Consider the following 72,089-nt stretch of genomic DNA (forward strand, 5'->3'; position numbering starts at 1 on the left):
TCAACATTGTAGTATGCATAGATTTATAAAACAGAATTATCTAAACACGATATAAAAGTGCAAACAAAATGTCAACAGATGTGCTAATATATAGTGAAGAAAATAAGTATTTGATACACCGCCGATTTTGCAGTTTTCCCACCTACAAAGACTGGAGAGGCCTGTAATTTTTATCATTGGTACACTTCAACTGTGAGAGACAGAATCTAAAAAAAAAATCCAGATAATCACATTGTATGATTTTTAAATAATTAATTTGCATTTTATTGTATGAAATAAGTAATTGATCACCTACCAACCAGCAAGAATTCTGGCTCTCACAGACCTGTTAGTTTTTCTTTAAGAAGCTCCTCCTATTCTGCACTCATTACCTGTATTTATTGCACCTGTTTGAACTCGTTACCTGTATAAAAGACACCTGTCCACACACTCAATCAATCACACTCCAACCTCCTTACTATGGCCAAGACCAAAGAGCTGTCTAAGGACACCAGGGACAAAATTGTAGACCTGCACAAGGCTGGGATGGGCTACAGGACAATAGCAAGCAGCTTGGTGAGAAGGCAACAACTGTTGGTGCAATTATTAGAAAATGGAAGAAACACAAGATGACTGTCAATCTTCCTCGGTCTGCTGCTCCATGCAAGATCTCACCTCGTGGGGTAAGGATGATCCTGAGAAAGGTCAGTAATCAGCCCAGAACCACAAGGGAGGACCTGGTCAATGACCTGAAGAGAGCTGGGACCACAGTCTCAAAGATTACCGTTAGTAACACACTACGCCACCATGGATTAAAATCCTGCAAGGCACGCAAGGTCCCCCTGCTCACGCCAGCACATGTCCAGGCCCGTTTAAAGTTCGCCAATGACCATCTGGATGATCCAGAGGAGGCATGGGAGAAGGTCATGTGGTCAGATGAGACTAAAATAGAGCTTTTTGGTATCAACTCCACTCTCTGTGTTTGGAGGAAGAAGGAGGATGAGTACAACCCGTCCCAACCGTGAAGCATGGGGGTGGAAACATCATAATTTGGGAGTACTTTTCTGCAAAGGGGACAGGACGACTGCACCGTATTGAAGGGAGGATGGATTGGGGTCGTGGAAAGCGAGATTTTGGCCAACAACCTCCTTCCTTCAGTAAGAGCATTGAAGATGGGTCGTGGCTGGGTCTTCCAGCATGACAATGACCCGCAACTAAGGAGTGGCACCGTTAGAAGCATTTCAAGGTCCTTGAGTGGCCTAGCCAGTGTCCAGACCTGAACCCAATAGAAAATCTTTGGGGGCAGCTTAAACTTAATGTTGCCCAGTGACAGCCCCGAAACCTGAAAGATCTGGAGAAGATCTATATGGAGGAGTGGGCCAAAATCCCTGCTGTAGTGTGTGCAAACTTGGTCAAGAACTACAGGAAACGTCTGACCTCTGTAAAGGTTTCTGTACCAAATATTAACTTCTGTTTTTCCATTGTATCAAATACTTATTTCATGCAATAAAATGCAAATTCATTATTTAAAAATCATACAATGTGATTTTCTGGATATTTTTTTTTTAGATTCTGTCTCTCACAGTTGAAGTGTCTCTACGATAAAAATTACAGCCTCTCCATTCTTTGTAGGTGGGAAAAGTTGCAAAATCAGCAGTGTATCAAATACTTATTTTCCTCACTGTATAAAACAGAAACATATCTGAACACGACATAAAAGTGCAAATAAACATCAACAGATGTGCTGTACTGTGCCAAAGTCTTGGGCATTTTATGTTTTTCATTTAATATTCTGTTTTTTTATTTGTTTTATTGGTCACTGCCCTTTGTAGTTCCACTATTACAGACTGTTGTCCATCTGTTTCTCTCTTTCTTAATCCCCTTTACTCTGTTCTGTAACTTTCAGTACCACCACAGAGCAGGTGTTATTTAGGTGGTGGATGATTCTCAGCACTGCAGTGACACTGAACATGGTGGTGGTGTGTTAGTGTGTGTAGTGCTGGTATGATGGGAACAGACACAGCAGCGCTGCTGGAGTTTTTAAACACCTCAGTATCACTGCTGGACTGAAAATAGTTCACCAACTAAAATGCTGTAGGCCGCGTAAAAAAACTCCAGCAGCTCTGCTGTGTCTGATCCACTCGTAGCAACACTACACACACTAACACACCACCACCATGTCAGTGCCACTGAAGTGCTAAGAATGATCCACCACCTAAATAATACCTGCTCTGTCCTCGTAATTGTAATAGGAAATTGTAAAGCTGCTTTGAGACAATGCTTCATTGTAAATAAATTTTACTTTGGTCTTGTGGTGGTCCTGACCATTAGAAAACAGAGTAAAAGGGACTAACATGGAAACAGATGGACTACAGCCTGTAATTGTGGTACTACAATTACTGCAGTGACCACTAAAATGTAATTAAAGTATTTTACACAGTACTTTAGAAACAGTGCTATCTTTTAAGAGTGGTAATTCTGTTTTTGACATAGTATTTAACAGCTGTCCAGTCTCGATTTCTGAGTGCATGTGGTTCAGCAATGATGCATGAGACACGGTCTCTCTTTATGGGGACCCGACAACTCTGAATAAATGTCAGAAGATGTTTCTCAACAGCATTTACTTCTTCATTGCTCCACTTTTTCCTGTCCTTCAGGATACCTGATAAAGGAAATGTGTGCTTTGTTAATATCATATTAATATGGACTTAATTTGCAGTGCCTATAAAAAACTTTATACCCTATTCAAATTATTTTCTTTTCTCACATCATACCATGACAATAAAAATGTCTTACTTTTTTAACTGTATTTACACATTATAACACAAACTATTAACCTTGCATGAATAAGTAATCAGTCCATTAGAGTAACCATTTTTAAGTTGCTCAGGTACAACCAATCACCTTTCAGATCTTATCCTTCAGTGACCTGGTACTGACCTAAATCTAATGAGGAAAAAAAAAAATCGGTTGATGGATTTGAAGAGAGCAGTTTATTGCAGGTCCCCACGAAATTTGACTAACTCAAACAATTTTGCAAAGTTTGTTTGTTTATTATGATTTAAATGTCATGCTCAGTGATAGCTCAGTGGTTAAGGTACTGGACTAGTAAACAGAAGGTTGCCGGTTCAAGCCCCACCACCACCAAGTTGCCACTGTTGGGTCCCTGAGCAAGGCCCTTAACCCTCAATTGCTTATCGTGTTCAGCTCATTGTGTAAGTCGCTTTGGATAAAATTATAAAAAGGAGGGCGAAAAGGCAAAGATACTTCAAAAACAACTGAAGTTGGAGATTAAGGAGGGGAAACAAGCCTACAAACAGAGAGTAGAACAACAGTTACAACAGGAAGGAGTGCGTCAGGTCTGGAATGGCATGAGAAAGATCACTGGTTTGAAACAGAAGGAAGGAGGGCTGCTTGATGGTGACCAGGACACAGCTGAGGACCTGAATTTGTTCTTCAACAGATTTGAACAATCTACCTCACAATGCCTTCTACCTGTTGCACACAATGCCACCTTGTCATCAGTAACCACACCCTTAACACTTAAACCATATCAAGTGAAAACTGGATCGACTTAAGCAGGGAAAAGCAGCTGGACCTGACGGAATCTGCCCCAGGCTGTTGAGGATTTGTTCCAGTCAGCTTTGTGGCATTTTCACACACCTTTTCAACCTGAGCTTGCGTCTACAGAGGATCCCCACTCTGTGGAAAACTTCCTGCTTGGTTCCCGTTCCCAAAAAGAGACACCCAACAAATCCCAACGACTACAGGCCTGTCGCCCTTACTTCACATGTTATGAAGTCGCTAGAGAGACTAGTCCTTGCTCACATCAGACCCAGAGTGAAGGAACACATGGATCCTCTACAGTTCGCCTACCAACAAAACATCGGCGTGGATGATGCTCTCATCTATATGTTACAGAGGGCTCATGCTCATCTGGACAGTGTGGACACTACTGTGAGGATTATGTTTTTCGATTTTTCATGTGCCTTCAATACTATACAGTCCCTGACAGAAGTTCTGTCGCTTATCCCTGTTGTGGAAACAAAAGCTTATAACCTGACTTTAAATTCATCCATTGGTTTTAGAAATGACTCATATGAAAGCTGAAACCCTCCCAAATGAGGTTTAATTTACGAAAATAAATTTGCTTCACTGCAGAAATATTGATCATTTAATGAACACAGAAAGGTCAGATTTCGGCAAGACAAAAGTTTTGTCGCCTTGTCATATAATGCACCCAATCCTAGTTTACAGCCTCACCTGTGCTCACTAATTGATCGGTTAATTAGTGGGTGTGTATAAAAAGAACCCCAGCACCCCAGACCTTCACTTGAACTGCAACTTCACCTCTGACAACATGCCAAAAATCCACCCTGCGACCAAAGCCTTGATTATCAAGAGGCTGAAGACCAGATCCACTGCAGAGGTGGCTGGCACCTTTAATGTGTCTCAGCGTCAAGTACAAAGAATTAAAAAAAGATTTGAAGAGACTGGAGATGTTTTTGACAAGCCCAGGTCCGGCAGACCCCGCAAGACGACTGCTAAGGAGGAACGTTTGTTGGTTAGAAAATCCAAAGCCAGCCCCTCTTCCACTGCAGCAGAGCTCCACCAGGCCTGGTCACCTCAAGTCCCTGTGTCAACTAGAACAGTTTGTAGGATTCTGTCTCGAAATGGCCTCCATGGTCGAATCAGTGCCCAGAAGCCAGCACTAAACAAAAGGCAATTAAAAAACCGTGTGGCATTTGCCAAGGCCCACAGCCTGCTAAACGGATGGACGCTGGAAAAGTGGCAGAAGGTGGATTTCTCAGATGAATCTTCAGTTGAATTACACCACAGCCGCCACAAATACTGCAGGAGACCTACTGGAGCCCGTATGGATCCAAGATTCACCCAGAAAACTGTTAAGTTTGGTGGTGGAAAGATCATGGTCTGGGGTTACATTCAGTATGGGGGTGTGCGAAACATTTGCAAGGTGGAAGGCAATATCAATAGCCTAAAACATCAAGAAGTATTAGCTACCTCTTACATTCACAATCATAAAAGGGGTCAAATTTTGCAGCAGGATGGTGCTCCATCTCATACATCCATCTCTACATCAAAGTTCCTCAAGGCGAAGAAGATCAAGGTGCTCCAGGACTGGCCAGCCCAGTCACCAGACATGAACATCATTGAGCATGTTTGGGGTAGGATGAAAGAGGAAGCTTGGAAGACAAAACCAAAGAATCTTGATGAACTCTGGGAGGCATGTAAGACTGCATTCTTTGCTATTCCTGATGACTTCATCAATAAATTGTATGAATCATTGTCGAACCGCATGGATGCAGTCCTTAAAGCTCATGGAAGTCACACAAAATATTAAATATGGCTCTAATAGCACCACAACTTCATTCACCAATGTTATGAAACATATCTTTGTATTTGAAGTAAATTATTTGTTTGATTTTCACATTACTTTTTGTGGGCGCAAATCTGACCTTTCTGTGTTCATTAAATGATCAATATTTCTGCAGTGAAGCAAATTTATTTTGGTAAATTAAACCTCATTTGGGAGGGTTTCAGCTTTCATATGAGTCATTTCTAAAACCAATGGATGAATTTAAAGTCAGGTTATAAGCTTTAGTTTCCACAACAGGGATAAGCGACAGAACTTCTGTCAGGGACTGTACAACCTGCACGGCTAGGTGAAAAGATGCTGAAGATGAATGTGGAACCAGCTCTAGTCTCCTTGGTTTTGGACTATCTATCTTCTAGACCACAGTTTGTGCGACTTAAAAACTGTGTCTCTGTAAAAACCTTGAGCAGTATGGGGGCCCCACAAGGAACAGTCCTGTCGCCTTTCCTGTTTACGCTGTATACATCGGACTTTCAATATAACTCTGTTATTAAGAAAACAACTGTTTTCTTCAGAAGTTTTCAGATGATTCAGCAGTCGTGGGTTGTATTAGAGCAGGATGTGAGCAGGAATACAGGGGCACGGTTAAGGACTTTGTGGACTGGTGTAGCAACAACCACCTACAACTAAACATCACAAAAACCAAAGAGATGGTGGTGGACTTTAGAAGGAGGAGGAGGGATCCTGAGCCAGTTACTATCCTAGGAACTGAGGTGGAACTTGTACCCAGCTACAGGTACCTTGGAGTTCAGCTGGACAACAAGCTGGACTGGTCTACACACATGGAGACGGTGTACAAAAAGGGGCAGAGCAGACTGTACTTCTTAAGAAGGCTGAAATCTTTTAACATCAGTAGGCCCCCTTTGTGCACCTTTTATCAGTCTGTGGTGGCCAGTGCTCTTTTCTTTGGAGTGGTTTGCTGGGGTGAGAGTGCTAGAACAATGGACTCAAACCGAATAAACCACCAGATCAAAAAGGCCAGCTCCATAGTGGGGTCTGAACAGGACTCAGTTCAGCAGGTAGCAGAGTTAAGAATGCTCACAAAGCTTAACTCAATTATCAAAAACAATTCACACCCACTTCACTCCCTGTGGAGGTGTTTCGACAGAGCACCTTCAGTCACAGACTGATTCCTCCTAAATGCCCAAGAAGGACGGGCCCTGCTGAGTCTGGTTCCTCTCAAGGTTTCTTCCTGTAATTTTCAGGGAGTTTTTCCTTGCCACAGTCGCCCTCGGCTTGCTCAACAGGGGTTTTTGTATCTGTTGGTCCTGGATTTTGTAAAGTTGCTTTGAGACAATGTCTATTGTAAAAAGCGCTATGTAAATAAAGTTGACTTGACTTGACTGACTTGACTAAATGCAGGACTGAACGCTACAGAAAATCCTTTCTTATAACTGCTATCAGACTGTTTAACAATTCACAATAATCCAAATAAACCATTTATAAGAAATACCTACTTCTGTATGCTATGCATGCACCATTAAACCAATGGTTACATACAGTGTATCACAAAAGTGAGTACACCCCTCACATTTCTGCAAATATTTTATTATATCTTTTCATGGGACAACACTATAGAAATAAAACTTGGATATAACTTAGAGTAGTCAGAGTACAACTTGTATAGCAGTGTAGATTTACTGTCTTCTGAAAATAACTCAACACACAGCCATTAATGTCTAAATAGCTGCAACATAAGTGAGTACACCCCACAGTGAACATGTCCAAATTGTGCCCAAAGTGTCAATATTTTGTGTGACCACCATTATTATCCAGCACTGCCTTAACCCTCCTGGGCATGGAATTCACCAGAGCTGCACAGGTTGCTACTGGAATCCTCTTCCACTCCTCCATGATGACATCACGGAGCTGGTGGATGTTAGACACCTTGAACTCCTCCACCTTCCACTTGAGGATGCGCCACAGGTGCTCAATTGGGTTTAGTCCATCACCTTTACCTTCAGCTTCCTCAGCAAGGCAGTTGTCATCTTGGAGGTTGTGTTTGGGGTCGTTATCGTGTTGGAAAACTGCCATGAGGCCCAGTTTTCGAAGGGAGGGGATCATGCTCTGTTTCAGAATGTCACAGTACATGTTGGAATTCATGTTTCCCTCAATGAACTGCAGCTCCCCAGTGCCAGCAACACTCATGCAGCCCAAGACCATGATGCTACCACCACCATGCTTGACTGTAGGCAAGATACAGTTGTCTTGGTACTTCTCACCAGGGCGCCGCCACACATGCTGGACACCATCTGAGCCAAACAAGTTTATCTTGGTCTCGTCAGACCACAGGGCATTCCAGTAATCCATGTTCTTGGACTGCTTGTCTTCAGCAAACTGTTTGCGGGCTTTCTTGTGCGTCAGCTTCCTTCTGGGATGACGACCATGCAGACCGAGTTGATGCAGTGTGCGGCGTATGGTCTGAGCACTGACAGGCTGACCTCCCACGTCTTCAACCTCTGCAGCAATGCTGGCAGCACTCGTGTCTATTTTTTAAAGCCAACCTCTGGATATGACGCCGAACACGTGGACTCAACTTCTTTGGTCGACCCTGGCGAAGCCTGTTCCGAGTGGAACCTGTCCTGGAAAACCGCTGTATGACCTTGGCCACCATGCTGTAGCTCAGTTTCAGGGTGTTAGCAATCTTCTTATAGCCCAGGCCATCTTTGTGGAGAGCAACAATTCTATTTCTCTCATCCTCAGAGAGTTCTTTGCCATGAGGTGCCATGGTGAATATCCAGTGGCCAGTATGAGAGAATTGTACCCAAAACACCAAATTTAACAGCCCTGCTCCCCATTTACACCTGGGACCTTGACACATGACACCAGGGAGGGACAACGACACATTTGGGCACAATTTGGACATGTTCACTGTGGGGTGTACTCACTTATGTTGCCAGCTATTTAGACATTAATGGCTGTGTGTTGAGTTATTTTCAGAAGACAGTAAATCTACACTGCTATACAAGCTGTACACTGACTACTCTAAGTTATATCCAAGTTTCATGTCTATAGTGTTGTCCCATGAAAAGATATAATGAAATATTTGCAGAAATGTGAGGGGTGTACTCACTTTTGTGATACACTGTACCTCAATAAATACTAATTTTGTATGCTATGCATACACCATAAAAAACTTTACATGTATATAGTACCATACTGTACATTTTTATCTTATTGCTTGTTTTACACTGTAAGTTAATGTTGTATGTATACAAGAGGTTGTTGTTGTCTGAGCTGCTATAACAAAGAAATTTCCTGCAAAGGATCAATAAAGAATCTCTCTCTCTCTCTCTATTTATCTATCTATCTATAAGCGTCTGCTAAATGCCTAAAATGTAAATGTCATGTTTTATACTTTGGTTACATTCATGACAAAAACGGTAGTTACTCAGTACACAAGGTTCATCAGTTCACAAGGTTATATTACACACACTCATGGACAATTTAGTGTCTCCAATTCACCTCACATGCACGTCTTTGGACTGTGGGAGGAAACCCGGAGCACCTGGAGGAAACCCACGCAGACACGGAGAGAACATGAAAACTCCACACAGAAAGGACCCGGACCGCCCCACCTGGGGTTCAAACCCAGGACCTTCTTGCTGTGAGGCGACAGTGCTACCCACTTAGCCACCGTGACGCCCTACCTCCAAAGTAACAGCTTTTAGGGAAGAAATAAATTCTTTCTTGTTCTGTTAAATTTAGGTGCAGCATTGGACACTATAGATCATAACATTCCAGTAGGAATGTCAGTGTTAGGTTCCATGCGACAGCTGGTTAAGTTTGGACATGGCACTAAAGATGTACAGTGGGGCCAAAAAGTATTTAGTCAGACACGGATTGTGCAAGTTCTCCTACTTAGAAAGATGAGAGAGTTCTGTAATTTTCATCATAGGTACACCAACTATGAGAGACAAAATGAGAAGAAAAAAAAAACCTTTGTTGGCAATGACAGAGGTGAAACGTTTCCTGTAAGTCTTCACCAGGTTTGCACACACTGTAGCTGGTATTTTGGCCCATTCCTCCATGCAGATCTCCTCTAGAGCAGTGATGTTTTGAGCTGTCGCTGGGAAACACGGACTCCACAAATGTTCTATGGGGTTGAGGTCTGGAGACTGGCTAGGCCACTCCAGGACCTTGAAATGCTTTTTACGGAGCCACTCCTTCATTGCCCGAGCGGTGTGTTTGGGATCATTGTCATGCTGGAAGACCCAGCCACGTTCCATCTTCAATGCTCTCACTGATGGAAGGAGGTTTTGGCTTAAAATCTCACGATACATGGCCCAGTTCATTCTTCCCTTAACACGGATCAGTCGTCCTGTCCCCTATGCAGAAAAACAGCCCCAAAGCATGATGTTTCCACCCCCATGCTTCACAGTAGGTATGGTGTTCTTGGGTTCTTCTTCTTCCTCCAAACACGACGAGTTGAGTTTTTACCAAAAAAGTTCAATTTTGGTTTCATCTGACCACATGATATTCTCCCAATCCTCTTCTGGATCATCCATATGCTCTCTGGCAAACTTCAGACGGGCCTGGACATGTACTGGCTTAAGCAGGGGGACACGCCTGGCACTGCAGGATTTGAGTCCCTCTCGGCGTAGTGTGTTACTGACGGTAGCCTTTGTTACTTTGGTCCCAGCTCTCTGCAGGTCATTCATCAGGTCCCTCCGTGTAGTTCTGGGATTTTTGCTGACCGTTCTCATGATCATTTTGACCCCACGGGATGAGATCTTGCGTGGGGCCCCAGATCGAGGAAGATTATCAATGGTCTTGTATGTCTTCCATTTTCTTACAGTTGCTCCCACAGTTGATTTATTCACACCAACCTGCTTGCCTATTGTAGATTCACTCTTCCCAGCCTGGTGCAGGTCTACAATTTTCTTCCTGGTGTCCTTCGACAGCTCTTTGGTCTTGGCCATGGTTGAGTTTGGAGTCTAACTGAGTAGGCTATGGACAGGTGTCTTTTATACAGATAACGAGGTCAAACAGGTGCCATTAATACAGGTAACGAGTGGAGGACAGAAGAGCTTCTTAAAGAAGAAGTTACAGGTCTGTGAGAGCCAGAAATCTTGCTTGTTTGTTAGACCAAATACTTATTTTCCACCATAATTTACAAATAAATTCTTTAAAAATCCTACAATGTGATTTCCTGGATTTTTTTTTCTCATTTTGTCTCTCATAGTTGAAGTGTAGCTATGATGAAAATTACAGACCTCTCTCATCTTTCTAAGTAGGAGAACCTGCACAATCAGTGGCTGACTAAATACTTTTTGGCCCCACTGTAGCTAAGTAGCTCTGTAAGCAGCTTCTAAAAGTTCTGTTATCACCCAAGTCTTTTGATGTGTGCGAGAGGGTTTTTTACCTTTTTTTAATTTTTTTATTTATGTATTTATATAGGGCAGTTGTAGCCTAGTGGTTAAGGTACTGGACTAGTAACCAGAAGGTTGCCGGTTCAAGCCCCACCACTGCCAGGTTGCCACTGTTGGGCCCTTGAGCAAGGCCCTTAACCCTCAATTGCTTAGACTGTATACTGTTACAGTACTGTAAGGGGTCCAAGGGGGCGTGGTCCGGGGGTACCTCCTGGAAATGAGTTTTTGCAACTTGGGATGTCTGGTATTACCACTAGGTAGAAACAACAATTTTACCTCTGCTTTAGTCAGGTCTTCCCTCTCATCAGTATCCAAAAAAGAATCGTGATCAAATATGTCACTGCTCTTTACGGTCTGAAGATCATCATTTACATTCTAATAGAAGAAAGATATTTAAACTGAACATCAAATTACAAAATATAAAACTTATTATGAACAAAATAGAAGATTGATTTTTTAAATTGGATTTTAATATACGCTAAGCTACAATATCAGGACTCCACACACACACACTTTCTGGTAATGACATTATCAGGACCTTGTAGACTTGAAGTAGAAAATCAGCCTTCACCCCAAAAAGTGTCTAAGAAAGTCATTTTCAGGACCTCCGTTTACTGACTGTTTAACTGGTTTAAAGTGTTTATTTAGGTGGAATTATTTACATTTTGTGTGTTTAAATAATGCATGTTTACCTTCACCGCTCTGATTTCTCCTCTCTGCCCATCAGAACAGTCAGGTTCAGCAGGTGACTTGCTTGTTTTTGTCTTTTCCTATAAAGTTAGAATGAAATAAGCTATTAAGACATTACAGTAGCATTAATAACACCAATCTATTGTCATAAAACACAATTTATAACCAAAATATGGTTAAATATTAATACAATTTATTTAATATACGCTAAGCTACAATATCAGGACTCGACACACACACACTTTCTGGTAATGACATTATCAGGACCTTGTAGACTTGAAGTAGAAAATCAGCCATCACCCCAAAAAGTGTCTAAGAAAGTCATTTTCAGGACCTCCGTTTACTGACTGTTTAACTGGTTTAAAGTGTTTATTAAGGTAAAATTATTAACATTTTGTGTGTTTACACTGTGTTTAAATAATGCATGTTTACCTTCACCACTCTGATTTCTCCTCTCTGCCCATCAGAACAGTCAGGTTCAGCAGGTGACATGCTGGTTTTTGTCTTTTCCTATAAAGTTAGAATGAAATAAGACATGAATACATTACAGTAGCATTAATAACACCAATCTATTGTCATAAAACACAATTTATAACCAAAATATGGTTAAATATTAATACAATTTATTTAATATACGCTAAGCTACAATATCAGGACTCCACACACACACACTTTCTGGTAATGACATTATCAGGACCTTGTAGACTTGAAGTAGAAAATCAGCCTTCACCCCAAAAAGTGTCTAAGAAAGTCATTTTCAGGACCTCCGTTTACTGACTGTTTAACTGGTTTAAAGTGTTTATTAAGGTAAAATTATTAACATTTTGTGTGTTTACACTGTGTTTAAATAATGCATGTTTACCTTCACCACTCTGATTTCTCCTCTCTGCCCATCAGAACAGTCAGGTTCAGCAGGTGACATGCTGGTTTTTGTCTTTTCCTATAAAGTTAGAATGAAATAAGACATGAATACATTGCAGTAGCATTAATAACACCAATCTATTGTCATAAAACACAATTTAGAACCAAAATATGGTTTAATTTTAATGCGTTCTATTTAATATACGCTAAGCTACAATATCAGGACTCGACACACACACACTTTCTGGTAATGACATTATCAGGACCTTGTAGACTTGAAGTAGAAAATCAGCCTTCACCCCAAAAAGTGTCTAAGAAAGTCATTTTCAGGACCTCCGTTTACTGACTGTTTAACTGGTTTAAAGTGTTTATTTAGGTGAAATTATTAACATTTTGTGTGTTTACACTGTGTTTAAATAATGCATGTTTACCTTCACCACTCTGATTTCTCCTCTCTGCCCATCAGAACAGTCAGGTTCAGCAGGTGACTTGCTGGTTTTTGTCTTTTCCTATAAAGTTAGAATGAAATAAGACATGAATACATTGCAGTAGCATTAATAACACCAATCTATTGTCATAAAACACAATTTATAACCAAAATATGGTTTAATATTAATACAATGTATTTAATATACGCTAAGCTACAATATCAGGACTCCACACACACACACTTTCTGGTAATGACATTATCAGGACCTTGTAGACTTGAAGTAGAAAATCAGCCTTCACCCCAAAAAGTGTCTAAGAAAGTCATTTTCAGGACCTCCGTTTACTGACTGTTTAACTGGTTTAAAGTGTTTATTTAGGTGAAATTATTAACATTTTGTGTGTTTACACTGTGTTTAAATAATGCATGTTTACCTTCACCACTCTGATTTCTCCTCTCTGCCCATCAGAACAGTCAGGTTCAGCAGGTGACTTGCTGGTTTTTGTCTTTTCCTATAAAGTTAGAATGAAATAAGACATGAATACATTACAGTAGCATTAATAACATCAATCTATTGTCATAAAACACAATTTATAACCAAAATATGGTTTAATATTAATACAATGTATTTAATATACGCTAAGCTACAATATCAGGACTCCACACACACACACTTTCTGGTAATGACATTATCAGGACCTTGTAGACTTGAAGTAGAAAATCAGCCTTCACCCCAAAAAGTGTCTAAGAAAGTCATTTTCAGGACCTCCGTTTACTGACTGTTTAAAAAAGACTATTTTGTTTTTCTGAGTATCTTCTTTGTCTTTCAAAGGACTCCTGTTGCGAAATAAGGTCCCCTCGATATTCGAGGACAAAGCTTCCTTTTTCAATAAGCACAAGGGCAAATACTCCCCTGCCTAGCATAAAAAACAAACATTATTTACTCTAAGAAAAAAACTGTTTAAATATCATTTAGTCGATTAAACACTACTTAAAAGAAAGAGACTAAAATAATACTGCAAAACTACTGTAGAAAAATTAGACCTACCTTTATACTCGTTAATAAATCTCTCTTCAAACCATGGTTTATCTGTGCCTGAAAGAATGTGTTCAACAGCATCTTTTGTGGGGCTTCGCCTAGTTTTTCTTGACATCGTACATCCATACAGAATCCAATTTGAAGCTATGAATTAAAAGAAATGCATTAAAAATATAATTTATAACATACTTATTCATGACCAAATAAATCTAACCACTTAGTGTACTGTAAAATTATGAAATAAATATGCCTCCCTTTATCCTTATTGATGATGTGAGTACAGAAGTACACTCTGAACCCCAGTAAACATGCATTACATTTACTGAACAAACAGTGAACACAAATTACAGTATTACAGACCTGACAGGGCATAAAGATTAAGCATCAAATTTGCAAGGTTTAGGCCCTGTTCTTGCATATGCTTATAATATTTATTATAACCTGCCTTATTTCCTATTACCCTCAAATAGTGTTTCAATTTGAAATAAAAATAGATATCCTCAAATTAAAAAACTTTTACTGTGTGCTTTATTTAGGCCTTTAATCCACTACCCTCTCTGTACATGTTCCACTTACATGTTTAAAGTTTAAATACATGTTTAAAGTCCCTTCTCTTACTGTGTGCTTTACTCAGGCCTTTTAATCCACATGTTCCTCTCCTACATCACTGACTGATATTCTCCTTCTCACTTTCTATATACCATTTTGTCTTCATTCCTTTACAACATTTTTGTCTCCTCCATTTTTAACACAATTTGTATAACTTTATTTTACATTGAGCGTTTTCTCTCCTTTCTTTCTATAACGCTAAGTGAGCACACAGTATGCTGTTTCCACTCTTTTAAACAGTCCTAACACCTTATATTTCTTTGTAATTAATAAAACAAAACGAAACACTAATGTAAATTATGCCGTTTTAAAACATTTAAAACACAAACTCGTTTGTACTCACCAGAGAACACAGTACACTGTCCCAAAATCACAAACGATGACGTCATTTTCCCGGGAAAATTCACCTTCATCCAAAACGATTCCGTTTTTAGGATTCGACTCCAACTCTCGACTCTACCGCTTGAATCAATCGAGTTGACTCTTCCAGTGACTTCCATTCACCAGCATGTATCAGTTTGCAGGAGTCGATTCCGACTCCTGCCTTTGAAATCACTAAAGTTGACTCCTCAACCTAAATTAATTTTAAACCACACCGCACTAAGGTAAAAGATAAAGAGCGATCTATATCCATATGTGCGCGCGTGTGTGTGTGTGTGTAAAATGCAAAATGTCAGTGTGTTGGCTACACAAAATGATATACACAAGTGATATACTGTACATGTGTTTTAATGTATGAATTTATTTGATGTTTCCATAAAAGTAAAGTGCTGGTGTTAGTGTCGCTTCTTTGCTTTGATTAATAGTCTATTGGTTCACATTTAAAGACAAGAATATGTCTGTGCTATGTTTATATTTTCCTTAATTCGCGCTAAAGCATAGCCTGATATGCTAATGCAGGGTAGCCTGCTAACACTGTGTATTGCAAGCGTTATTTCGTGACGTCAGGAAGAGCCGCCATCTTGAAGTGGGGTAAAACTTTTTCGAGCGTCCACTAGTTGGCGTGCACACTCGTGAGCCAAAAGTGCTACACCCACACCCCAGTCTGTTTCAGGCCTGAGAGAAATTTTAGGACATCAAAAAAACTCAGAGCAGATACGTTTTAGAGCATGCTGAACACGATAGCGTGGTCAGAAAAATCAGGACCTCATTTTAGGTCCTAACATGCGCCGAGGTCCTGATAGTGTGGGTGTGTTTTCTGATTCAAGTCCTGACTTTTCACAAAAACACACGCACACCAGTGCACTTACACACACTCCCCACCTCTCTGCAGCTGTGCGCTGTGCTGGAGAGCTGCAGCAGAGCCGGAGCTTCCCCAGCTCATCAGTTGCCGTCTGGAGCGCCTCATTAAGAAGGCTGTGCATGTATCTATGTGCACAAAGGGGATTTGCACTCAGCTTTCTATCACAGGAACAGATTTTTCAGAAGCATCCTGTATAGGCAGAGCAGGAGAAAACTGCAGCAAGGGGGGAGAGCAAAAGAAGCTTCAGTGGACGAGCTGGAATTAGTCGTGAGACTCCACCACCATGGATGCTGCATAGGAATCCGTCACGCCAGAAGGTAAGCGGTGAATGAATGTGTCTGCGTGTGGGCATCGTGCATCTTTGTCTCCATCCAACACTGGATCAATGTCTGCTGTTCATTGTTCTATTTGAAACATAATTGTGTATTAATAAACTGTCAGTAAAGGAGGACAGACAGATGCACGCAAAGACGCAGAGACAGGAGACTGTATTCCCTAAATGCCAGTTCTAATTACCCTGCATGGCAAAAATCCCATTATGGTTTTACCCTCTTTCCCTTTACCTCATTATTAATAGATGAGCTGGTTGTGCTATGGTTGGGGCTGCATGTTTGGGTGTGTGTTGCTAGGGCTAGCCTGAAAATTTTGCTTTTATACATGGACAGACAGCATTTTCAAACCAAAAGCTAAAGCAACAGTACAACTGGCAGACCATCCAATCCAGACTGCAGCAGCAGTATAGCAACAAGCAGATTACAAGCTCCAGGTAGTGTTATACTTCATAAGAGACAAAGAATAGAGTTTAGAGATTGATTGGAATATGAACCATTTAAAATGCCTATATGTATAAATAAATAATCATTCTGCAGAGATTGCTTACCTTGAGATCTTATCATCAAGTCATGATGAACAAATTTTGACTGGCAGCAGATGGTCCCTGTAGCTAAAATTATCCCTGCATGATGCTAATAAATAATAAATAATTTAAGTCTACGATGGGATTTCTTGCAGGTACAGTTATCCTCAGGTTATGCCACAGCATCTCAGCTGGGTTTTGTGCTGTCTTGTCGCATCATACATACCACAATCTTGGTAACCTGTTATGTTCAATGGTTCCCATAATGATTGATAGCTGTCTAAGGTCCAAAGCATGATGCTTCCTCCACCAGGCTTTACAGCTGGAATAAGGTTTTAATGTACTCATGCAGTGTCTTTTTCTTCTATATGTTGTTTATTTCTGGTAAATTCTGCCAAAGATTTAGACTATCCAGGCTGGTGGGCTAGCACGTTAAACTGCTGTGTCACCAGTGTACCCCTTTTTGTACACATATTTGGGAAATTTACTGTGGTGTACTTTTATTACCTCTATTTTTGGTCATAATCTTTTTAAAATTAGACATAAAGACTCTGTATAGATCCTGTAGTTCTTTTGCTTTACCCTATACAGCACTGATGTGCTCTTGGTTTAGTATGTGTAGGAAACCCACTGCTAGGGTGAGTAGCAGGAAGTACAAATTGTATTCCGTTTTAATATAATTTGTCTTATTGTTGATGGATAAACATTCAGTCTACAAGTTTTCTAAGGCCCTCTGAGATTTGTTAATTTTAAGGATGAAGATCAGAGCACATTATGGCAAAAATCATTCAGTTTTGTTTGCTGAAATATTTATTTAGCTATAATCATATAAATAAAATGCAAACTCTTTATTTCTCATTGTTAGTTTAAATAAAGACCACAGTGGCTTTGGGTCTTTGGCTCTTTCTCTTTGGAAGGGATGAGAAACCTCATTGGGTGGCTGATGTGAATGCAAGCTGTCACTCTGTGTATGTGGAGCCCCTGATGGATGGGAGGTTCAATTAGATTTTGGCACCTCTATTCAAACTAAAACTAGATAAGACAGAAAAAACACTTCACACACACACATGCACACACATACACACACACATTGAATAATGAATCTGTTGGAATACTCATCCAAACTAAAATAAATGTACATTTTATGGCTGAAGGCATGTGGACTAGATTGGTAGTAGGGAGCCCACATCATTTTATCATCATCACCAGCCCAAACTTAGGTTGTGCTTATGGATTTAAGCTGTTTATGCCAAATTCTGGCCCAACAAGATTAACCTATGTTATTTCCACAGCACTGGACTGTAACAAACCTGTCAGGTATTCCTTTCACCATTTACTTTTAACTTCTATTTTAAGTTATGTCGTCAAAAGTATTTGCACATCTGACCATGTGGTTGTTGGACATTGTTTTCCAAAACTATGAGGGTTAATATTGAGGCCTCACCCACATCATCAAACACTCATCAAACCATGTCTTTATTGACCTAGCTTTGTGCACAGGGGCACAGTGATGCTGAAAAAGGAAATATTATTTTCCAAACTATTGGCACAGGGTTAAGAGCAGATACTGTTATATAACTGATTTTATATATCTGTTAGCAATTGTTGTGGCTTAAACACCAAAGGAGTCAAAGGAGTGCCCACATATGTGTACGATAATTCACTGACTGAATTTCATTCAGACCCAATTCAGGACACAGTTCTACATTTTCTATACATTTCTACTTTCTACATTTTCCAGGTGTGCTAAATTTACTGCACTTCTAACCAGAAGACTTGGTTGCTACATAAGGACAGCTGGTTAGTGAAAGTGGATACATGAATGAACGAATAAATTACTCAACCAATGAAGCTCAGATAATATTTGCATCATTTGTGTTGGTTTTAAGCTAATCCTAAACTGATGTCTAGACTGATCCTAGACTGATCCTGATGTCTAAACTGATCCTAGACTGATGTCCTCTGTTTCTCAGGTATAAGAAGTAGAAGAATAAAGTGTAATACAGAAGAGGAGGAAAAGAATCAAGTATGGCAGCCAAGGAGAAACCTGGTGTTAAGAGCAGTACCTCCATTGTGCCCTGCTTTCTGTTTGTAGAGGTGAGTGATCAGGCTTGAGGTCAATTATATCTAATAAAAACTGTCATGCTCTGGTTAAAAGAATGTTGATTGCACTGGGATCTTGAGAGAAAATAGAGAAAATATATTAAATATCATCATGTATTATTCATTTTCATTTTCATCAACTGGTCAGGGTTGCAGTGCGTTTATTTCATGTAAAATGTTCATGTAAAAATGGATCTGGTTTTCACTGTGTTGTAAATGGTCGTTACTAATTGCTGCATCGGTTGTAAAACTCATGCAAACATAAAGATTAATTATATCTTTGCTAGAAAAAAAGCATTTAAGCATTATGCATAACCATTATTTATGCCTGACCTGGCATCTAAAACACACCACATCACAACACATGTGGAAGTAGAGCATATAAAAAAGTAGAGCTTAACTGGAAGTTTATGTATTCTTCACACATGACAAATGTATTCATCCAAGCAATAAAGTTAATGGTCATGACAATGGATGTTAAATAAATGCTAAACAATCCTGTAACATTTAAATTTTACCCTGTTATAATGTTATAATCTAATAATAAATTATTTGTGACTGGTACTGCAAAAACGGCACTGTGAGCTACTTTAAAAGTAAGGGGCTGTTCTGTTATTATCCTGTTAAACACACAGTGTTCATTTAACACGTTTCAGCCTGATTAAACGCCCTATCCTATACTTACCCCAAAGCAGTTTGTAATTGTTTGTGTAGTAATTACCAGTTATTAGCAGGAAAACCAGCGTCTTGTCTTGCCAAAAAATAAGCAAATGACTAGTTCTTGATTCTCAGAGCTACATAAAACATGTCTGGTATGTATTGAAGTGCTGTGTGCCTCAGGAATGTATGGTTGTTGTTGCTCAGTGGTAAAAGTAATGATCTAGTATCTGGATGGTTGCTGGTTCACAGCCCACCACTGTCAGGCTGTCACTGTTACACCCTTGAGCAAGGCTCTTAACCTTCAGTTGCTTGAACTGTACATGGTCACTATTGAACAAAAGCATTCAGCTAAATGCCATAAATCTAAAGGACCGTCAGAAAGCAGGTTCATCACTGATGTGTTACAGTAGTTTCCTTTGCCTCATCTGTCACAGTGTTTAAAGGACGAACCAGTGGAAAGTAAACAGCTGAGATTGGATGTGCTTATATAAGCACAGTAGCTTAAATGCACACCCAGACACAAAAGAGCCATTTGCACACACATCTTCCCATCAAGGGCATTAATTTCCTACATAAAGTGGCTTTAGCAGTGCTGTTAGATCATTGATGGAGTATCACGTCTCACACTTAAATCAAGTCCAAAATCAATAGGTATAGTAGATACTGACAGAAAAAGCCTTTAATGAAACCAGGACTCCTGATAAACAAGCCAAGCCTGACATTGCCAAGTAATGGATACTGACACATTTACAGGAACCCCAAATCATCCACCAGCGGGGTGCACTAGATCTTAAACATGCAATTCCAAAAGCCTGGGGATTCTTGCTCAGAAGCTTAAAATGCATTGGGTCAAAAAAACAGTTCCAAAAACGTTAAAATCCCTAGACCGACATGACATACATTATACTGTATAGCCAGGTTTTGAATAAGAAGGCCTGACAAGCCAATGGATGGAAATGGATTTATAATAGAATATAAATTATTTTAGTCTATGTAAACAATTGTATTTAACTTAACACCCCTGCTAAAATAATAAAGACAAGAATTTATTTAACACAAAGTGGTAAATTATTTATAATAACCTTTTGGATTTCGAAGACAAAAAGGATCTGTGCACTTTCTTCATTTGGCAGTAGAGGGCACTGTTGATTTTATTCCTTCATATTCTTATTCTAATAATAATAATAATAATTTAATGTTGCTGTATCATGTATGTATCATGTGGTTTAATAGCACTTAACCTGTATAATTTATACCAGGCTTTCTCAACTTTAGTACTACAGTCCCACTGCTCTGCACAGCTTTATGGGATGTGTTTAAAACTGTATACTACATACTGTTATACTGCACTTTGCCCTTCATGTACATACTGCATATTGTATTACTGTGTATTGCTCCTATAGCTGTTTACAGTATGTAAAAATTATTTTTGTCTACTTTACTGTTAAGTGATTCTAATTAAAATTATTTTTGTAACAAATACATACATACAAATAAGTACATCATTTCTGTCATTATTGTTTTCTACATCATTTAGTATGTTTTTAAACGACGTGTTTTCTGATGGATACCAAGAATGTCCATGTAAACACATTGTTAAAATTAAAATGCAGTATATGAGGGACGTATAGTAGGCTCTTAATGTGCACTGCAAATGTCAGGCTAAGTAATATGGGTATCATATGGGTATCTTTTGCATATTGGAAATGTTGGCTCTCTATGTGCATACTGGGTACTAAACACTGTTTTTGGGATAAATCTGGAATTTGTCGTGTGCATAATATGCCATTTTCCTACAAAGTCATGGTTTCCTAAACTCCACTACAACAGATCCAGAGGGCCACAATATGTATACAATAAGATTAGCTAGATTAAATGTGTTGATGGTACAAAAACACAAAGCTGTGCTTCACAGTGGAGCTTTAATAACAAAGTCTGGCATACTTGGAGTAAACAGATTTTTTTCCCGTTTAAATGTTATTATCCAATAACATTGGATCTACTGTATAACGGTTCATATTTCGCTAAGGATCCAGACACATTAACACAGAGTTAAACTCACACACACCCTCATAGTGGCTTATTAGCATCACACTGTGAGATCCCACACCTTACACTGTGTGTATCTGGCTTCCTTTTTGCTGTCTAAAAATAAGAACGGCAGCTAACACATGCTTCTAGCACCTGTCAAGGAAAATAAGACTGTTATCCGAAGAAATTACGTACACACACAGTGCCAAGACAACATTAACCAGGCATTCCAGAATCCTAATATCCTAATATTTGATTTCAATAAAAAAAAAATACACTGTTTACACAAAAGTATTAGGAAACCCATTTAATTATATGGCTTTGCCTGATGGTGTATTCTGTGGGAAATGTGCAGGAAAGCGACTTTGCAGCCCTTGGTCTTGCATCAATTGTTAATGCTGCTTAGTGTATCATGACTTCTAATTAAATTAAATTCAATTAAACTCTCACCTTATGCTAAGAGAATAATTGTCTGAATGATAAGTGTTTAAATAACCTCCAAAAGCAGTTCTACCATAATTGAGAAGCTTCTGAAATATAGGTTATACTCTCCACAGTAAGTGAAGCGTAGCATTATCATGGGCCCTCAGGCTGTCTTGCCAGAAAGAAGTGCTGGACGTGAAGATCAAACCTAGTTGTGATGTTCTGCTGCAGCATCGTCCACCAAACGAGTTATCTTAAAATCCTATGCCAGTCATTCTGGGAAAAACAAGGTGCTAATTTTTAAATCGATTCCAAAGGAACCATAATAAAAACAGATTATAAATACACAAACCACACACACATGCTGCATTAATACACACATAATGATTGACATTGTGTAAGGCAACCAAGAAACAGAGGAGAATTCAATCCATATTTATCCCTCAGATCACGCTTTTATTCCCTCCCCCACACACAAAGATTCTCCAAACAAATTCACCAATGCTAGTAAAATAAAGGTCCTCATAAACCAGCATCCCACTCTCTGTCCTTTCCTATCTGTGCTTTTTCATTTTTGAGCTCTTCGCTTCCTCCTCCGCCTCCCCCATGATTTTCCATTTCTTTTCCTCCCACGCAAACGATCCTGTAGAGCACACAGAATCATCCAGCTTCTCAAAATCTGTTACAGGTTAATTATAGTCATTTTATTAATCATTTTCATTTTCATCCAACGCTGTATCTGGGTCCGATTTTACTGGGAAACTGGGCATAAGACAGGTGCACTTTGGACAGAGCTTTGTGTTAACATGGTAATTGGCATGAAATGAAAGTTTATTGGATGATGTCCGGATTTAAATATCAATTAATTGCAACTTTTGTGGGCACAGTAAAAAAACTACTATACTGTATATTGTACTTGTAAGTCATTTTATTAAAACTAACAATATATATCATTATGATATCTTAATACTGCAGAGTTTCTGGTTCTATAAATGAGAATTATTATTAAATCTGTATTCTATATAATCTTAACATAAATGTTTTGCTTATTTAAAACAGATTTGTATGCTTTGTTGTTACAGCTAGTGTGTTACTAAAAAATGTGTGTGCAGGCTTTGTGGTAAAGAGGCTGAGGTTGAACAACAGTGGCAGTTTCATGAAATATTCAGCAAAGATAAAACCCACTAAGTTCATGGACAGCAGGAGAGGAAGGTGAAACATTACTGTAGGGACAAAAGCGTGAATAAGCAATAAAGCATAAAAGAAGGAGAACCATTTGAAGTTGTAGCCCGGGGTTGAACATTATTTGCTATATTTGTACTTTATTTATATAACTGCATGTTCAACCTTCACCTCATCCATGATATTTACATGGCTGTGAAGGACTGCAGACTAGCATCTGCTCTTATTTACACATGTAAAGCTATCAGACTCTTTTTTTTTTTTTTTTTTTTTAACCAGCCAGTGGTGGACTTCTTTGTAGAGCTGTAGGAACACAGCTGACGGTTTGAACCCTACCACTGCCAGGATTCCAGTCCTGAGCCCATTAGCAAGGCCCTTAGCCCTCAATACTTATGTTGTATTTGATCAGAATTGTTAGTGGCTTTGGATAAAAGCATCTGCTAAGTGACAAATGTGAATGCCGTTGTCTCTGTTGCAATGGTGGAAGTAACAGACTGGTGTGCCACCCAAGTATCTGTTTGTTTTGGGGTTTTTTTGTGTGTCATTTATGTTAGAATCTTTGCCTAAATACTGATGTTGGAAGACACTTGTTCTTAAATTCAGTTCATGTCAATTCACTTGACTTCCAAAAACAGTTGTAATATTTCAGATGGCTTTCCCAAGAAACTGTATTCTGCAGTCTAAGAGTATGTAGTATTAATTAATCCACGTTCACCCATATAACCTCATTAAACACAGGTCGGCATGAGCATGCTAAGCTCTGCTCGTCTGTCAGGATTAACGTCTGCAATGAGTTGCGCATGAATAGCAGAATCTGTCAGTCAAATTACAGCATCACCTACTTCACCCGTTGGCTGTGGACAGATCTTGTGTGGATGGTTGAACCACATCTGATAGAACAGTTCATACTGTCAGCATATCATGTTGAGGATTTGTCAAGCTCGTAGTGCCTTTGGTCTCACTGAGCACTTGGCTAGCCATGTTGTTTAGAAGGGTGGGTGTTAAATTACTTCACTGTACAAACATAAATTATTATCGATCTGCCAGTGAGTGCAAAATCAATTTTATTGTTTTTACATCAGCATATCTGGAGAGTTACAGGTCCCATAAAAACACCTAAGGTAGCGTTTTAAAGCTTAGATAATGTAGTCATAAATTATACTGGCATTAATTATATATAGATATTGAAAAACTTTAATGCACACCATTACACTAAAGCTAAAAATCAGTCAACAAAAGTAAAAAAAAAAAGGAATTTACAGAGACAACAGAACTTATTTGTTCAAAACATAAAGATGTTGACTTGATATCCAATTTTACACAATTAGACTTTGCCCTTATAGTGAGCTTAAAGTTATATATTTATGACTATATTTAACATTTGCCAATACTGTTATGCATATTAAAAACTAAAAAAAAAAACTTTGAATGAAACCTTAAGAAACATACCTATTAGCATTTAAACAATAATTTAGTCTACTTTCTGGTCCGATCAGATGCAGAGAAATTCCACATAAAAGTGGATGATAAATGTAAACAAACAGGCAGCTCCAGCCCCTAAAACAATGTGTTTTATATGCCTATATTTTTTTAGAATAAGGTAAAGAAATCTGGGGAGAAAATATACGTTCTATATGGTTGAAGGGTCATCTCTGTATTCACACGGGAACACAGTTTTAGTATATAAATTCAGATTTTGCATGGTTGCTTCATTTTTGTATTGTAAACTACATTTAAGGTCTTAAAATGTTTTTTTTTTTAATAGGTTTATTATCAGGGATTCACTCCATTTACATCTAAATGAAACCTGTAAAAACAAAAGCTTCTCCTGGAATCAGGATTGGTATTAGAAGTGATGGTCTAAAACTCTGTGATGACATGGGATGAGAATTTTCTAGTTCAGTCAACATCACGCAGACACACACAGTAGAGAAGATCAGATTTCACATTCTGCACAGGTACTACTACAAAAGAAAAATAAACCTTACAAACAGCTGAAGAAAAAAACAACAACGAGTTAAAAGCCTAAAAGATCTACTTACGATTTGTATGTGTAGAAAATAAGTACCATATGGAACCACCCCCTCCCTTAAGATTGTTGCTGTCTGAGTGAGCAGAGACCCACAATGTGACTTTGTCCCCATGGGATACAGGGACCATTTGGGCTCTGTGCACTTGCCAAAATTATGCAACATGCATGAATGCTTTCTCTATAACCGTAGTCTGTTAAACCTAATTAAATCTGAACTACAACAGAAATAAATGCTCCATCTGAATACGTATTCAAATAACTTGTTGTATGAACTAAATTCAGATCATTAGTAAATGTGTAAGAGTAGTAAAACCCACATACACGCTCTATTCTGCTCTTCATTTCTATGGATACATCTTAAATCCATAAAGACGTGATGTGATTTCTTCAATATATTCTAGACAAAACTTAAAATAAAATTAAAATAAAATTAAATACATTGTTAATGTGAGTCACCATATTCTGCTTTAAAAAGAATATTTGAAAAAAGAGACCTTTAGAAGCACTGCTTCTCTGTAAAAACATGTCCCTTCTGGCTCATCAATTATGCCCATGAATCAGGCTGATTAGTATAAAAACATATAGAATAAAAAAACATTTTATGCTGCTCTGTTTATTATTTAATCCAACTGGGCAAATGCATACAGTTTGGCTTGACATATAATTAGTAGGCCAGTCTTACATAATTATGTTCTGTGGCGTGTTTAACTTATTTAGACTTATTTAGACTAATTTAGACGTATTATTCATCCATATTACAAACTCAATCCCAAAAATGTTGGGACAGTGGATAAAAAAACAGTAGTAAATAAAATAGAAACCAGTAATTTGTACACTCTTGTACAATCTTTTATACTAATTTAGTTGAAAACAGCACAAAAAGGAGACATTTCATGTTTTACATTATCAACTTGCTGGCTTTATAATATACATATGTCATATGAAATATTACATACTATATTTCTTAGGTTTGTGTATTTATCTTCAGTTAGCTGTTTTAATAGCTATTGCCAAGCATCTGGTTGGATCGTTGACCACTTGGTAGAACTGGTTAGCAGTACAATCAATTTTCTTGGTATTTCGTCAAGGACTTGTTCCAATGGTTGATAAATCTAGGCAGGCAGGACCACACCATGAACACAGTGACTATTGCAGGGAAACACACTTACATTTAGAACCATTTTTCAAGTAACCAATCCAAACCACCTTCTGCATGTTTTTGGGAAATAGAATAAAGCCAGTGTACCTGCAGGAAGCCCCACCACACACACAAAACGCCTCACAGACAATAACTGGATTCAAGAACTGAAGCCAGGTTCTTCAAACATGCACAGATGCAAATTGGTTTTATAAAGATGATCTATTCTGGGTTTACATCAGTCTGTTCTGATAAAAAGCTGTGCAAACGCAGGATGTAAAACAGACACCAATTAAAATGTTGCTATTATCACATTCACACAACTTCTACTCCCGCTGCACTTTAACACTGCCAAAAATAAACGTATGCACATGGTGCACACTACTAGACTAATATGTGCCAGCTCAGACACATTCTAGCAATCCCCCTACCCGCTGTCCCACCTCCTTCTCTTCTCTTTGGATCAATCTCATTCTTTCTCTTTTCCCTGCAGATATTCCCACCTTTTCATCTCACTCTCTGTTATCTTAGGCTTTGTTGCTTTGGTGGAATGGTGGAAACCATTTCTTCTCCACAAGAGCTTCTCTCTCTTATTCTCTCTCTCTTTCTCCCTCTCCCCCTCCTATGCCGGTTTGTGTGGTAGTAAGTGTGCAGGGTTGGAGTGTTCCTCCTCCTTCTTGGTTCTAAAGAGAGGACCATGTTCTATTTCCAGCTGGTGATCATGGCAGGAACGGTTCTCCTGGCGTACTACTTTGAGTATACGGACACCTTCCCCGTGCACATCCAGGGTTTCTTCTGCTACGACAAGGCATTCTCCAAACCTTATCTGGGTCCAGAGGAGAACAGCAAAGTGCCACCGGTCCTCGTGTACTCGCTGGTTACTGCCATCCCTACCATCACGGTGAGTGCTCTCTCTGATGAATCTCTTTGTTTCTGGTTCTCTCACAGCAGAGTGTGCATTAGTGTTTGGGGATGCCGATATATGCATGAGGGTTGTATCAAAATGTGATAGGGAGGGGGTGGGTTGCTGTTTGTGCTATTTACCAGTTACATATATACTCATGAGTGTGAAAATGTGTGCCTCTGGTGTGAGATGAGCAATATCGGCATCTGCAATATAAGCAGCAACCTAATTCTGCCATTCTGTAAACATGATATTTACTAGGAGAGTAATAATCTGAATAATGCTAAATACTGATCTTTTTTTTGATGGTGATGATATTGATAATAATAAGAATTATTATTATTCATATTGTTATTATTATAACTATACATTATGAATAAATAATAACTTATATTTTATTTTTATTCATGCTTTTTTATACTTTATTCATTTATTATTGACTTATTGCTGCTTAGGTTCAAGGTGGGTCTGGCACCACTTAGAAACACGGGACACAATAGATCCACTGAGCAAACCAGATCCCAGATAGATCCTTGTGTCCTTTTTTTGCATTTCCAGGTGACCTGCACTGCAAGTACTGTACTGAATTTAGCTTCTCTTTTTATCAGGTTATCAGCAGCAGTGAAAACGATAAATGTCTGTGGAGAAAACTATGTTTATAGTGTACTGTACTATATAAATCCTTATTTGCAGGCTTTTTTTGTAAAAAATAAAAAAAAGTTCCATTTGAGGGCATAAAACATGTTTAAACTATTTAATTATTCTATGTCATTGTATTAATTTTGCCACATTTTGTCAGTTAGGTTGTTAACATGTACAAGAGCAACCTGCTAAATCGCCAATTGAGATCAGCTTTTTAAAAAAAACAAAAAACACCAAGCTTGGACAGTACTGATCAACATAAGCCAGTAATGGCACAAGGTTTCACATCAACATGTTTTACTTGCTTGGTCTGACTGACTTTTCTGCTTTCTCTCTTTCCCTCTCTCTATCTCTGACCTTCTGAACCCATCTCTCTCCATCACTGTCTCATTGTGAAGCTAATGTCAGAGTCTGTCAGTCTTTGTCAGTAGTCAGCCTATATTACTGAATGTGTCTTTGCGGGTGAGAGCTATGTATGTGTGTGATCTCACTGTCTCCTGCTGTCTCGTCAGTGACATTTGGCCTTGTCCCTTGTTTTTCTTTGGTGTTTGTTATTGGTGCTGAATCAGGGCTGTTGCTATGTGCAGTTAGATGTCAAACTGCTAGTCTAGGGTCTGATGTGAACATTGGTCTATATCCATCTGTGACTGTGAGTGCAAGATGACAAATTTGTCCCTGTAGTGTGGGTAGAAGGTGTTTAAAATGGTGTTTCCATTATAAATACAACAGTAGCCAATTGCAGTTAACACCCTGTTCCAGCATATTAATCTAGTTATTAAAGGCATTAACTGTGGCATAAATAGAAGCAGTGGTGGGCTTAATGTAAAAAAGAAGTAAACCTTTATCCTCCCAAGCTGGTAGCTTTTGTGTACAATTAAAGACTTAGTGGGTGGAAACTGGCAAATAATATTTTCTGCAGATTTAAAAAAACACACAGTTAAGAGTAACAGTTAATCTCTTATTGTGACCAATTTATAAACTAAACATTATCAGGTATGTATGTATAAGAAAAAAACATATTACCATCCTACTTTCACATTCTGCTGTAGCCCACAATCCTTAATACAATATAAAATCAGTAAAAATATAGACATTATACCACAGGCATTGTCGTGCTACTCACAAGGTGTGAACCATCTATGTGACAACACTCCTGCTAACAAAGCCTCCTGACCAGACACGTTCAGTACATCACTCTTACAATTTTTAGTCTTGTTAATAAGCTGGTAGATGTCACTGAGGGGTTTGATAATTTTCAGAAATATTTGGTGGATAAAGAGCAGTCAGTGATGCTGTAGTAAGCAGGGAAGACTTATGTGATTTTTGGCCACTCAGGAATTACACTTTTAATTAAGCTGATAAGACTTGCTATGCCCATGAGATGTGTATCTCAGTGTTCTGTTAACTTGTAAACTGTTCTTCTAAAGCTACACAATGTTTATCAAAGTATATATTTTATGTTCTGCTTTTTAATCTCAGATTCTGGCTGGAGAGTTAATGGCGTTTTTTATGAAGTCAGAGAGAATACGAGAAAAGACAATCGTCACAGCAGACTGCTGTTACTTCAATCCTTTGCTGAGACGCATCATACGATTTCTAGGTAATGAGCAGTAACATGGTTAATTATGTTTTTAAGGGTCATTGTTACATACATAGATCTTAATCTTTATTTTAAAGAACTCCTCCATCACTGTCTTTGCTAATTATGGCTACCAAGTTGTGAAACATTACTTGGCCTATCATTTTCCATGTAAATTTATCTCATGAGACATGACATTGCCAGATCCTACATGACCAAGAGCACAAATTACTATATTTGCTGCTACTCTTTGGGTAAGATGGAAGGCACTCGTCTTTCACCAATTAAAGCTTTTACATAAACAGCAAAAAGGAATTGATTGCTTTTTAAGTCTTAATGTAAGTACCTGTTTGATTAGGTCGGTAGCTGTCAGGACAGAAACATGTTAGAATTTTAAACAAGTTTTTTATTTGAACACTTTTTAGAACACAAAAGTCTCCAAATACTCTGACTGTGTTAGGAGTTTGTATAGTTCAAACAATCTAATGAAACCAGTAAGATGGCTCCAAAGTGCCATTCTGATGTATTAGATCAAGCTTAAATCTTGAAAATGCAGGAACAGTGGTGGGAAGAATGATGTTATTCTGTTTTAGCAATCAAAGCAAGTTCAGCCAAACACTTGTTTCTGTCAGCACAGGAGGAAATTGCATTTTTCACTGTGTTCTGCTGCTGATGCATGAGAGGCAGTTTCAAAAATATGATCAATGTTTTTAACGCATCATGAAGGAAGCACATGCTAGATTTTACCTTATTGAGTTTGCCCCCTCCCAAAAAAAGAACCAGTCAGAAAAATGTATTTCATATTCAAATGGCTTTGTGTTTTTTTTATTTCAATAACTCTGAACTTGGGAAGCTGTTTTTATATTGCAGAGCAGAACAGCTTATTACACTTAAGTCTATAAAAGAGCTTCTCTTGTTACAATGTTTCATAAATCCTGTAAACTGTAGAATTAATTCCTGGGTATCAAGAAAGTGTATATATACAGTGTATCACAAAAGTGAGTACACCTCTCACATTTCTGCAGATATTTAAGTATATCTTTTCATGGGACAACACTGACAAAATGACACTTTGACACAATGAAAAGTAGTCTTGTGTGCAGCTTATATAACAGTGTAAATTTATTCTTCCCTCAAAATAACTCGATATACAGCCATTAATGTCTAAACCACCGGCAACAAAAGTGAGTACACCCCTTAGTGAAAGTTCCTGAAGTGTCAATATTTTGTGTGGCCACCATTATTTCCCAGAACTGCCTTAACTCTCCTGGGCATGGAGTTTACCAGAGCTTCACAGGTTGCCACTGGAATGCTTTTCCACTCCTCCATGACGACATCACGGAGCTGGCGGATATTCGAGACTTTGCGCTCCTCCACCTTCCGCTTGAGGATGCCCCAAAGATGTTCTATTGGGTTTAGGTCTGGAGACATGCTTGGCCAGTCCATCACCTTTACCCTCAGCCTCTTCAATAAAGCAGTGGTCGTCTTAGAGGTGTGTTTGGGGTCATTATCATGCTGGAACACTGCCCTGAGACCCAGTTTCCGGAGGGAGGGGATCATGCTCTGCTTCAGTATTTCACAGTACATATTGGAGTTCATGTGTCCCTCAATGAAATGTAACTCCCCAACACCTGTGGCACTCATGCAGCCCCAGACCATGGCATTCCCACCATCATGCTTGACTGTAGGCATGACACACTTATCTTTGTACTCCTCACCTGATTGCCACCACACATGCTTGAGACCATCTGAACCAAACAAATTAATCTTGGTCTCATCAGACCATAGGACATGGTTCCAGTAATCCATGTCCTTTGTTGACATGTCTTCAACAAACTGTTTGTGTGCTTTCTTGTGTAGAGACTTCAGAAGAGGCTTCCTTCTGGGGTGACAGCCATGCAGACCAATTTGATGTAGTGTGCGGCGTATGGTCTGAGCACTGACAGGCTGACCCCCCACCTTTTCAATCTCTGCAGCAGTGCTGACAGCACTCCTGTGCCTATCTTTCAAAGACAGCAGTTGGATGTGACGCTGAGCACGTGCACTCAGCTTCTTTGGACGACCAACGCGAGGTCTGTTTTGAGTGGACCCTGCTCTTTTAAAACGCTGGATGATCTTGGCCACTGTGCTGCAGCTCAGTTTCAGGGTGTTGGCAATCTTCTTGTAGCCTTGGCCATCTTCATGTAGCGCAACAATTCGTCTTTTAAGATCCTCAGAGAGTTCTTTGCCATGAGGTGCCATGTTGGAACTTTCTGTGACCAGTATGAGAGAGTGTGAGAGCTGTACTACTAAATTGAACACACCTGCTCCCTATGCACACCCGAGACCTAGTAACACTAGCGAGTCACATGACATTTTGGAGGGAAAATGACAAGCAGTGCTCAATTTGGACATTTAGGTGTGTAGTCTCTTAGGGGTGTACTTACTTTTGTTGCCGGTGGTTTAGACATTAATGGCTGTATATTGAGTTATTTTAAGGGAAGAATAAATTTACACTGTTATATAAGCTGCACACAGACTACTTTTCATTGTGTCAAAGTGTCATTTTGTCAGTGTTGTCCGATGAAAAGATATACTTAAATATCTGCAGAAATGTGAGGGGTGTACTCACTTTTGTGATACACTGTATACAGTATATATACTGTATATACTATATTATATATAATATTATATATATATTAATAAATACCCTTAACCTGACTATGATTGCCTTGTGTAAGTCTCTTTATATCAAATTCCTCCACAGATGCAGCAACTTCAAACTAATCTTGCTCCACTACCCTTTATACCAGCATGTCGTATGGCTTATTTCTTTCTCAGGTGTCTACTCCTTTGGCCTCTTCACGACCACTATATTTGCCAACGCTGGCCAGGTGGTCACAGGAAACCAGACTCCTCACTTTCTGTCTGCATGCCGGCCAAACTACACAGCACTGGGCTGTCACACCAATCTCCAGTACATCACGGAGCGCCGAGCCTGCACGGGAAACCCACTCATAGTGGCATCTGCTCGCAAATCCTTTCCATCCAAGGATGCTGCGCTGAGTGTGTATTCTGCAGTCTACACAGTGGTAAGTGTTGTGAAGTGTTGTGTAATTCAGTATTAGTGTTAACAAACATACACAAAATCTAGTTTGTTTTTATATATTTACATTTCTGATTGTATTTTTGACTGTTTAAAGTTTAAGCTCATGCCTTTTAGCTCATGTTTAACTCATTGTGTCTGTGCTCTCAGATGTATGTGACACTGGTGTTCAGGACGAAGGGAACTCGTCTGACAAAGCCAACCGTCAGTCTGACCCTACTGTGCCTTGCCATGCTGGTGGGAGTAGTAAGGGTGGCTGAATACCGCAATCACTGGGCTGACGTCCTTGCTGGATACTTTACTGGGGGAGCCATCGCTGTGTTTTTGGTAAGAGCTGGTGTAAGCAAAACAGAGAGTAAAAGGAAAAGTGTGGGATCGAGATTTAGATTTAGATAAATGAGGAATAAGGTTCAGCAGATGTAGGAGGACAAAGATTACGCATATGCTACCAGACCAAATATATAACAAAGGAACTGGTTAATTTCCCCCTCATTTCTTGAATAGCTTCTTGAACATGGTTTGTTCTTTTTCTCTGCAGGTAACCTGCGTAATTAACAACTTTCAGCAGACTAGGTCTCCGTCTCCAGCTGTGCGACCCCAGCGTCCTGAATCTGTGCTGGGCATGCCTATGGTGACGTTGCCCTGTGTGGAGAGTCCACTCGAAAAGTTAAGTGGCACTCAGGTAAGGGGCGGGGGCAGGTGAGAAGCAGGGCCACATACATAGAGTGGCCAGTCACACTGTCCTGTTCCCCTCTGTTTTTGACCCAGTGAACCCAAATGTGACCTGCTAACCCCTTCTGCACACCCATGCCCCCGCCTGACTACCACTATTCAGCACCAATATCACTCCTCTGTTGTACAGACTGGACCATCCTTTGTTCTTTTCCTACAGAATAGATTTTTGACTTAAGTGACTTTGTAGTTTGGTCGTTGCTGAAATTAAAGTCTTTGCAAAAACGTTGAGGCCAAGTAAGTGCATGTTAAGCTCTACCTACCACTGTATTTACCTTTAAAACTGCTATGACTTAAACATCACTGTGATAGAATCACCCATACAGAGGAAGTCCTTGGATGACCAAACTTATTTGCTTTTTTGATGTTCATAAATCAAATGTGTACTGCTTTTTTGTTCAGGCAAAGTGAGTCAATAAAAAAATCAGCCTTAATGAAAAGTGATCTAGGAAGATTAGTGTCCCCCACAGCATTCCACCAGCATCCTTCCTTCTGTACTTCCTTCACATCATGCTTCTTATTAGTCTGGCCATTTTATTCTTTCTGTCCTGTTATACCACACCATTTACCATTGATTCAATCACATTACCAAACACATTGCATACTTTATTCACAGTTCTTTCTGTCCATCAGCATCCACTGTGATTCTTCACCATCTCATCTTTCAATCAATCTGTCTTTCTTTCTCTCTCTCACGCGCTCTCTTTCCATCCTTACAGACTTCAAGGGGATCTCCATTCACTGAGATCACATGACCATCAGCCTTATCGGTTCCCCGCCACTCCCGATGTCCTCATACCGTCTCGCTCCATTTCCAGCGAAGTCTAGACCAGCCGTTTGAGCACGCTCAGCAGTGCGCCACAGCCCACACCGCCGGACGCTACACCAATCTGTACCGCTCCTACTCGACGCAGGTCTAGACATCTTCCTCCTTGCTTCACTCCTCATTTCATGTCCTCGTTTCATGCACTTAGAGCTTCGGCACATCTCTCAAACAAACTTATTGGAGCAGTCGTTTTTCAGAAAGCTCAGCTTAGGAGATTCATCCAGGTTTGTCCATTAGGTGGGATTGTTCTAGGATAAATGATCTCTGAGTTTGTTCGAGCAATGAGTAGAAGCCTTTACACCACCTGAAGATCTTCAACCCAATCTAAACCCACCCAACCTTCTTCTAGGGGAACCGATAGTCTTGTCTGGCAAATTGCTTGTGTGCATCTGATATCGTGTCAATTAGACTTCTTTTAGTTTTATTTTTGTGTCTTTTTATGTAGAGTATTGAGTGTGCATACGGTATTCAATGTCTGCATTAAAACTCATTTTTTCTCAGTCACCAGATCGGACATTGGAGGAAACACAATCATTAATAAAACAAAACATTTTTATTTTATGTTCGAATCATTTGGATGCTGGAAAATTATCTGAATAAGAAAATGTGAGCCTAGGTCCTTTTTATCGATGACAGGCAGCTTGTACAATATATCCCAGAATCATCTGTCACATACTGGGCAAAACACAGACCTGTTTATTCCTCAAGGAAAATTATTTAACAGCCCTCAAAGCGTCACATATTTTGCTTGTAAGCAGCGATGAAACATTCTGACCCAATGCCATTCTCATCATCCTCACACAGAGCAAAATCTCTCTCAGACAAAACACTCGCGAGTGTTTACAGAGATCAAAGCAAACACACATTTGCTTCTCAAGCAAACACAACAAACACAGGACCAACAAGGTTTGCTCAAAACTGAAATGCCTTGATGTGTCTCTCCCCCTTCAGAATATTTTGTCTACTGCATTTGTAATGTTGTTGTTGATTTCACTGGTGTTTCAAAACATGTTCCTGATGAACCTGGATTGCCCTGTCATCAAGAAAAATATAAAAGGGACATTTCTGAAGCTGGCTAGCACAATTTTCCAGCACATGTCTTTTATAATGGCTGTGTTTAATTATTGATTTAATTTATAATAAGTTTGTGTGTAAAATAGGTGTTGAATGAACAGCACTAGTCTTCACTGAGCGTGACAGTTTTGCTGCTTTTAATTTGCACAATGCTTCATTTACTAAAATTTTTCCAAAATACCTTTACAATACATCTGTATCTGCATATTTTGTACATTTTTACTCTTTGTTGTGCATTATTATTATTATTATTATTATTATTATTGCCGTCCTTACAGACACACATATGCACACATTTGCACGCTTTAAAAACACTTTGTTACATTTTCTTTTTTAACATTCTATTACGTTTTCTCTTTTCTTACATAAAATGATTGTACAGTTTTGTAAATATATCTTTTTGGTAAAAAAAAGAAAAGAAAAAATGTGAAGAAGCGGTGTGCTTACACCAGCACCAGTATTTGTCTTGTAGTATTGTAGTTACCTTTTTACGTCATCTTACTATTCATCACATTACATGTCCACTGTGAAAAATAATAATGGAATTGACCATTAAATTGTTTTAATAGATGAGCCATTTTCTATGTCTACATACTGTATATTCACATGGTATCACCTAATCTGCACATTTGCTGTTTTAAACACAAAATCACAGATACAAGAATGTGGTAAGATTGTAAATTTTTACCTTAATTTGTTAAGGAAAATTGACAATAATATTACAAATCATTACATTGACGTGTGACTTGTGATTCGGAGCGTATTATCAAAGAGCAGTGATTTAATTGAACCTGTAACAGTGACTGGTGTTAGGCTGGTGATGCATTATTGGATATAATCGAAGCCACTTTGTGGTAAAAGTTCTGAATTGTGGAGAGTGTTAAGCATGTTTAATGTGAACAAGTAGGTAAGAGAGCAAGCGAGGTAGACAGATCAACTATACTTGTATTAAAAGTAAGTGAAAGATTCAGCAGTTCAGTATGATTGCCTTAAAAACTACGTTATTTTAAGTTAACTGGCACAACACACTAGCCAAATTATAAAACCACATGGAAGCATCAGAACTAGACTTTAAAACAATGGCAAAAGGTTACCTGGTCTGAAAATTCTGGTTTTCGCTTAGATAATCTAGATGTTCAGACAGATAATATAGATGTTCAGACATCCACTTTGCAATGTGCAGAACCTGATACTAACATTCTGGTACCAGATACCACAGGATTTGAGGTTGAGTCCATGCCTCGTCAGAGCTGTTTTGACCATGCTGCAGTTTCAACATTACATTTAACAATTTGATAAAAAACATTTTTAAAAATGTATTTTATTTTTTACCAATGAAGAATACGTAAACACCTAACATAAGAACATCTAGACCACGTCTGACTGTTTAATGAGGTTTAACATTCACATAGTTGCTAAATACACCAGTCTGGAACATTATTAACTACCATCTGAGAGTAGGCAGTTCTATCTAACCCAGGTCTGAAGATTTTATCCTGCCCCTCCACTATCATTCTAAAAAATACTCTAGCAGATAACAATAACTGTTGCACACGAGCCAATTGAAAGTGTCATTTCACTAAAATGTATTTCATTTATTTTCTGATCATTTTAGGAGAGTAAGTCTCCTGTTGAAAAGTCGACTTTTTGTACTTAAATAAGAAACTCATTGTTCTATATGCTTTAATTATTTAAAACCCATTTGTCACATAAATTGAACAGTCTGTAATTGTTTGCCCCAACACATGGTAACTGCCCTGCTGTTATGAGATTTAAGGTGTACTGGGGGGCCACACCAAAAAACCTCCTGCATCTAATATGGAATTACTAATATGAAATTTTTGTAACTCTTATCTGAAGGTCAAGCAGCAGAAGTTTTATACAAGTATATTACATTTTATAGCTTGTAGAGCTACAATTGACGAGCTTTAGATAAATGATTGGAAGTATTTAATACAAGTTGGTAGTTTTTATGGGTACAGAAACATGATTTTGTACTGTTTGCATAATTTCCCAATGAGAAGGTTTTACAAGTAATGATCTAAGATCAGGTGCTGTACTGGGTACATAATATTGAAGGTGTCATATCCATGTTGTTACACCGTGTGCTGTTTTGTTACAAAAAAATAAGTTTTTAAAAATCTGTCCAACAAAACAATAAATGGATGTTGCAAACCAAGGAAAGTGTCATCTGTCTTAATTATACTAATTTAATGTGTATCTGCAGTTTATGTTTCAACACTATAGTCAATTTGTAATTGAAATAAACATAAAAGGGATGTTTGTGATTTGGAACTCAACATCAAATACATTGTACTTTGCATTGATTGAGTAAATTACGCCTACTGTATTCATGCTGTATTCACAGGCAAACTAAAGACATGATGTTCTGGAGAAACACTTTCTATTTGGTCACCAAAAGTGGAAATTAACATAACTAACTAAATATGTATACTGCATTAATACAGTTAAAAATGTCAATGGACATAATTATTAACAATCATTTGTATAGACTTGCTGGTTAACCTGAAAGCAATGGCTCAAAACTGTGTCAAAAACATCATACACATCTTATAAAAGTAAAATGTTTACTGCGTTATAAAGACACAGTTTTGTTATTGGTCTACATCTCATGTTGTTGTCTTATAAATGGTTCAAAATAAAAATAGTGTTTTGAAATTAGAAAGACTTAATTTGTATTAAAACACCCCAACATGACTTCATGTTTACAGCTCTTGTCAGCAATTCTCCTGCCCACCAGAGGGCCCCCTTTCAGAATACTACCCAGATTCTGGAAAATCACACACCTGTTGACAATTTCTGTACTTCTCTGATTAGAAGTTTTGCTATTATCCTTACTCTAACCAGGTCAGGTCAGTGTGCTTATCTCTGTGCTCCTATTTATTAACTTTGCGTTGAATACAGTTTTCTGAAGCGCTTAAGTTTTCTAGCAAGTGCAAGGAGGGTTTATTATGTAAAGAGCTAAATAACCTTGTAAGGAAAGTTAAAGAACAGTCCAAAGAAAGGAGTCAGAATCAACATGACAGCACTTAACAATAATAATAATTGCCAATAATAACTGTTTGTCACACGTTATAACAGCCTATTGGAAGCTTCACAGACTTTAGTACCAACATACTTTTTATAAATACAGTTTTATTACATGTGCAATTTTAAATGCAGAAAACATGGGGAAGGAATCTTATTGCATGGCTAAAAAAAGTTATAGAAGTTACAGAATATGCAAAAAACAAACAAACAAACAAAAAACACAACTAATTAACAAGGTAAGTCTTTTTTAATGTGTTTTAGTGGCAATTAATTGTACACAGCATGTAAATAACACCCAAACACTGCTGCTTCTGATAAATGTGTACCAGCAGAACCTACATCCATTACCACAAGTTATATAAAGAAAAAATGTTAGAGGTGGGTAAATTTAACTGGTAACTAAGTGTAAATTGTCGCATTTGTATTTTCTTTAATTGCTGCTACTCTTTTCTTTTGTTTTATTATGTATTTATATACATTTATTTCGATTATTAAATCACTCTATAGACATTTTAAATAATATCAAGTATTTCATCATGATTACAAGCATGGTGTAAATATAAGCATCCTGCCACCAGAGGGAGCTAGTCCTTTAGCCCAGAACAGTCCACACTCTGTATCCCGGTACCGTCTGTATCTTCAACTGGTTATTTACCATTATTATAATATTTATCTGTTAAAACCGTTTATATTGGTTACTCATGTGCTTTAAATGAGTTATACTGGTTTGATCAGTGAATTGTTGATATGCGTAATAATACAGCTTGGTGTTTAGTGACTGCTTGCATGACCCTGACCACTAATAATTGTTTAATGAAAAAGTTATTTATGAATATATATTATGAATGCATTCTGAACTTATTTCCATTGATCCCTAATGACTTTGGCCACAATCATGATTTGCTGTGGTCTTAGTCTTTTGTCACAAATCTCTCTCTCAATCAGCTTTAGTAACTGCTTAATCCTGAAGTCTATCATACCTGCCAGTTCCTTACAAGACAACTCACATAACCCTCAGTTATTAACTTACTCACTTACACCTAGGCACAATAGGAATATATTTTTGTGAGGTGGGAATACACAGAGGAAACCCATGTATACACAGAACATGCCAAACCCCTCACAAACAAGGGCACATGTGAGGTCCAAAGTCAGGTTCCCAGAACCCTAAAGCTGTGTGGCACCCACAAAACCTCCTGCACTGCTGGTCTGTATAATATATATCAGTATTATGTAGGGTTTATTAGGTTTATTGCAGGTTTAATTTATTTGGATTATTGAATAATAAAAGTAATAGTGCAGCTGCTTAAGTTTTTGAATATAATAACGTTATTCCAGTAAGCAGAAACACGTGCTTGCATTGTCAGACAGGTTCATTACAGCTCAGGATGTTTTGAGCTTCTTGATTTTTGCCTGCACAGTGCATATTGTCATGTTTATGTAATTAGCTATTTTTAATGTTGATGAATGAGTAGGAAATTTGATCTCTCTCATCATTCAGTGAAACAGAAAGCCATGGACAACTGTTTAAAAGTTCTTTAACATTTAGGTAAAACTCATTATAAGACAATATATAAATTGCAACATGCTTAGAGTTTACATTAACATGCGTGGGCTCTGTTTGTGTTTTATAGACCCAATCAACATTTTTAAAAGAAAAACAGAATTTATCCAATGACAAGTAGAAGAGCTGCAGGGTCATGGGTTACAATTTTAAAAGAATTTAGTGATTAGGTTTATAGCTCGTAGCTAATTGAAATGTTAAATGCTAGTGCCGAGAAAGTTGTTTTGGGTTTTTTAAAAAGTTGTAGTTTAGGCTGTCCTTGACGTAATGCATACTTAAATATGCATATAAATCTATGAGAATAGAAATTAATGTAAGACTTTGTTGACTGATACTTAAATTTCACTGTTTATGTAACCAAGTTTTTTGCTGCTGGAGAACTTTTAGAAATATTCACTTAATTTGTTGAGCATTTGATAACTGAATTAGCATTCTAATACATCAAGAGTATCCCAATGTTTTTAAACAGCTGTCTTACTTTTAGACTCTAAGCTTCACCAGGTTGGATTTCCCTAATGTGACTTGATGTCTTTTTAAATAAACAGATAACAGAACAGTAACAGAACACTATAGGTATATACTGTATATATATCAGTATTTCTTAACCTTTGGCTCATTAAACACTTGCAGCTTATGACACTTATTTTGTTGCCCATTATTATTCTCTGTAACTGACCGGAGTGTTTATGGTATGCAGCTCAGATAAGTCATTTTTAATCACTTATTCAAGCTAGCTGATAAAAAGATTAAAAACCACAGCAACCAGGTAATTACATTATAATCTAGATAAAGAGGGATGGGTCAGGATGACAGGAGAACTGGGGAATTATCAATGTGCATATTCATTTATATTCATAAATTCATGAATTCTTAATAAGGGCGAGGGTGTAGAGATCGAACTATTTATTATCAGGGAAAAGATCATTATTTCTGTAAAATATAATAGAGAAAAATAGATTTGCATTTATTGAGTAATGCTTATTTGCTAAAGTACAGCCAATGAAATATAATATGTTTACTGAAATATTGTAACCTGAGTACCAGGCTACTACGTAATTTAAATTCCTACTCAAGCATTACATGTACAGCTGCTTGAGACATTAATAGTTAATGATATTTTACCTTTGGCCCCTATCCCTAAATATCTAACAACATCTCTGTGCCACTGAGACACACACACTTATTATCTTTTTCTATACTTGGGAGAAGTGCAGGCTCAGCTACAACATGATTATATTTTTCATCCATTTTTAAGAAGCGCTGCTGCAATTACTTTGATAAAATGGCCTTTAGGATAAACATTTTAGCTTTTGTCATTTATAATAAAAAACTAGATTATCATGCTTGAGGGATGGACTGTGTGATAAAGAGATACCAACATTTCTAACAAGGTCTTTTGTAAGTGGCTGTATTTTCCCCAATTAAAAGTGTCTCTGCTTATCTCTAACTTCCTTAATCACATCTGCTTTGCAGTTTTTACATGGACCAGGTGCTGGATTATACATTTATACAAAATTATACAAACATCATCTACAGTCTTGAATGTTGTCTACATGTTGCCTCCTGGACAGAACTGAAGTTTAAACAGTAGTGAGAAAGGGAAGAACAGGATGGTTGGAAGTCTGGATTGGTGCACAGCCTGGGTGCTTAACGATGCTAATATTTATCCTAGCAGATGCAATGTGGATGACTCGCATCCTCCTCACTTTGCCCCCAAACCCAAATGACATTATGTCCATGAGCTCACCACTTTAAGCTGGGTTGTGGCAATTACTACACTGAGGAGAGGTACACTGTGTATCTTTTTTTATAAAAGGTGGACTGATTGTCTGTATTCGATATACTCACCACAGCTCTGGTGAAGGAAAAAATCTGCTAATTTAAAAAGTGTTTGTTGGTGAGTTTTTTATTGCTGATTGTGGGTCTTCTGGAAAACTGCTTAGTCAAAAAATAGTCAAAAATTATCAATTTGGTGCTGTAAAAAACTGTGACATGGCCTTGAAATTCCTTATTAGTGATTGACCTCAGCTGGCTGGATATATGGCTCTTTTGTCTCCATATAAACAGGACTGATTAACTGCACTCATTAAAAGTACAAGATGCCTTGCCAAGATCTAAGGAAAGCCCTGGACTGTCACTTTATGGAAAAATGTGTCCATATTGTCAGATATAATCCAATAACCACTAATAAAAAGTAAAGATGAATTTAACTTTGTAGCTGACTGCATGGACAAACAGTAATCAGGGGCAGTGGCTTCTTTATTGCATGGTAGTGTCTACGTGATGCATTTTATGTTAGTCACAACAACAAAAAAGTTGCCGAAATAAAAAAAGTCTCAAGACAGCCAATAAAATACATGTTTTTACAAGTATAGGGGGAATTTTTTTTTTAACTATATAGATCCATCAAGCTGTGAGAATGGAGGCATGGATTGTAGTCAAAGGCTTAGTCTGCTCTATAGTCTCCTGTATAAGCTGTTCAGACCCTGATGTAAAACATTTCTAAAAAGCTTGCTAAACTGTGGAGATTATTAAAGGTGGAAATCTCTACAGGAACTTGACATTTGTATAAATATGCAATTGTTCATCAAGAGTAACACTCCCCCGGCACAATTCAAGTGTGAGTAGTAGGTACAGGAACTGTTATTTCTGCTATAGGTGGTTAGACACCTCTTTAGTCTTTGACCAAATTAGTGTAATCTACATCTCTGTTTTATATGATTTCTTTTTTCAACCCCTCCCTTCCTTCCCCTTCCTCGCTCTCTCTCTCTCGCTCGCTCTCTCAGTACTCAGGACCCACCTCTCAATCCAACATTATCTTTCCCGGAAATTGCATTTCCAGCACAGCCAGGGCCCCATTATGAGAGCAGAGAGACATGCTGTAACCTTTTTAAAAAGCCATTAGAGCTGCACCTGCCCCTCCTCCCCCGTTATCCAACCACCCCGCACTCCTTCCCCCATCAGTCCTCCCTCCATTTTTCCTTAAAGCCTTCGTAATGTTATTAACCCCGCTCAACATTGACCATTACCCTGATCTACAGCAGACCCTTGGCCTCTAACTGCTCGTCTGTTCGGGAGAGGAGAGGAGAGGAGAGGAGAGGAGAGGAGAGGAAGGGAGGAAGACTGGAGAGGAGGAGAATGAGGAAAGGAGTGGAAAGGGTGGAGGTAAGGCTGACAGAATAGAGGAGTGGAAAAGAGATGATGTAAGAGAGGGAGAAAGGAGAACAGTGGGAGATAGATGAGAGAAAACAGGGGTATAAAAGAAGGAGATGAGAGATGTGGATGTGCTCAGAGGAGGTATTTTCATGTGCTCACCAATTGTAATGGTCATTTATTTTTCTTCACACTGCATGTGCTAGTTTTGTCCTGGCTTCACCCTTTTAAATAATTATTATAAATTAACCAACACTATTAGAAAACCAATTTGACAAATTAGACAAAGGTTTTGTGAAAATCTATTAAGACAATATTTTCAGTGCACATTTAAGCCCCATTTATAATGTTTTCTCAGTACTTTTATTAAACCTGTTCCATGCAGGCTGTGTAACAGACTTTAAATTTGCAGACACAAAGAACTTTTTACAAAATGTGCTGAGAAATGTGCATATTTAAATTTGTTGCTTATTTGGGCATGCGCTCTTAGAAAATAACCCCCAGCATGCCCATTAACCACATACATCTATTACTAGTACTGTTTGTATGCAATATTAAGAAAACAGATCTTTAGTTTTTACACCATTAATAAAGACCTAAAACACCCTACACTAATGGAACCTACTAAAACCATTTTAAAATAAATAAATCAAATTGATTAAAATATGAGCAATAAACAACATTATTTTTCTATCTTTCTGCATGGTTCCAGAGAGGTTACATAAACTGTGTTGTTGGAGTTAAAAAGACATTCTAAATCCAAGTGATTAGACTGCTTAAAGAGCCAAGTGATTGCACCACTTTTAGCAATAACTGCCAACAAACGCTTTCCATCACTAAAGATCAGCCTTTTGCATTGATTTGGCCTTTTTTGTAGGACTGTTTTTTATCTAGCCACACTCTGAGCTTTCAAGTACTAACTGAGTGTTAAACATCAGGACTGACTCTAAAACCTTAATTTTGTTTATGTTGTTGAGGTATACTTGGTAATGTGCTTTAGATTTGAATTGTTGTCTAGTTGCATAGTCCGAATAAATTTGAGTTTCAGATAATGGACTGATGACTGAACATTGTCTTCAGGATTTTCTAGGAGATGGCAGAAAGTTTTAAGTCACCCAGGATCTAAAGCAGCAAAACATCTCAAAACACCTTCACGCTATCATCACCAATTTGGACTGCTGGTATGATGTGATCCTCTAGTGGGATGTTGTGATTGGCCCAATGACTTCTCATCAGTCTACATAATATTATCCCAAAAGGCCTAGTTGTCGTCAAGGTGTTTTTTTGGCAAATATGAGACAAGCTTTTTTTTTTCTTGGTTTTTGCCTTGCAACTAACCCATAAAAACATTACAACTGTCTGTTTCTAATGGTGGAATAATGAACACTGACCTTATCTGAGGCAATTTGATCCTGTTTTTTAGATGTTTGTCTGGGTTTTGTTTTACTCCCAAATCCAAATTTGATTGGCTGACATCATCTAGAAAGATTTACTACTCATTTAAACTAACAGGTTGCTTTACTACATTTAAAAATCAGTCATGTTTAGTATTGACTCTAACAACACAGTATGGAGATGTTCGTCTGAAATGAATTGACACAAAACAGAAACAGTGTGCTTCAGTCTGAGAAGTGCACCATCCAAATTGTTTAGAAATAATGAACACTGTGTACTTGGGGCGAAAGAGAAATAAATACTAAATAGACTGTTACCAATGCACATTTTAAAAGCCAGCATCCGTCATGGTATATACATCACTTATGGTGTTGTGTTTATATGCATTTTAAGCAACATATGCTGCCAGATATTTTAAGGGATGTCTCTTGTTTCAGCAAGACAATATCACACCATATTTTACTGTACTAAAAATGAGCAAGTTAAAAAAGGAAGTAAATACTATAAAATAATGATTTTCACAAATCATCTTATTCTAATAAGAGGAGTGGTAGTCTTGAGGTTGTTCTCAACCTATTGCATTTAGGGCAAGATTACAGCATGATCACGGCACCCGTCCATCACAGAGAATCACACATTCAGCCACTCACTCACTAACTCCCAGCTAGGGGGATTTTAAAGTCGAGACATTATCAAGTAATTTTAAAAGAAAATATATACTTAAGGACAAAATATCTGTATGGTCCACATGCCCACAGAACTAATGTCTTAATTACTCATTAAGACAGAACTCATTTTTAGCTCTTTAAGAGGTCCTATGTAAAGAATCTGGCTGATGCAAAATGTCACTTTCCCATGCAATAACCTCTCTCTGCAACAATAAGCTTTTCATAAACCATCTGTCTCTCACTTTCTTTTCTCTTTCCTTTTTACTGACAACGTTTTGACAAGCAGGAGTTCATCATCGATGACTTTACCATTATCATCACCATGTCCTGACAGTTTAAATATAAGCAGTCTTTTTTATTCTCTAATCATTCACTTGCCCTCCCACACACATTTATATAACTTAAAGTAGGAGATGACATAAATTAGAAAGACATGTAGTTTTGTGAAGTCTAGAAACTGTAAAAACTCCACAGAGCACACAAGAAAATCAAGAAAAGAAAATGAAAACACATGATGGAGAATATTTACCCTGTGCAGATAGAAAGCTGTACAGAAAAGCTATTGCTTTGTTTTGTTTGAGACCCCCCAATCCCCAAAGTGGACATTGTACTTGCTGGAAAGGAAAAGTGCGCTACCTAAAATCTCCTTGCTGACCTAAATGTACTTGTGGTCAATGGAAGGACTAACCATGAGCCCCCAACAAAATGAGAACTTGACATGGCCCAATGGAAGAAGGTTACCTGTACCTACTAATCCATTTTTCTCCTAGATTGTGAGGACGATCTGGTACATGTGCATTCTTTACCAATGGAAGAGATGCCACTCGGATGCACTGTAGTATGAGCTAACGATCTACAAATAACATCCTGGTATCAGAGGTCTCATGGATTCATGTCTTGGCTTTCAGAGCTGTTTTGACATCAGGTGGGTGGTCAAAATGTTTTGGCTTATTACTGTATATTAATAATATTAATAATAGTAATACATTGATGATGATACAGTGAGACAACAGGGTGGGTGCTGCAAATTCTTCAGTTTCCAAACACTGCCAACCTGGGTTCAATCCAGGCCTCTTGTCACCCCGGTCATTTTAGGCTCAATAGTTAAGGTACTGGAAAATTATTTAGAAGGTGGAAGTTTCACGTTGGGCATGCTGCCTTTGGACCCCTTGATTATATTATATCCTGTCTCAACTGTGTCATGCTTGATAAAAAAAAAGTTCTCATCGGTCAGGGATGTAGCAGATCCAGTACAGCCTGGTAACACTGGGTGCAAGGCAGAAAAACACCCTGGACAGGACTATCGCAGGGCAATATGCACTCACACATTCACTTATTTACACAAAGGAGAAATTTTGAACAGCTAATCTAGCATCTACCTTGTTTCCTGTGAAGGTGGAAGTAAAGCAGGTAGTGGAATTTAGTATGTTCTCTTTCTCCACATTTCCCCTGGCTACTCTAGCTTCCTTTAACCTCCCTAAAGGCATGCCAGTAACCAGAGTTTTTGGGTTTGTGAGTGAATGAATAAATGAATCAAGAAATGATTTAATAAATGTTTAATTTCCCGCAATTCATTTACACCCTGCACCCAGTGTTTTCACAATAGACACCAGACTTACTGGTTCAAAATGAAACTGACAAAAATGAATAAACTGTGTTAGAAATTCAGCCAAATTCAGGAGCCAGGAGACCGCCAGTCTTCAGGAGTAGAGTCGTTTATTAACACATACAGATAGATGTATGGGCACAGCTTGGAAGACCGACAAAAAATCTAACTAGACATAGTTTTGGGGAGCCTTTTCTACATTCGAAGTGAGGGGAGGAATTAGGGAGAGGAGGAGGAGGTTAAGGGGGATGGAAATGACAATGAAGCGGGAGACTACAAAGGTGAACAAAGGTTGGGCTAGTGTAATAAAAGGGTGTTGGGTTTATTGTGGGTAATCACAATGGAGGGGGTCAGGATACAGACACGATTAGGTGTGTAGGAGACAGGGAGTGGGGTGATACAGGATGGGGGATCAAACAGGGGGGCTCACTCAATATACAAAATGTAAGAAAAGAGGGGGATAATTTCTCTTAATCTGGCAAGCTGTTAAAGACAAATTTATTTACAATTATATAATTTAGAAATGCTGTATCTCAAATACTTGTTTAGTTAAAATCAACTCCTCTCTCTCTCACTCTCTCTCTCTCTCTCTCTCTCTGTGTTGCATTGTGAGATGCTCGGCTTGCATCATGCTCTCACCAAGTGAGATTTTTTGCAGCCAGTTTGCCAGTGCTGACATGAAATGTCATGAATGTCATGTCATGTTTATAGAGAAATTATTACACTTGCACAATGAGAAATCAAAGCCTATTTTGTTGTTGCAAATTATGGAGTGTTATGAGAAATGGTGCAGGAACTGCCAAAAGATGCCCAAAGGGTCAATTTAGAGAGACGAAATATCCATAATTTTTTCTAAGTGGTCAGATTTGACATAATAGAAGAAAAACTGAGCAAGCTGTCCGAGTTAACTGTCGACACTCAACGTTTAAGTGACACAATGTGACAATAACTGGACTGGATTACCAAACTATGTTCAAGTATTGCAGAATTTACCAGGTTAGAAAAATTTAATAGATAGAGAGATTCTGTCAACAAAGCATAAATAAAATAACACACTTTCTTTCAAAAGACTTGCTCTCAGTTCCTTTTGGTAGCAAACTGTATGGTAGCAAAATTCTTAAGCCCTGCATTACATAAGACAACAAATGTGTGCAATAGGGATGTAAATATTGATAACAATATGACAAATGGAAAATTATAAGCTAATATTTGTTCAAATTCAGCAGATAAATATACATTGTGCAGTAGAATTTGCAGAAAAAATGCTAAAATAAGTGTTTTTCCTGAACAACAAATAGAATTCGACCAGGGATGTATAAAAGTTTATTGTTGTTTACATGATTTTTAACAAATATTAAATCAGAATTGTTAAATAAATAATTGTTATTGCAGAAGGTAGCCTGGGTGTCAGGACCAGGAGGCCTGGGTTCAAACCTGCACTCACTGACTGTGAGAAGCTTGGCATGTTCTCCCCATGTTAGTTTTGGTATTTGTTTGGTACTCTGGTTTCCCCCCACCTCCCAAATCCAGAAAAACTGAAATACACATTCAGTTGAATTTCAGCAATATATATTTAAACATGAAAGCTGCTTTAAATTCTTATTTATAGAGAATTTACTCCACTGGGAGTGTAATTATTTAAATTTACCCTGTTCCATTGATGAACCCTGGTTGTAACTCCAACTTAAGATTCAATCAGTCGTAGGTGGTAACACACAAGCTCTTGTGCCCCAGTGATTTTCCTGCACCAAATCTCAGAGGACCCCCCTCTTCTCTCTTCTATCCTTGTCTCTCACTATTCCTGCATTAGCAGGTGGCAATAGAATTGGAAGGGGAGTCAGGACGGTGATTCATTGAGCCTTCAGATTTGTTCATATTTAAACAGCTCCTTTTGTTCAAACCCACTGCATGCACAGACACTGAACCATGCCAGGAATACAAATCAGACCTCTGACAGGGCAGTTAACCTGACGCTAAATATAGCCACAGAGAGAGAGGAAGGACGAGAGACTCTTGGTGAGTCTGCGCCAGAGCAAGGGATAAAGAAAAGAGAAAAGTGCTCAGTATAATGACCAGAAATTTATCATAGCTGTAAAATTGCTACCAGTGTGGGTTTCTGTACAATTTGCTACAGCATCATGACTCAAAAAAGCTGACACCTATGCAATGTGGGCCAAAAGAGGTATTTTAGTGCCAGGGGCTATGAATTATTGCACACTTTTCACTAATCAGACAAAAAGTCAATAATACACTGAACCGGTGGACTGGAGTAACTAAGGCAGCATTTGGTCCAGATCTACAGCTCTGTCTGGCTTACTAGTCATACTGCAGACCAACAGTATATTGTTGTTTCATAAATACATGATAGTGTGCTTACATGGACATGTGCATAAAAGTAGATGGCTTAGAAAGTATTATTACTACTACCAATAATACTAATCTTTAGGCACAGTTGCATGGTAGGATGCCCTGAAATTTGTCCAGGTTGCATTTCTACCCTAATTTCTGGGGTTGCTCTAAACCCGGTAAAACTAAAAATAATAATAAGGATTAATGTATGAATACATTTCATTTACATTTAAAGTCAGAAGTTTAAAACACCTTTTTACTTTTCTATGCTTTCTGCAGCGTTCATTTTTGTGACTGAGCGATTAGAATTTCTTTGTCCAATTAAAAACTAAACTATAGTGACTGTTCTGAAATTTTTTAAATCTTCTCCATCAGGAATAGACATTATACAATGTTTAATAAATGTATACATTTCTTAATGTCATTTTACTTTGTGTAAAATGATGATTTGTTTCGTCATTATGCTTGATTATGAGATTCTGATTTTAAAGGATTTTCCTCTGAGTCCATGGTGATAAGTCTACCTGACTACAGACAGAATCACTTTTATTCCACCAGCTTCTAATGGATGGCGGACCATTGAAGTTCAGATGATGTCCGACTATCTGAACATTTTATTTTTCATATGTGGATACTGGTTTTCTTTTTCACCATATGTGCAGTCAAACTTGTTTTAATTATATAAGCACAGAAGTCACCAGTTTTAGTCAATTTATTACTAACATGGAAAAGCTTTTGCCATAAAGTGAATGACATAGTATTACTTTCTACTCCAACAAATTAATAATCCAAGTTGCTGAATGCATATTTTATTTATTGTAGCCAATTAATCTACATGAGTGGAAAATCTTTAGACTGTGAAGAAATATTGCACTTAAATAGGCTTTTTAATTAAGAGAAGTCAGAGTGAAGAGCGAGCTAAAAAGTAGTGAAAATAATGAGAAATGAGAAATTTATTCTAGCCTCAGGTATATAAGAAGCCTTTCAAAATCAAGTAGGAATATTTGAGTGACTTAAAGCAGTAATATTCAAACTCTAGGGTTGGTGGCCCTTAAGGGGCATAGGGCAGTTTATAGGAGGAATATACAAATATGCAAATAAGCAAACCACTAAAGCATTAATAAGGCCGGCTGCCTAAAAACACTGGGTGGAAGGTGGGAATCCAAAATTCTCACTTGTTAGCCCAGTTCTTCTTCTACATCTTGGTAAAATTTATACTAGTCAATCCAGCTACTGGTATGCTTTTATTAGAGCAGAGATAAAAGTGAGCCACACAAACAGTTTAAAACAGGCTTGAACAGATTTCTACCTTTAGTCTTACACATTGCTCTTCGAAAAGCCCAGTCGGCAGCACGGTGGTTCATCTATTTCTGGAAACGTAGGCTTAATGATGAGAAAATTAATCATACCATTGTCCTGTCAGGGGACATCTGCTTTAGAGAGGGGGCATCCTAGTAATTCTACACCCATTTAATTGCTTTATATTTCTCAAAATTTTATCTTTATGCTTAGTGTTGAATTCAATTCTCTTAATGTATGATCTTACTAGAAATTAAGGGAAGCTCATTTGGTAGTGCAGAATCTGAAGTATAATGAATAATTTTATTATTATTATTACTATTATAATGAATTATTATTAGTTTAATAGTAGTAGTAGTAGTTAGATGTTTTAAAATAAAATTGAACCCAAGACCTCCTTGCTGTGATGCAACAGTGCTACCCACTGCACCACAGATTGTTACATTTAGTTTGGGTGTGTGATTCTCTACCCCCATACCCCTTTTGACCACAAAACATAATTGTATGTTTGTATGTAGGTGTGTGTGCATATGTGTGAGAGAGGGAGAGAGAAAAGAGAGATTGTGTGTGTGTGTGTGTGTGTGTGTGTGTGTGTGTATATGAGAGAAATCGTGTGTATGAGAGAGTGAGTAGGTTAGCGCGTGTGTGTGAGAGAGAGAATGAATCTGTGTGTTTGTGTATATGAGAGAAATCGTGTGTATGAGAGAGTGAGTTTATGATAGTGTGTGTGTGTGAGAGAGAGAGAGAGATACATGAACATGAATACAACCTGGCCACGTATCTCTTCACTGTCCGAGATACGAAGCAGAGACACATTCTCACCAAATACAGACTGAGTGACCACAGCCTGGCCATCGAGAGAGGCAGGTTAAAAAAGTCCTGGATCCCCAGAGAGGAGAGACTGTGTGGTCACTGCAGGACAGGTGAGGTTGAGACAGAGGTGCACTTCCTTCTAAACTGCCCAAAATACACAACAATTAGACACAAATATTTTGATCAGTTTGGAGGAGAGGTGAGCGGCTTCAGAACGCTGACAGAGAGCGAGAAACTGGCCATTATATTAGGAGAGGGACCATCAGCCTCCACTGCAGCCAGATATGTACAGGAGTGTCACACACTCCGGGACAGTGAGTGAAACATTAGATCATCCCCCCACCCACCCCCCGCACACACACCACACACACAACACACACACACACATCACACACACACAGTAATATTTTCTCTTTTTTTTGTGTGAATAATTGTCTAATTACATAATGAATATTTTATTACCATTTTTTTTCTATGTATATACTTGTTCTTTTTTTCAAATATTTATGTATACTAATGTAAGCTTTGACAATACAAGTATGTAAATTTGTCATGTCAATAAAGCAAATTGAATTGAATTGAATTGAGAGAGAGAGAGAGAGAGAGAGAGAGAATGAATCTGTGTGTTTGTGTATATGAGAGAAATCGTGTGTATGAGAGAGTGAGTTTATGATAGCGTGTGTGAGAGAGAGAGAGAGAGAGAGAGAGAGAGAGAATGAATGTGTGTTTGTGTATATGAGAGAAATCGTGTGTATGAGAGAGTGAGTTTATGATAGTGTGTGTGTGTGTGTGTGTGTGTGTGAGAGAGAGAGAGAGAGAGAGAGAGAGAGAGAGAGAGAGAGAGAGAGAGAGAGAGAGAGAGAGAGAGAATGAATCTGAACAGGTACCCATGTTCAACTCGGTCAAATGCTTCTTCTTGATCTAAAAAAATAAAACCAGCTTTCAAGCCCAACAGTCTGGAGACTTCCAAAACATCCCGAATTAGATAAACATTATCAAAAATTGACCTTCCAGGCACACAATATGTCTGATCAAGATGTACCACCTGCTCCATCACTTTACCCAGTCTCGAGGCTAACGCTTTTGAGAGCAGCTTACAGTCTGTACATAGCAGGGAGACAGGTCGCCAGTTTTTTCTGTGTGTGTTTGTGTAGAGTCTGTGTGTGTTTGTCTAGTGTCTGTGTGTGTTTGTGTAGAGTCTGTGTGTGTTTGTGTAGTCTGTGTGTTTGTGTAGAGTCTGTGTGTGTTTGTGTAGAGTCTGTGTGTGTTTGTGTAGAGTCTGTGTGTGTTTGTGTAGAGTCTGTGTGTTTGTGTAGAGTCTGTGTGTGTTTGTGCAGAATCTGTGTGTTTGTCTAGTGTCTGTGTGTTTGTGTAGTCTGTGTGTGTTTGTGAAGAGTCTTTGTGTGTTTGTGTAGAGTCTGTGTGTGTTTGTCTAGTGTCTGTGTAGTCTGTGTGTTTGTGTGAGTCTTTGTGTGTTTGTGCAGAATCTGTGTGTTTGTCTAGTGTCTGTGTGTGTTTGTGTAGAGTCTGTGTGTGTTTGTGCAGAATCTGTGTGTTTGTCTAGTGTCTGTGTGTGTTTGTGTAGTCTGTGTGTTTGTGTAGAGTCTGTGTGTGTTTGTGTAGAGTCTGTGTGTGTTTGTCTAGTGTCTGTGTGTTTGTGTAGAGTCTGTGTGTGTTTGTGTAGAGTCTGTGTGTGTTTGTGTAGTCTTTGTGTGTTTGTGTAGTCTGTGTTTGTTTGTGTAGAGTCTGTGTGTGTTTGTGTAGAGTATGTGTGTGTTTGTGTAGTCTGTGTGTGTTTGTGTAGAGTCTGTGTTTGTCTAGTGTCTGTGTGTGTTTGTCTAGTGTCTGTGTGTGTTTGTGTAGTCTTTGTGTGTTTGTGTAGAGTCTGTGTTTGTTTGTGTGTGTTTGTATGGTATCTGTTTGTGTTTGTGTAGTGTCTGTGTGTGTAGTGTCTGTGTGTAGAGTCTGTGTGTGTTTGTGTGGTATCTGTGTGTGTTTGTGTAGTCTGTGTGTATATCTCTCGCCCTTTCTCTCTCTCCTATTACTGTGTCTATATCTCTCGCCCTTTCTCTCTCTCCTATTACATTTTCTATATCTCTCGCCCATTCTCTCTCTCCTATTACATTTTCTATATCTCTCGCCCATTCTCTCTCTCCCATTACTGTGTCTATATCTCTCGCCCATTCTCTCTCTCCTATTACATTTTCTATATCTCTCGCCCATTCTCTCTCTCCTATTACATTTTCTATATCTCTCGCCCATTCTCTCTCTCCCATTACTTTGTCTATATCTCTCGCCCATTCTCTCTCTCCTATTACTGTGTCTATATCTCTCGCCCATTCTCTCTCTCCCATTACTTTGTCTATATATCGCGCCCATTCTCTCTCTCCCATTACTTTGTCTATATCTCTCGCCCATTCTCTCCCATTACTTTGTCTATATCTCTCGCCCATTCTCTCTCTCTTATTACCGTGTCTATATCTCTCTCCCATTCTCTCTCTCCTATTACTGTGTCTATATCTCTCGCCCTTTCTCTCTCTTTCCTATTACTGTGTCTATATCAATTCAATTCGCTTTATTGACATGACAAATTTACATATTTGTATTGTCAAAGCTTACATTAGTATATATAAATATTTAAAAAAAGAACAAGTATATACATAGAAAAAAATAGTAAGAAAATATTCATTATGTAATAAAACAATTGTTCACACAAAAAGAGAGAAAATATTACTGTGTGTGTGTGGTGTGTGTGTGGTGTGTGGTGGGTGGTGTGTGTGTGGGGGGTGGGTGGGGGTTTTATCTGGTGTTTCACTCACTGTTATATATAATAATATATATATAATATTTATATATACTAACGTAAGCTTTGACAATACAAATATGTAAATTTGTCATGTCAATAAAGCAAATTGAATTGAATTGAGTAGTTGTTGGATAGGGGGCGTTTCCCCGCTATGGCTATTATGTGTTTCCTTCAGCAGTCTTTCTTCAGATTTCTGCCGCCTCCTCGTCTCCTGAGCTGTTTTACCTCATTGTGTGGAATTAAAAGCGAACCGTGAGTAACTGTTAATTCTTTAAATAATTTGTAGACCTAAAAAAGGCGTTAAGTCATTTGTAATGGCTACAGGCTTTTCTAAACGAGTGTGTAAGAAGCTGTAAGGGCGTAAAGAAAGCGGCTGGTTAGAAACGGGATTGATGTAGCGCAGTGTGTGTAACAGAATAAACATAAATGCTTGTGGCTTTGTTTTTGTACATCGCTGTTGTTGATGACAGTGTGAAGAGTGGAGCGTGTTTTGGAAGCAATGGATGATTTGTATTCGGTTCGAGTTCTGTATCCACTGCTGGTTTACTGTGTGAGTGGCTCAATGCGCTTTCATCCATTCTAACCGCAGCTTGTCCACACCTGCACTCCCTCAGTGCTCTGTGCTCTGGATGTGGCCCCAAACTCCCAACAAACTTCTGTCTAATAAACTAAACGGACATTTTATTTCACTTTTAAACACTGAACTCAATCCAGTTTATTCTGCTTTAATTCATTTCATTCATTTTTATTTACAGCTCAGTTCTAAGCAGGGCTGATGTGGGTTTGTGGCCTCTCCAGAAACACTAGTCACACACCCTGGACAGGGAGCCTGAGCATCACAGAGCATCACACATGCACCCATTCACTCGTACCTGATAGTACAACCCCGAATAAAAAAAAAAAAGTTGGGGCAGTGTGGAAATGCAAAAAAAGAAGCTGCAGTGTTTCTTACATTTACTACGACTTTAATTTTATTGCAGAAAGTATGAACTCAAAATGTATCATTTTTGTCTGGGCAACTTAATTTCCTTTGCATATTTCTCCGTCTAAATCTGGAAGAATTTTAGAAAAAGCAAGGCCACAAGCCTAAGCCGAACACCCGTGATCCACGATCTCTAATGGCACTGCATCAGGAACCGTCATTCATCAATAGCTGATGTAACCACACTGGCAAACCTTTTTCAAGCACTGCAAATTGGACTTTCATTCACAAATGTCACTTAAACCCTTACTGTGCAAAAAAAAAGCCCTATATTAACCATGTTCAGAAGTGACACCAAGTTCTCTGGGCTTAGAGTCTTCTTGGATGGACCATTACACAGTGGAACTGTGCATTGTGGTCAGATAAGTCAGTATTCCTTATCTTTTTTTGTTTTTTTTTGAAGAATTGGACCATCCAGACTGTTATCAGCTATCAGCAACAAGTCTAAAAGCCAGGGTCTGCCATGGCAGCAAAAATGCAGAAAAGTACATAGAGATTTTAGAGCAACATATGCTGCCTTCAAGACAACATCTTCTTCAGAGACGCCCATGCATTTGTCAATAGGATCATGTAAAACCACATGCTGCTTACATTATAAGGCAGGGCTGCGGAGGAAGGGAGTACTCGTACTGGATTAGCCTGCCAGAGAAAATGTGTGGCGAATTTATAAACGAAAACATGCGAAAACATGGCAACCCTGTACTGTTGCACACCTTAAGACGTGTTCACAAACATTTTTAAACATTTCATCACTTTGTATCTGCAGTGTCAAAACATCTTTTAAATGTTGTGATAAAGAATAGCAACATTACAAAGTGGTAATTGCTTTACCGTCTCGGCTTTTTTCTAATATGTTACAGGCCTGAAATGCCGGAATGGATATATATTAATAAATAAAATGAAGTTAACCAGACAAAGCATATATTTTGAGTTTACACTGTTTAGAATTTAAGAGTACAGAGACTACTTTCTGTAAGATTGTTGGAGGTTAAAGGAAACTGGGCTACCTGAAAGAAAACCACACAGATATGGTGCAAGCATGCCAAAATTATAATACATTTTGTAGGGACAATAGTTTAGTTTAATTTATTTAGTTTAATTTACTACAGTTAAATTCAGTCTACCTCCATTAAGCTTATTTAAATGAACTGTTTCAATTTTAAAATAAAATGTGGTCTATCAAAATTAAGATCATTTAAATATTTAAGATTTAGTGCAGTTCATTAGTATGTTTTATGTCTATGTCCACTATTCATTTATTTATTTAGTTTCTGAAACTCTTTTATCCTGATCACTGTTGTGGTGGTTCTGGAACCTAATCAGAAGTATTGCAGGGTATCTCACACTCACTGGCACTGACCAATTCAAAGGAAGAAAGAAATGAAAATATATAGAGAAAACCCATGAGGAGATGATGATGGGAAGCAAGTTTTTATATTACTTCACAATACAGTAAATCAAAAGTATTTTCTGAATTGCAAACTCTAAAATGTGGTGCACTGGCACAACCATATATACAGATAAATTAAACTAAAAATGTTGCATTTTTATGGCATTAATTTGCCAGTAAATTAAATTGGCATTAATTTGGATTAAAAAAGGGACAAATTATGTTTTTTAATTATTTATTTACCAAAGACTGACACACAAGTCGTCAATGTAATCCGCAAACTCCGCCCTCTATTTCTAACATAAATTGGTTGAGATTTTTGTTAAAATCTGTAATTGTAAGATTGTTAGATAATTCTGCAACAGGAATGTGAGGTGTGTATGCACATGGAAACAAGAAGTAGAAATGGGAAGCCACAGTAAGGGTGATGTTTCTCAGTTATATCTCAGGATCTAATCAGGCAGGTCTATTGGGCATGAAAAGCCACAGGAGATGCATATCAGGATCCTCTACCAGTATCAGAAGAAAAATTTGGATGGAATGAGAAATGCATTTTCGGTTGCTGATTCTACAGTTTAGTCATTTATCTCACTGTTGCATTTGCTCTGGTTCAAGATTAGAAAATTCACATGGGGCAAATGCTACACAGAAGAGTTAAAATTCCTAAATCCTGCAATGTAAGCAAGTGTGCCATATCAACAGGAGGAAAAAGGCCAGTTTTTGTAGACAGTGCTTGGAATCGGGCAGAAGGGCCATTATGATCATATTACTGTGCCCTATGACATGGATACATGGCAGATGGTCAAATGGGTCTTTGCACTGCTGGGGTAGCATTATATGAGATTAGGGTGTTTTTTCCATCCGCTACCTTCTGCAGTCTGTATTTTTTCTAGTTTGATCTTTTTAGTGCCTAAATCATTAGCCAACAATGCAGACAAATAAAGAAAGCCAGCAAGAGAAGGAAATGAATGAGTGAGTGAAAGAGACAGAGAGAGAAAAGATGGCATGGTGTGATCAGTGCGAGGTGGACTGTGCGCCTGTGAGCATGGTGAGGTGAAGATGAACTCCCTGAACTCCTTCCTCGCTTGTGTAGATTCATATTGATCAAGAGAGGGAGAAAATAAGAGAAAACACTTCATTTTAGCAGCTGGCAGTCACTTGCTTACTTTTATAAGCTTACTGAATGACCTTGTCAGAGCAACAGATGAAGCACATGTAGATTAGAACAAAAAGCAATGGATGAAATTCAGAAAATATATTTATTATAAGGTTGTTTAAGTATAATAGACTTGTATGATTCATTCCAATTTTGTTACAATCAAACTGACAATTTTAAGCTCCTAATTCCAAACACCTAATTCTTTTATTAAGATGCAAAACAAATATAAGTGCTTTCATGCATCAAACTACAAAGTCCCTTTTTTTATTGCAGTCGTTTCTTTGATGTCCTCACACACTTTAAATATTTGCAAACAGCTGACGTTTCTAGCAGAAGCATTTAAATGCAAAACAAGCAAATTAGACAAAATACACAAACTGCAGCTGATGCAGTGATACCAGAACAACACACTAACATGGTATTACTATGTTTGTGTTAATGCAGTGCTAAGAATGGGCTACCATCCAGATAACAGAGCGTAAATGTGTACAGTTGATAAATGTATACCCACAAAATTCATCTTTGTGGTAGGTGTACCTTATAAAACTAATTATGAATGTAGCTACCATATAGATGTACCTAAATTTTCTTACCTAAAAATAGTAAAACATGACTTCCCCTTTAAGTAGAAGTACAAATATAGCAAGTGTTTAGTTAGTGTTGTAGTATAAGCTCATGTATTTACTTACAGTTAAAAAAAAAAAAAAACATTTAATTTTTCTTTTGTTTAAAATGTTACTTCTGAGATCAACTTGAATATAAAATTAAAATCATGGGATTAAATAAAAAATTCAACAGTGTAAAATGGACTCCAAGCTTCTCTTGACTTTATGCCCAGTTTTTCTGTTTGCTTGCATGTTTGAACTAGAAGAAGAGTTTTAAATTCAGAGTAAAAAATATGATGTTTCTTTTTAATGACATTTGTAACATGTATATAAAAAAGTTCTTTATTACCACCGTTCTCTGAGCACGAGCGCATTAAAGCTGGTTTTACGCTGTATGATATTCAGCCAGATGTTGCTGTTTCCTGCTAAAATCACAGGAATTCAGCCAAGAACTTCTATTGGTTGTGAAAGAGTGGTGGATTTAAAATGCATAGTGTGACATGTCCACCAGCATCCAATTTAGTGTCATTTAGACAGACGACAAGTGTTCTGGCAGTGTTAGAAACTTCACATTAAAATCCTGCAGTATGGTGCTGCAATGATGCTTGTGTAAAAACCTGCAGAAGCTTGCAGAAATAAACTGGCTGTTCTAAATTGCCTTTAGGTGTGAGTGAGTGAATGCCTGGTGTGTGAGGGCACGTGATGGATTGGCGCTGTGTCCAGGGTGTGTTTCTGTTTTGTGCCCAATGATTCCCAGAGGCACCGAATGGAAGATGAAAGACCATTTAAAAAAGAGAATTACTGATACGGTGTTCAAACCATTTCTGTACAGACAATAAACAAAGGGGATAAAATGACATCAGGTCTTATTCAGAGGGGAACAGAGCACAAGGGAGGAAATGAGAGTTATAGGGGGAAGCAGGAGTGTGGGTGTGTGGGTGCTTACAACATGTGCACGTGGCCACACATTAATGAACGCTTATGTATGATTGCACACGAGTGTGTAACAAAGCATATCAGACTCCAGTTAAGAAACCAGCAAACCAGTAGCCAGATCCCTGTGGGAGCTGTCCTTGGTTCTGATGTCTATTACACCGCTCAGCCCCCACACCACCCCCAAAACTTTCTTTTCTCTCTTTGCAACCATTTTTTCATTCGAGTCTGATAGCTTAGTCCTTTTAAATTTGACAAACAGCAGGAGAGATGGTTGGTCACACCAATCTTTAAAGAGAAATCCACAGCAAGGATGCCGGAGAAACAGCCAGGAAATAATAGTAGTAAAAAGAGTAACAGGAGGGGTCTTAAAGGAAAGTGAGATAATGAAGAAGGATATTGGAAATAGTGTGAGTAGTAGTGGAAAGAAAACACAGAACAGCTGTGTAGTAATTGGACTCTGTTTAGTATTGTAGCGCATCCATTGGCATCTGTCTGGTAATTGGTTTCCCTGTGTCCTTTCCAGCTTGTGTTCCACTAAATGGCAAAAAAAGAGGAAATTCACAGAGAAAGGCTTGTGCTCTCAAACAAGAGCTGCTCAAGAATCAAGTTAATATTTTCACTGTTGAGCTTCCGCTGTTTCACCTGTTCAAGGTGTCTAGTGGCTGTCCTATTAATTAGCGCCTGTTTTAATGTAGCGCCTGAGATTTATACAGTCAGTGTGGGCTCAGTAATGCCTGATGTTATGAAACACATACAGTAGGCTACAATCTGTCTGCTTTATTATTCTGCTGCTTTCCCAAATTTATGCTGCTGTTCCAAAATTGGACCTGATCCAATATCCATAAACCAAAGATATACAGGAAAGCAGAAGGCCAGGACATAATCCAAGCAACTTAAGTGTAAGGATATTTTTCAGGGTCCAAATGTGTCAGCTTTGCTATGGTGGGGCTTGAACTCTCAACCTACTGATTAATAGTCCAGTACCTTAATTGCTGAGACACCGCTGCCCAAATATTAGTATTTTTCTTGTTTTTTTTAAGGGTAATGCAAAATGCTGCAGTTTTGAATGTGGATATTGCTCAAACCCAGGGACCTTTAATCTTCAGTAGTAACAGCAACAACAACAATCTTCACAGTAACAGCAGCAGGTAGTGTTTGTACTCTTTGCATGTATTATTAAGCTGTATGGCATGCATGTACGTCTTCACAATATAATGAAAAGAGTTCAAATATTTCATTTCTGATATTAAATTGCTGTTCATCAGACTGCAATTATGCAATTTTATATCGTTATTCATGTCTGTTTTATTTAAATAAATGGGACTTGAGATTATCAGTGAATTATTTGTTTCATTTAAAATTTTCCTACTGTATTTTTAAAGACAAAGTGATCATATTCCCCTAAGCATACGGTGCAACAGCCAAGGATTTAACACTGTATTCACAACAGGTCTTTTTATGAGAATCCAGCCTCAAGCCTTCAACCAATTTGTGAAAAGCTTTGCTATGCTGCAGCTCTCAAATTGCATAGATAAACACAGTAAATAATTGATGCAGCATGGGGGTGGGGGAGTGATTGGGCTGCAAAACTGGCAACTGGTGGACGTTCTGGCCCAGTATAACAATAATGATTAGCAAGCGATATTAAATGATCTTGATACAGAGGGAGTAAACATTTGTTATTCTTTATTGTTGCACGGTACTGGTTTTGCAGATGTTTTATAGCGATGTAAATCATTGGAATATGCAAACTGAATAAATTAATGCTGGACATTTTACTGCTTCACCAGTTTGTTTAAATATACTGCATAGGGCACTGCGGTATATGTGAATTTATATTATTCAATTGTATCATTGCAAATTTTTCATTCTGGTCAGGGTTTCACTGGGACTGGCCACCTGGAATTACTTGGCACGAGGCTGAAACACACCCTGGATAGGACACTAATGCAATGCAAAAATAAGAAATATGTGGACACCTTTGTATATATTGAATTCAGGTGTTTTAGCAACACTGACTGCAAACAGGTCAATAAAATCAGGCAAAACGTATTTTATGCTTTTGAAGCATTTTTGGCATTTTTGTGTTCTAGCATGAATTTTATGCATCAAGTGAGGTCCATAACGACATGGTTTGACAAATTTGGAAAAACAAATATTTAAATGGGAACAAAAGTAGCCAGAGATTTATTTTTTTTAAATGAAGGCTCAGCCAGGCCCGCCAATAGCACCACTGGGGATTTGAACCCTGGATACCAGGGGTAATAGGCTAGCCCAAACAGTAGACAGTTCAGCAGCTCTACTTGGCTCGATGCTCAACAGACACAACTGGCTGTGCCTGAGTGAGGGAGGGTTGAATAGTGTTTTCCTCATTCACTCTAACAGTGACTCTCTGGAGAAATAATGGTTTCTAAAAAATTAATTACAGGGCTAAAATCAAACTGTTTCTCATCTCTTATTTGATAAATAATGATGTGATTGAATGTTGGCATGTGTTTAAATGTGTCAGCCACACACAGCTAAATGTCGCAATAGTTGTTGACAATTTATGAAATCGCAAACACTGACTTCTGGCTGTCACCACTTTATTTGCACATTAGTTTAATGTGACTGAATGTATTTCTTGCCTTACGGTTCAGTCTTCCGTTTTTTTTTTTCTCTCTGCCCACAAGTGACAACTATGATTCCTAACCATGCCAAATTGGCGTCATGGTTAGTAGGGGAGGCAGTGTGTTCCTCATCAGGTTGTAGGTGGCACGTGACGCTCCCCGCTCACACACTTGTTCTAATTTTTTCTCGCACTCCTCTGCAAGCATACAATCAATGTTGTTGTATAAATGTATACTTTTTCCTTTTTTTATTGTTTTTCTATGAAAACATGCTCCTGTTCTCACTTTTCTACATCCTACTCACTAAGTAAGCTCAAAAATATTTAATCTGTGGGCTTCTGGAACATTCTGCTCACAACTCATCCCACAGTATTCTTTTTAGTACTAGTGATGTCCGATTCCTAAATGAAATCATTTTTCTCCAAAACTAATCATTGCCAATTCGCCCACTGCAATTTCTTTGCTACTTGTACCACCTTGTCCAAGTAGGGCTGAGATTATCACTCTCCCTCTTTGACCGCCCTGCATCTTTAACTGTGAGACATACCACACTTGGAGGGACAAGCTATGAACTGGAGCCCATTGGACCTCCCACCCTTAGTGGCACAACCAATTGTGCCTGTTTGGATGCTTGGTCAGGTCAATAGCACCATTTGTAATTCAAACTCCAGAGCTTAAGATCTCAGTTAAGCTCCAGAGCTTAAGATCTCAGTTAGATTAGCACATTAGACCAAATGAAAAAAACAACTCTCTCAGCTTAGCAAAAGGTGATGGTCCAGATTCTTTTTCTAGCCTCGGCAAAATACCACTTTCCAAGCTTTTTTGAACGAGTGTGTTCAAACGGGCTTTATTTTTATGGTAACACACAATCAAAAAGCTTAAACCTTTGAGCTTAATCAAGTCAATCAATTCAAATTGTGGTATAAATATTTTAACCATGTAGATTTTTACAAAATGCACAATGAACTCAAACTTTTTTGGTTGGTTTATTTATTTACTCAGAAAAAATAAGAGTTTCTATAATCATTGACATCCCTTGTCTCTTACCGAAATATGTAAACTTCGAACTTGTATCACAAGTTTAATTTAGGCTCCAGTGTTTAAATGTTCAATTCCCTGTTGTCATTTTACAATATTTATTTTATGAATGCATAAAAAACCTGTATTATTTGTCACTCGCTTTATCCTATTCATTCATGTTTAATTATTAAATTCAATTCTGGTTTTGAACGCAGGGAGGCCTTTTATTAATTCATTCATTTAGAAACGTATTCTTATTCCTTTCAGGCTTTGGATTTTGCCTTTAAATCTTCCATTCTTGCTGCCCTCCCACCGTCTTGATGAGTCCTCAAGTGCAAAGAGAATGATAAAACAGAAGTGAGGGATAAGAGAGAGGAAAAAACAAAGAGTGAAAGAAAGAAGAAGATGGAGGAAGGGCGGTGGCCTCGGTCTGTGCTCCTTTCTCGACCACGGGTATTCTTGGGTTGATAATACGGATGTCGATGTTATTGCTTGAGAATACGCGTAGCTGAGTGGATGCCAAATTCATCAACACCTACTGTGGAGTAAAGTCACTAAAAAGCTGAGAACATGAAAGCGATGAAAAAGCACCAGAGACAACGTCTGTGTTACAACTGCAGCAAAATTGGCGGGTTTTTTTTCCTTTTCTTTCTTTTTTATTCATTTATTTTCTTTTGTTTCTTTTTTCTTTCTTTTAAATTTTTTTTATTTCCCTTTGTTTTTTATGTTCTTCTTTATTTGTATCTTTAGTATCCATTACTTATTTTTCTTACTTGTTATTGTTTTTTTCTTACTTATTCCTTCTTTCCTTTCTCTCTCTCTCTTTCTCCGTCTCTCTCTGACATGGACACACTGTGACTGGCTATTAAAGACCAGCACTCATCCAGCATGGCATCATGTGTTTTATTGTGTGGTGATGGAGCCTAGAATGGACAAGTGCGCTTATCAAAGGTCATGAACCATAGAGGAAATTCTCTCTCTCTCTCTGTGTGTGTGTGTGTGTGTGTGTGTGTGTGTGTGTGTGTGTGTGTGTGTGTGTTGGGGATGAAGGGGGTTTGTGTGCGTACATTCATGCACGAATGGGTGTGTATATGTGCGTATGGACACTAGAGACAGACTGGCTCCAGCTTCGAAGGCTGAGGTAAATAAGGTCAGATTGAAAGAGCAACTCCTTGTGGAGCTGCAGCATTAACAATGAAAGATCCATCACAATAGCAGCACCCTGTTTTAATACAGCTTAAAACAGAGAGAGCTCGAACCAGGGACGCGACAACAAAAAGATTGCAATTCATCATTACATGATTGGGTTGTTCAGGACTTGTTCCTTTTGTGCTTGTGATTAATGTTGGGATCGATACGATGCAGTGTGTTTGGAATTGACGTAAGTCTTGGCATTGCATTGTTTGCATAACACATTATAGCACTGATCTGAAATTGCAGCATCAGCAACAGATTTGATTCTCATTGTAATTTAAATTTGAGTACATAAACTACATGGCCAAAAGTATTTGGACACCTGGCCATTTGCTTGTTGGACATCCCATTTCAAAAACTAATGATATTACAATAGATTGACAAGCTCTATGTGATCTGTGATCTTTTCAGCCATAACAGCCTGTTCTCACAGAAGACTTCACAATAATTTGTGCCCATTCAGTCAAAAGACTGTATGGCTGGACATGTTGTTCAAGAAAGCCTCAATTGATGATCCAGTTCATTCCAAAGCTGTTTAGTGGAGCTGAGGTCAGGGCTCTGTGCAGACCACTGGAGTTTCTTTCAGTAACTGCCTAATTCTGGTCACAGTCCCTGTGGCTCTGGAGTTCATCCTGGCAAAATTTAAGACCAGAATACAGCTTGGACATAATGCCAGTTTATCTCTATTAAATCACTGACACTTGCACCTAAGTGCAATTTATATAGCTAATATACTGACTGGCATGTTTTTGGGATGTGGAAGTGAAAATAGTTATTAGAAGTAAAATTGTGCTGGAAAAGTAACTCTGGCTGCAGCTCTAGATCTAAGTGACTTTCACTAGTCTAAGACTTCATGTTTTTCATTAGTAATGCAGTCTCAGATGAAATAAGATTTTGGGGGGTTTAAGATGGGTAAGACTCATTCCCCCGCTTCCTGATTGTCAGGCCAGTGTTATCTGTGGTGTTGTACATAATGAGGTTTAATGGGATTATCTAAATCCTTTATTATGCTGTAAGAGGAGGGAACGGCTAAACCACATAGAATCCGTGACAGCAAATAGACCCCCGATCTGCCTCATTTACTCATGAGGAAAAGCAGAAAAGGATTTTTTTGTACTGACGTCCACCTGAGCCTGACCACACGTGTGGGTGTTTAAATCTGCATGTATTTACAGCTAAGGTCTGTATGTATTTACTGTAAAAGGTCCAGCCACTGCTTTTAATGATTCTAAAAGATAAACTTGTGGATTTTAGGGTAAGATTTGAGTCACTGTCCTGTTTAAACAGTAAATAATAACATAAATGATAACAGAATATACATATTTTAATATGTGTAATACAATATTTGCTTTAATCAAACTACCATTCACATTGAGACTATGCTCTCAAATCAGCCCCAACCAAGTATTGGAAATCTTGGAATGTGATATCACAGAATTTCTTGTGAACAGACATGACTTCATTTTCAAATAAACAGTGCGGATGACAGCCAGACACAATTTGCTGTGCTGAAAATCAAAAGGAAAAATGGTGTGGATGAAACCATCACTCAAAGAACAAGATTTCTGATCCAATGCTGCATTTCTGTCCAGCTTCTTCCTTTGTCCATTCCTGACATGATTCCTGCTCACTAGGATGCATACTGTTATGCATATTGTTACAGTTAAATATGGATTAAAGATATACAGACTTTGTTCTATATATCTAGCCAACCAAAGGACTGGTTCAGTCAAGGACTGGATCACTATTTGGCATTCAATACAAACCTTAAAGTTAATGCACCTGTTTAGTATGACTGCATTTCTGCAGTAACATACAGTATATTTTTCTTATCAGATTCTTATCTTGTTTATTAAATCTAAATAGGACCATCTGTCTGACCTGCTGAGTCATGGACTCCACAAGACTTCTGAATGAGTTCTGGTATCTGGTACCAGGACATTGTCAGCAGGTTCTCAAAATTGTGTGTGGTGCTAGTTTCCTATAATTGTTCGTGGCACCTCTTCAGCGGATTAACAATGCACACGTGATCTTGGAGAAAACAGGTTTTTATTGTTCTGATGTCCAGTTCTGATACCTGTGTGCCAGTTAAAGGTGCTTTTTCATTCATTCCAGAAGTGTCCAGTTAGGTTGAGACACAAAACGTCAAATCGTGTCTTTATAGACCTTGCTTTGTGCTCAGGGACATAGTAATTCTGATAAAGAAAGAGAATCTCCCCAAACTGTTGCCCCAATGTTAAAGGCATATCATTTGTCTTATATAATTTTATACGTTAGCAATAGTTATAGCAGAAATGACAAACAAAATTTAATCCTTAGGAATCCTTTGGTTGTATGGTGTATTTGTGGCCATACAGTGTATATATACACAGCACAACCCAGCACAGCAGCATGTGTGAGAATGACAAGCTGTGAGAGCCCCTGCTACTCTGTTTGTTTGTAATGCAGCGGTAGCCACTATTCAGTAGGTCAGGAGCATTGTAATTATCTTGTAGCATCGTGTGTGTGTGTGTGTGTGTGTGTGTGTGTGTGTGTGTGTGTGTGTGTGTGTGTGTGTGTGTGTGTGTGTGTGTGTGTGTGTGTGTGTGTGTGTGTGTGTGTGTGTGTGTGTGTGTGTGTGTGTGTGTGTGTGTGTGTGTGTGAGAGAGAGAGAGAGAGAGAGACTGGGCAAAAGAAAGCAGTGTGGAATACTTTTCTCATCCTAGTGCTCTTTATCCAAGAGTCAGTCTTCTGTGAGCAGAGGGTGGAAGAAGAAAAAAAGAATGTGTGTGAGAGAGAGAAAGTGTGTGTGGTAATGTTATAATGATTATCACTGTACCTCACCTGTAACTGCCATTTATACCTCTTACACATTCCGTGAGAGAGAGAGTGCGCGTTCGCGTTCACTCTCGCTGAATGAGTAAATAGATAAAAGATATAAAAAAAATATATAAATAAGTATTACACGCATAGCTCTGGGTGCTTGGCAACTGAATCCCTCGGTTGCCAGGGCAACGGGTGCTGCAGAACAGGAGGTGATTGGCAACTGTGACAGCGAGAAGGGAGTGACTTTTGACCTCCTTCTCTGGTGAGGCAAGAGGAGGAGGGATGAAGAAGGAGCGGGAAAGATGGCACAACAATCAATAGTATAAATATTCATTCAGCACAGCCTCGCGTCGACTCCGAACCTCTCCCGCTTCACAGCAACACTCGACGCTTCCACACTCAGGTGTAACACATTCAAAATATGCGTGTACATACCGCTGGAAATAAACCTGCCACGTATTCACACTCTGGCTTATTCAGACATGCATTCTCAGCAGAGTTTAATCAACTCAAGTCTTGTTTTTAAAGCTCTCACATACACACATTTCCTCTTTTGCCTACACTTGGGATGAGTAATTTTATTATTGCTTATTAATTGCTCTTTTAAAAAAATCATCATTATTTAATAAATGTAGTGTCTGAATATTCAACCATATTTGTACATGCTTATAATTAGAAATAAATGTTAAACTTTCCTTTATGTTCATTGTTCATGAAAAAGTCACTATAAGTAGTTTAACCAATTCCATTAGAAAGTTTACTAAATGTTTTTTTGTTTGTTTTAGTTTCATTCCTCAGTTCAGATTTTTTTCCTGTCCAAGAGACCACTGTTCCATGTAGCTTTTAATGGGTGCAGCCTAGCTAACCTTTTTTGCACAATGATGTTACTAACCTAAGCCAGAGCCTATTAGAATACTGTTGCTGACCATGTGTATTCTTAAATAGCCACAACTTACACATCTTAAAATGGCTATTTCACAAAGCACAAGTTGGTTTCATAAACATGACACAGAGGTCAGTCTACTGGCCTCCACAGTAACTACATTCACTCCAGTTAGGGAATGCAATCATGTCAACAAGGACTGAAATCTTGAAAAACTGTTTTCAACACCTTGTGAAATTCATGCTTCAAAAAGGTTGTTCTATAGGCCAAAAGGAGGTTTGTCCAACTACTGGTGTGGTGTTTCTTATAAACTGGTCATACTGGCCTCCCCAGTAACCAAATCTTAATCCAGTTAGAAAATGCGATCATGTCAACAAGGACCGAAACCTTGAAAAACTGTTTTCAACACCTTGTAAAATTCATGCCTCAAAAAAGGTTCTATGAGGCAAAAGGGGGTCTGTCCCAGTTCTGGTACAGTGTTTATTATAAACTGGTCAGTATGTGTTTATGGTAACTATCTCTCTCTTACTTTTTTCCTCTCTGCATGATTAAACTAATAAGGATGTGATTAACAGTGTTGTAATTGCCCTGTAATCAGTGTTAATTAGCAGTGAGCTGCTGCAGAAGGACAGAACAGTGGCAGTGGCATCTCAGCATCTCTGTGACTTCCACTCACCGCGTCTCCTGTGGTGTTTACACTGTGTGAAGTGTTTGTAAAGAAGGACCTGTGTTTGCAGGTACCTGTATATCTCTATGCAATTCTGCAGTTGTTCTATCTGTGTAGTCTGCTGCATGAATAACATGGTGGGTATGGTATAACATATAAATGACCACAGTGCACAATTCTACAGCAACTCAGAAGCTTAGCAAGTTGCAAAGTGGCCAACCTTGAACCAGCGACTGAGTGATTAATGAATTAATGCTCCTTTAATCCCAGTCATGACAGCATCACCTGTTACATGTTTACTTGTTTACCTGTGTCATTTCACAAACTTCCTTTTTTGTACATTGCCCCTGTTCCAACTTCAATCCTATGGGGATCCTATGTAATTAATACTTATACACATTTATGTAAAACTGTACATAAGGTTTTGCAGTAATACTGGTAATCTAATGTCGGCTTTCTAAGATAAAATTGTATGATGTTTAAATGCTCCAGTACATGTACATCAACACACGGGTCTGTGTTACTCCATCCACACTGGAGTTCAAAGTCAATGGATTGACATGAATTTTTCGGTGTCCAAGTTTATTGTGTAGCACTGTAATGTCATAATACCAAATCTCTAAACAGCCTAATGTATTTACAAAGTGAAAACCTTGAACACAGAGAAGGCGTCTGTGGCTGTATAGCTAAAATGTTTAGTTTTATTGGCCTTTTTATATGTAACTTCTTAGGGTGCAGCAAGGTCAGTAGATCTTCCACAAATATAAAAAAAGTGTTAATATAAAAAGTAAAAAAATAAAAATGTATTACATATTAGGGTTATGTTAATTGGATAAAATATATGTACAAATGTATAGACTAATTTACTGCAATGTATGACAAATGTGCAGCAAATATCAATACTGGAGCAGGACATCACATGTAATAACATACCTCTGGCCACTACATATACATTACATACATATACATACATAGACATTACATATACATATTTTTTTCATCTATTGTTATATACTACATAATCATTAGATGAGCACCAAAACAAATACAAGGAACAATAGTAATAATGGTAATAAAGTACTGCCCCCCTTCCTTCATTGGGTGATATTTTTTACTGTTAAATAAAAGGATTATGCAGCACTATTTTGTATGTATTTTGCACAAAGATTTATTGTAGGAGACATCCGATATGCATTCAAATACACAAGTTGCCCTGTATGACTGCTGATTGTTTATCCAGTGGAGAAAGACCATAATTACTGCAATATAGTTGTGGATGTGTAAAGTGTCATGAACAGAAGGGGAGATGTGTAGGTGTTTATGGCACAATGCTATGCAAAGCACCATCAACAAAAACACCCCATGCTGATTTACACTCCTACACACAGCCCATGCAGAAACGAGGCTACCACAGAAGAATAAATAACTAGATACAACCAGATTGTGTTTTAAATAAACAGTTATGGGCTAAATCATTTGTGTCGTGTGATTCGTATGTGAAGTGGCTTTGAGCAAATCTGTTTTTAAAGCACTACAATAAGCCTGATTGTGAAGTGATCCAGATGCATTCTTTAATTATGAGCTGCCACACAGCTTATCACTCATACATGATTCTCTTACACAAGTTATTGGCAGGCAGATTTCTGTAGTTCCTGAAGCTGACAAGGCTGCCTCCTGGTGTTCACTTACACACTGACAGGGCAGTTTTCATCAATAAACACTGTTTAATGTGGACTGTATACAGAGCTGATTAACACAGACGAAGGAAGAATTTACAGGTGAGTTTCTGTTCTGTAATATACCCATGGCTGGATTACTGACCGGGCCAGTGGGGCCAGCGCTCAAAACATTTTGCGATGCCTATCAACATTTATGATACAATATATTTTTATTTCCGAGGGCCCTCCATTTTAAGGATCCTCTGACTACTAGGGACTTTGACCCCAGGGCCTCTTGGGGGCCCTAGCCATGCTTTTGGGCTCTAGCCATGCTTTTGGGCCCCTTATGAAAATGCATGAGGCGTTGTGGCACTGCTCTGACTTCTGGCTATTAGGGGTCCTAGGAAAGAGGGGGGCATATTTTTAGAGGGCCCTGGTTATGAGAGCCCCTACCAGGGGGCCCTAGAGAAGAGCAGGGCATACCATTAGAGGGCCCTTGATTCAGGCCCTTACTTAATGTTTCTGAATTTGTATTGTTTCAAAATTATTATGTTCAATTTCTCAGTGCAACTCTTTGCCCAGGGGCCCAGACTATCCTTAATCCGTCCTTGAATATACCTCTGTCTGATCTGTGTTAATTACATTCTATCATAAAACCAAAATACACACAAAATGAATTTAATGACGGTATCAATAGTAAGGGTGGGTAAAATGTTAGAATTATGAATTAATTTATTCTAGCAATTAAAGAATATTTTAATTGATTCCAAATTCCCTTCATCAGAGTGCTTTTTTTAATCACCTAGTTTTGGTAGAGCTGAAGAGGATAATCTAGGAATGTAGTGATCTTGATTTTGTTTTGAGGGCGGCTCTTGCATACCTCGTTTTGCACTTTTAATCTTATCAAGTATTATGTAAAATGACTCTGAATGCAGATTATCTGTGTATTGAAAATTTTTTGAACCTATTGCATTCTGTTCCTTATAAAGTCTTAAGTGTTATTCTGTAAATTAAGCATCAATTTTCTTGCTTAATCATTAATCATAATTAATACAACAAATTAGACTTATTTATGAAGTATAAGAATATAATAACAGGAGTTTGTTATTCACCACATACTGGCATGAAGACCATTGAACCTGTAATCTCTCAAATCAATCTAACATGCTGGATTTTATCAGATGTTGATCAATTTTTTAATTCAATTCCCTTTAAAGCAAGACACAGAGTATCTTAAAACATGATTCAATCACACCTTTGATGTTTGTGTAGCTTGACTGTAGGAGACCGAAGTACCTAGTGGAAATGTACACACTTAGGGAGAACATGCTATTTCATGGATTTGTTACCTTAAAGGCCAGCGCATTTTAATAAAATTCCATACTTGTTACCAAAATCAGATGTGGTTGTGGTAAAATCAAGCAAGTAGAGTTATGATATAACCAACTAACCACATTGCAAACACATTAACAATTGTTACTAATAACACTCCTTTTTTAAAAGAGGAGAAACCTTTATTGCACTTAAAAAACTATGGGTATAAGAAGACCTTGAACATTTCTAGAGACTGCATAGTCCAGAGATTTCGAAATTATGGCACAGACGCAAACTGCCTGGCCATTCAAGAAAACTCAAAATTTCGTCTAGAAGCCTTCACAATCACATCAGGACAACAGAGAAAAGCTCTGTGTCATTGCACAAGACTGTACTGATGACTGCTAGGGCAAATATGTCAATGGTCTTTGTGGCCAGAATGCCATGGCACATGCCACTCTTGACCAAGCCTGCAGAGTTCTAAGACACTATGAAGTGAAGCATTAAAACTGTAATTGGTAGGCCATATAGATCAACAGTTTGTCAGATGCAAAAATTGAGGCTTATGATCAGAGGAATACAATCCCCACGATCAGGTGTGGAGGTGGGTCAGTGATCATGTGAGAATGTTTTTCTGCTGCAGGCAATGGCAATCTTAACTAACATAATAGATTCACAGAACTACAAAGGCATTTGGAGGAGGAAGGTTATGCCTTTAGTGGTAAAAATTTAACCCTGGTGATAGGTGACAGTAACAGTGATCCTAGTCAATCGAAGTTTGATTAAAGAATTGGTTCTGGAAAATCCATGTATTCTTAGTCTCCAATTTTAAATCCTTTAAACAGGCAACATTAAAGCTGCCAAATCTTAATGAGCCGTAACCCTCAATATTATCAATATTGGTGTCAAAAACAACCCTTTGCAAAGACAAACACAAAGTGCTGACTGTGTACAAAAAGTAGAAGTGAAGTCCATGCCTGCGTATTACAGCAAAATGAAGAAAATACTTTTAAATGTTTTTGGTACCTTAAAATTTAGGAATCTGTACTTTTAAATTGTAAAACAATTAAAACAAATGTAGTTTTAATTTAATTTATAAATATAGATATTACAAATATAAAAATAACAGTTCTGAAAGTATTAGTAATAAAAAGCATTTAGGTTCAGCAGGTTTCCTTGAGGGCTGCAAGCAGTTTAGCAATAAAGGGGCATGTTTTCATTCATGACGAGTAAAACTTGAGGTAAAGTCAAGGTCTCTTGAGGGTATGTCAGTAACATCCA

General features: G+C 38.2%; 2 protein-coding genes across 4 annotated transcripts; one reads left to right on the forward strand and one right to left on the reverse strand.

Moving 5' to 3' along the window:
- Positions 1–2,477: 2,477 nt before the first annotated feature.
- LOC134300157 (uncharacterized) lies at positions 2,478–14,121 on the reverse strand. 3 transcript variants are annotated; one of them, XM_062984823.1, is made up of 8 exons: positions 13,773–14,121; positions 13,159–13,236; positions 12,729–12,806; positions 12,299–12,376; positions 11,869–11,946; positions 11,439–11,516; positions 11,023–11,121; positions 2,478–2,641 (listed from the first exon to the last, which is right to left on the reverse strand). In XM_062984823.1, the coding sequence occupies exons 1-8, from the start codon at positions 13,887–13,889 to the stop codon at positions 2,633–2,635; spliced, it is 615 nt and encodes a 204-aa protein (XP_062840893.1). In that variant the 5' UTR covers positions 13,890–14,121; the 3' UTR covers positions 2,478–2,632. The 3 variants fall into 3 exon arrangements, with proteins under 3 accessions (XP_062840893.1, XP_062840894.1, XP_062840892.1); XM_062984824.1 differs by lacking the exon at positions 11,023–11,121; XM_062984822.1 differs by lacking the exon at positions 2,478–2,641 and having other exon boundaries at positions 10,846–11,121.
- A 4,357-nt stretch (positions 14,122–18,478) lies between these two features.
- On the forward strand, positions 18,479–34,016 carry plppr2a (phospholipid phosphatase related 2a). Its single transcript, XM_063018807.1, has 7 exons — positions 18,479–18,568; positions 26,753–26,941; positions 29,066–29,186; positions 31,986–32,236; positions 32,401–32,577; positions 32,789–32,916; positions 33,702–34,016. The coding sequence occupies exons 1-7, from the start codon at positions 18,500–18,502 to the stop codon at positions 33,808–33,810; spliced, it is 1,044 nt and encodes a 347-aa protein (XP_062874877.1). The 5' UTR covers positions 18,479–18,499; the 3' UTR covers positions 33,811–34,016.
- Positions 34,017–72,089: the final 38,073 nt, after the last annotated feature.

Source organism: Trichomycterus rosablanca, chromosome 22 (genome assembly GCF_030014385.1).
Source record: "Trichomycterus rosablanca isolate fTriRos1 chromosome 22, fTriRos1.hap1, whole genome shotgun sequence".
In the NCBI taxonomy this organism is placed as follows: domain Eukaryota; kingdom Metazoa; phylum Chordata; class Actinopteri; order Siluriformes; family Trichomycteridae; genus Trichomycterus; species Trichomycterus rosablanca.

Bases quoted from the DNA above. Each gene is read 5' to 3' on its own strand.
- plppr2a (XM_063018807.1), top strand. From the start codon at position 18,500: ATGGCAGCCAAGGAGAAACCTGGTGTTAAGAGCAGTACCTCCATTGTG. The intron at 18,569-26,752 runs GTGAGTGATCAG...TTCTATTTCCAG, and splicing joins CCTGCTTTCTGTTTGTAGAG to CTGGTGATCATGGCAGGAAC. The intron at 32,917-33,701 runs GTTAAGTGGCAC...CCATCCTTACAG, and splicing joins GTGGAGAGTCCACTCGAAAA to ACTTCAAGGGGATCTCCATT.
- LOC134300157 (XM_062984822.1), bottom strand. From the start codon at position 13,889: ATGGATGTACGATGTCAAGAAAAACTAGGCGAAGCCCCACAAAAGATG. The intron at 13,237-13,772 runs GTAGGTCTAATT...CTAACTTTATAG, and splicing joins ATTTATTAACGAGTATAAAG to GAAAAGACAAAAACCAGCAA. The intron at 11,517-11,868 runs GTAAACATGCAT...CTAACTTTATAG, and splicing joins GAGAAATCAGAGTGGTGAAG to GAAAAGACAAAAACAAGCAA.